The 72089-nt window shown below is 46.0% G+C and overlaps 1 protein-coding gene across 4 annotated transcripts; it reads right to left on the reverse strand.

Annotated features, from left to right (window-relative positions):
• Positions 1-4868: 4868 nt before the first annotated feature.
• POMGNT2 (protein O-linked mannose N-acetylglucosaminyltransferase 2 (beta 1,4-)) lies at positions 4869-37941 on the reverse strand. 4 transcript variants are annotated; one of them, XM_076331104.1, is made up of 3 exons: positions 37871-37941; positions 35391-35521; positions 4869-7180 (listed from the first exon to the last, which is right to left on the reverse strand). In XM_076331104.1, the coding sequence occupies exon 3, from the start codon at positions 7086-7088 to the stop codon at positions 5352-5354; it is 1737 nt and encodes a 578-aa protein (XP_076187219.1). In that variant the 5' UTR covers positions 7089-7180; positions 35391-35521; positions 37871-37941; the 3' UTR covers positions 4869-5351. The 4 variants fall into 4 exon arrangements, with proteins under 4 accessions (XP_076187219.1, XP_076187220.1, XP_076187222.1 ...); XM_076331105.1 differs by lacking the exon at positions 35391-35521; XM_076331107.1 differs by lacking the exons at positions 35391-35521; positions 37871-37941 and adding an exon at positions 15425-15600.
• Positions 37942-72089: the final 34148 nt, after the last annotated feature.

The raw sequence follows: 72089 nt of genomic DNA on the forward strand, positions 1-72089 counted from the left end.
AACCTCCTAAGAAATGGTCTGGTTTCTCCTGCAAACATATTTCCTAAGCTATCTTTTAAAGGGTTTGTTTTTCCTTTTTATTTTCCTTCTCTCCATAGTAGCTCTTGAAAGTCCCAAGTTATTGCTCTTAAGAACTGTTATTTCCTTAAGATAAAGATCTGTCCAAAAGAATCAGGGGAGGGGAGAGGAAGGAGACAGAAAAATCTCAATTTGAACTCTGCAAAACCAAATATTTTGATTAAATATCTCCAGCCACTTTCTGGAGGTGTAAAACCCGCACCGGGTGACCAGTCTGGATTGCAGGTAGCACATCACTGCCTGCCCCTACCACCCACAGGCAGCCTGTGAGAAAAAAGAAGCCACAAGCTGGAGAAATCCATAGGGCCAGTAAAAACAGTGCAAAAATTTTGCTAAGCAAAAGCTAGCTAGTAATAATTTATGGTAGGCATGGGTTTTTCTGGATGAGGTTTAAAAAGTTTAAAAGGTTTAAAAAACCCCCACACCTCTAGATGAGGTTTAAAAGTCACACAGAGGATGCTGATAGTTGCTTGGCAGGACACAGGCTATCTCAAAAGGACTATTAAAATATACATATAAAACAAGAGAAAAAATAGGATTTCATTATTATTTCCCAGTGTGTTAGATTCCTGAGAAGCTGGCGCACAAATGCTCTAGAAATTTTCTGACATGAGCTCCCGCAGGCGATCATGCCAAATGCCACCCGCCAGGCTGGTTGGAACAAGTCCCTCCCACCACTCCATAGTCCTGGAGAGGGTCTGACTCAGTGGCTTTTCAGCCTTCAATTTGCGCTACTCTAACCTGCTCCTCAGGCAATACCTCCAGGGCAACTGGTCTTCCACTGTGTTGAGCAAGGGGTGGTCCGTTTAAGACAAGCACCATCGGTAAGTGTTGTGGTTTAACCTCAGCCGGCAACTAAGCACCAGACAGCCGCTCGCTCACTCCCCCCTGGTGGGATAGGGGAGAGAACGGGAAGGGTAAAAGTGAGAAAACTCATGGGTTGAGATAAAGACAGTTTAATAGGTAAAGCAAAAGCCGCACACGCAAGCAAAGCAAAACAAGGAATTCATTCACTACTTCCCATGGGCAGGCAGGTGTTCAGCCATCTCCAGGAAAGCAGGCCTCCATCACGCGTAACGGTTACTTGGGAAGACAAACGCCATCACTCCGAACATCCCCCCCTTCCTCCTTCTTCCCCCAGTTTATATACTGAGCATGACATCACATGGTATGGAATATCCCTTTGGCCAGTTTGGGTCAGCTGTCCTGGCTGTGCCCCCTCCCGGCTTCTTATGCACCTGCAGCCTTCTCAGTCGGTAGAGCATGGGAAACTAGAGTCCTTGGCTAGTGTAAGCATTACCTAGCAACAACTAAAACATTGGTGTGTTATCAACATTGTTCTCACCCTAAATCCAAAACACAGCACTGTACCAGCTACTAGGAAGGAAATTAACTCCGTCCCTGCCGAAACCAGGACAGTAAGTCTCAACTCTCCACAGCCCCGGTGGCAGCATGTCCTTCGAGAAACACACCCAAGCCAGAGTGGAGTTGAGCCTCTTCAGAAATGTTTCTAGTCTTGGATATGGTTCTTGAGGGCGAGTTTGGGCTATAAGCAACGGAAAATAACAGTAGTGTGAATTGCTCTGGCTCTATTAAAGTCACTATCACACTTGAAAAGTCCCGTCCCGTAGGGAACTGCGTTACCATACAACCTGCAGCTCCTGCTCCAACCCCTCATGCGTGCAAGCTGGTAAATGCTCCATTTGGTCCTTCTTCGTCCTCGTACGTGTCGGTAAGGAGCCCTCCCGCAGCAGCTGGGTGCACCTTGCACTTTGGCTAATTAAAAGGAGATGTGAAACTGCAGCCAGAGGAAATCCTCCTAGATGATCCACCTCCATAAGCATGGCCAAGCCCGGCAGCAGCGAGTTGGAGACCAGCTTGCTATTTGTATCCTGCGCTGCCCCCAGAGGGCTTTGGATTTAATCCCAGCTATTCCTCTTCTTCCAGGACAACGGGGCCAGGCAGCACCACAGAGCTTAATGTATTTGCTCTGGGAGCAAAAACAAATTATGCAATAGTGGAAGGTGCGAGTCTCTTGCACAACACAACTTGTCAAAAGGAGCCCCATAAGCTTGCCTGAGGAACAAGCTGTTTTGGAAATACAGCAACCCAGCTCCAGCCCCACCTTGCTGCACGTGTTAGAGATGCAGCCCCAGCCCCTGTGCATGGAGAGCCTGCATTCGTTACAGGATTAAACTTTAAGCAATGCCAGGCAAGCATTCCTTCTGATCAATTAAGAAGTGGCATTGACATAAAAAAGTCTTGACACGTGAAGGCTGGAGGCTGTGCGAGAGGATATTCGTGTGAAGCATGGGAAACAAGCAGCCCGTGGGACAGGGGAGGACGGGGGGAGAAAAATGGAACGGGCCTGCAGACCACTGACGGCAAAGTTATTAAAAGGAAAGAAAATTCACTACGGGAAGATGCTAGCACTCCAGAGCAGTTCTTGAGGTAGTATAAGTCAGCATAATATTACTGTGCCTGACTTATGACAGCTACAGGCTGGGCCATGTACTCTCAGTGCTGCGTGCTCTGGCAGGGGAGGAATTCAGGTATAGCACTGAAGCTCCGGTATAGACATTCTTACACTGGGCATGTGTTGGAGGCAAATGGCAACATCACCGTCACAACTTCAGTGTTCAGGTATCTCAGAATTTGAAAAGAAAAAAATCCCTTAATTTTGTTTCCACCTCGTAAAGCACTCACAGCGCTGACGAGGAAGACAGAACCTGAATGCACATTTTTGGAAAGCACATTTGATTATCTTCTGGAAAAAGCGAGTCTCTGAATGCAAGAGACCGCTTCACGCTAGAGTTAAGAGCATGGAAACCCACATATATGATACTTCATTGCTCTGTAGCCAATTTTGTTGATTAGAATCATTAGGATATGAGAAGAAAATAGTTAATGTGCTGTAACCAATCTGCAAATGTTAGAAAATCTGCAATCATATAAACCCAATTTTAAGTGAAATGGGACGGTCTACAAATTATGGGCAAAGGATTGCTACCAAAGGCACTGAGAAAGGCAGGAAAGCAACACACAGGACAAAAGGTGGTTAGGGGAACACAGGCAGCTCACACACCCAAAGAAAATTACTTCTGAAAACTGATGCAAACGAACGCTGACCGAACGTCATCCTTCTGAAGGCTCATTTAATACCGACTTCGTAGAGTGCCAACATTACACCACCCTTGCAACAGCCAGCAGGACGGCCAGTGGCCACAGGGCTACCTGCAACTTGAACGGATGTGGGGATGCGAGGTTGCTGCAAAACCCTGCCGTGAGTGGGAGCTAATCAGCCAGTGAGGTCCTGGGGAGCTACAGGTCCCCGTGGCTTCCCTAAACAGCCTGCTCTCACATCTGTTACCTGTTTATGAAAGTTTTTCTCACCTCTGACATATACGTGACATGTGATGTGCGGCCACGTGGAGACTTTGGGGCATGGCTCAGACACTTACTTCACTTCAGCAAGAAGCCCATTTTGTCCTAAGAAAACAACAGCAGGAGTATTCACATGCCCCTTTAAAATATCAAGGCAAAAATTATTAGTTGTCAAGGCTACAATGGCAAAGCAAACACAAACTTTGGGATTGTTGTTCTGGTTTTTTTTCCCCCCCTTTAAATCACAAACATGTTCGAAAACAAAGCGAGACATAATAAAAATGAATATACAGAAGTAGCAGTAGCCTGAAGGTCCAATGTTGTACTGCAGTGTCTCGCTCATTTTTCAACCCTCCTGCTTCTTGTCTGATTTGTACAGCAATGTTTTTCTCCCCCTCTCTCTAAAACTCGTATTATAATCCTGCCTTGAGATGCTCGTCTATCAGCCCGTCACTCAGAAAGCAAGCCATTTATCCTACTGTTCAAACATCCATCCAGACTTCGGGAGGACAGTGGGGACTAGGGAGGGAGCGGAGAAGAAAGCACTTTTCCTGTTGCTTTAACATTGGTTATAAACTATGGAGGATGCTGACTTCTATCAGTGAAACATCTCACGCTCCTGCCCCTTTTTTCTTCTTCCCCAAGGGCCTGTACTTTTGACACAGAGCTGTTTTTCAAAGACAGCATCATTTAGGATCTCTACCTAAAGGAGAACTGTGCAGGATCAGGTCTTAAGTAGGTAGTGTGTTACCCCAGCAATGAAGCCAGATTCTGATCTTGGGGAAAACGAGTGTAAGTCTAGAATAAGCTACTCCCCTGACCAGAGCAACAGAGGTGTGAGTGTCATCAGCCCAGCCCCTGCCACGCGCTCTGTCCAGCCCAATGCGACGGCACCCAGGTACTTGCCCCCTGCCTGACTCTGCTTCCTCCCACCAACATCCAGGAAAACCTGTGCCCAGAAAGCTTCCTTTTGAGACCACCTGCCTATTACTTCGCAAAGCACGTACCTGTTAGCAGTTATTATCAACATATTATTCTGATCAAACACCAAAAAAATTATTTTCCTGAGCGGACTGCTGTAAGTGCAATCTCTTCCCTGTCACCGCTTCCAAGCCATCCCCTTCCTTTCCCACAGACCTGTACATAACTCACAAAATGAAAACAGATCTTAAACCACAGTAAATTATTTTATCCACCCCATCTCTTCTATCTCCCATCTGCTACTCTAGCCTTTTGCTATTGGCGTGCAGTAAAATCTGATTTTAAACATGAAGCTGATACTGTAGTCTCATTCTCTTCAGCCAAAATATGAAAAATAAAAAGCTACCCATATACACATTTTATCACAGCAATAGATAAATCTATCACAATAACCATTTTGACAGATAATAAAAAGCAAAAAAATATTGAGGAGGTTTACAGCAGTTTAATGAAGGCTCTCGTACCAAATCTTGAACGCAGAGTTACAGTCAGAGTTATTGAAAAAAGTAACTTACAATGAAAAAGCTGATGAGAATTGCCCACCTAGCCATGGAATTAACTGCGGTTTAATGCTGTGCTTAAATACTCACCACACAAGAGAAACGAATTTAAATCACGACCAAGGTACACACAATTCACTTCCATTCTGTTTCAATTACATGTATTCAGCATGTAATTTAACCTCTGGAAGTTACTCTGAAGAACACAGAGGTGGCTGTTTTGGTTTTTTTTAAACACTCACTGGAAATAAATACCATTTAAAGAACACACATGGAGTGCAATAAAATGGACACTTAGGCACTGGTACAGTCTAGTCCTCTTCAGCCCTCTACAAACTACAAGACACAAAGTTTTAAACCACAAATGGAGTGGAGAGCAGGGCAGAGCTGTACAGGCAGCGCAACAGGTTATGTACTACACAAGAGCACATCTGCAAAAGGTCCCAGGAGATTTTTGTTGAAGATGCAGCGTATCCACACCAGGTATATTGTGAACGGCTTAATGTTTTCTGAGAAGGTGTGATTCTGATGGGACAATATATAAGGCATGTAAGTGTTTTCCCCTTGCTCTTGTATCCATACTTCATATTTCACCTCTCTGACCTTGAGATACTTCAGGTTCCAGGGGATCTGCCAGGACACGGCAAGTTTAGCTTCGCTCGTGCCCTGGACAGACGCTTGACACTTGGCATCCCTCACTTTGCCAGGGTAGAGGCTACCAGACCACTTCTGTTTCTTGGGTCCAGGCTTAGACTTCACAATCTGCCTGATGACATGGATGAGAGAAGGGATGTTCACCTTTGTGTCCTGGTAGGCACGGAACAGCCACTCGGGGTTGCGGCAGCAGAGGTGCCGCGGCACCTCTGTGCTCTTAATGATGCGCTCTTGCTCAGCTTTGTCCAGATGAGCAATCCCGCCCTGATCCCAAGGTCTGTCCGGGTAGGTAACGGTGTCTTCCCTGTCGGTGTTTTGCCAGGCAATGTACTGCAGGTCCATGCCAGGAAGGGTTGCCAGGGTTTTGTAAGGGGTATAGTGTTCAGGGTTGATAGCATAAGGAAAGAGCTCCACCACCGTGGCACCTCTTGGCAGGAAGAGAGACATGACTAATTGGGCCCCATGCATGCTGACCAGCATGGACGCATTGCTGATCAACCGGACGATGTCAGAAAATGAATGCTCCTCCAGAGAGACGGTAATGGTTTTCATCTGAAACTCCTGAGCAAGAGCCAGGATTAGTTCTGCCTCATTTAGTATAAGTCTGTTGATTGTTCGACTGAACACTACGATGTACTCCTCACTGGAGCTTTCCTCCAAGCTGATGTTCAGCTTCTGCATCATGAATTTGGTGAACTGCCTGATCTCATTACCGGAAACCAAGATGTTAGCCTTCGGCCCTTGTGGCTGGACAAATCCATACTGGTACCAGGTGGTGATTTTGGACAGTCCCACATACGATTTGGTAAAGCAGAGGAGCCTGCCCAGGGTTTTAAGCTGCTCCCTGAGGAGCGGCTGCTTGTTACTCAGTAACTTGTAGAGGTCAAAGTGAACACCTTCACTCCACCCTTCCATGAAGAAAAGCCGTGCCTCCAGATCTAAATCAGAGAACTGCTGCATGGTGTAATAAATGGGGAGGAGGTCGTCATGAAAGACGTGCATCAGGTTGTCTGGGTTGAACCTGTTAGCGATCAGTGCCACATCAGGCACAAAGACCGGCTTTGGCATAAATTTTAGCGCAGCAGCTGGCAGCTCCACAAAGTTGAAGTACTGGGTGTTGTGATCTTCCACCGAGGAGAGGTCAAGCAGAGCCGGCTGGAACCTCCGGGAGCCCAGGTTAGGTAGCATGACCGAGGAGTTGCTGTGAAAGTAGACAAACTCCTCAGCCTCGGTCGAGTAGCAGAGGGACTCAAAGCGGCAGATGCGATCGGTGTGCATCCTGCCGGTGCACACCATCCTGGTACCGTCCTCCACCAGTGCCTGGAGAGCTGCATGGTAGTCAATCTGAACCTGAGAGAGTTCCTGAGACTGACGCGTGAGGACCAACTCCTCTTCGACCATGAAGACATGCTCTCGCAGTTTGATGTACTTCCACAGCACAGCAGTGAGGACAGACACAAGCAGGGCATTAAACACAGCTGCTATGTTCATTCTGTAGTTAGATCCTAGCAAGATGACAGGTGGGGAATGCAATGGAGAGGGAACACATCGTTAACACTCCTTGACATGGTGAGGGCAAAGACCTGTGGAAAATAAAACAAGAAAGGAACCATTTAAACATCAGGTTTACAGCTCCACCACAAATCATATTTTATGGGCCACCCAAGAGAGTTTAGGCTTTTTTCAGCATTTTTTCCCCCTTCCAGGGAATGAGGGAAAAGAAGAAAAGAGCGCCAAAGCACGACCCAAAACTGTAAAAAAAAAAAAAAAGGGGCAAACAGAACTGGGAGCTGTTCTACAGGAAGGCTTCCTCTCTCATTTTCATTTCCACCCTTTTGGAGAAGAAAAAGTAAGAGAGTTTGAGGATGAGCTCTATGAAGCTTTGTCAGAAAAAATGGTATGTTCCCCGGGACTTTGGCTCACTCTGCTTTTTGCAGACCAGTCCAACAGCGAGAGAAAAGACAGTGCTACAATCACTGAGCCACTCGCACAGGGCTTGGGAGGCCTAGCTCCTTCTCTTGATCTGCCATAGGCCTTTTGCATGTCTGCAAGTACCCAACTCTGCCTCTCGCCTTTACTGTGCAGATAATAATAGTACAAGTATTGCCAAGTATAGATTTTGCTACACTCCATTCCAATATGAAATGTGACCCAGTGAACATAACATTCTATTTAATTTTATTGGGGGGGTGGGGGCAGGACTTGCAGGTCTACAGGCTGCCTTGTGTCCCAAGTCACTCAGTCATTTCTTTGGCTGCAATCTGGGACCAAAGGCTAGGAGCTGCCATCATCTTCCAAAAGAAACACGGGCATGGGAGAGAAAAGAGCTCCGCTTTTGTTGCAGCAATCAAACCTTCATTTAGTGAGAGTCTGACTTGTACCAGCAGAACCAAGCCTTATACAAATGGGAAGGTAATACATTTGAAGTGTTTCTAGTGTTGGTGTTTCCCCATTCCAACCTGAGAACCTCTTCTGTGCTGCTCCAAGGCCTCCCTGTTTCTTTTTCTGTTATGGGAGAGATCCTGCTGCTGTTTTCCTTCTATGTAGAAACACTACTGGCTTATATCAGAGTATTGATTACATTTTCAACTGTGAACTTCAGTTGAGATATTGATTCACCTACAGTATTTACAGGCTCCAATTTTCATTATGCATCAAGGTTCACTGCTAGTCAGGCTGTAAATAATTGCAGCCATGACTCCTGGGGAATATAGGAAGGGAAATTTCTGATTGGTATATACCTGATTAGACTGTTTCTAACTCCAGTTTTTAAAGGTAGCAATTTAAACTCCCTTTGATGCAAGTTTGGAGGGAGGGGAAAAAAAAGCAATGTCTCAAGCACATGCTCTGACATCCCAAGCAATAGTCCCTTAGCGTTTTAACCCAGAGATGCTTGTTTTTATATGCCAGAGTAGAGGAAGACAGCAAGGCATATTTAGGACCAATGCGAACACCTTCTCTACTGTCAAGGGAGTTCTGAAAAAAGATATTGCAGCCTAAGAGCTTGATCCTGCAGTCTGGTTCATGCAGCTTGGAACTGACTGGAGAATCATTAATGGAATTCAGTGAAGTTAGAAGGGATCCCTACAGCCTGTGAGATCCCAACAGTCTGCAGGATCCCTGTCTTAGGAAGAACTGAAGGTACGTGGGAGACTGAATAATGCCAAAGAAACGAGTGCTAGCCGTAAGCCACACAGATTCAAGAGGTGGTCTCTGGGGATCTGAGCAACAAATTCATTTCAATTTCAGAGCAGCTCTAGCTACTCAAATGAAACAGAAATGAAGTCCACCTCCTTTGGCAAGTGGTCTGAAAAACTGCCTCATTTAGCAACTCCCTAAAAGCGAGCAGCAAATTAAAAAGGTGTTGTTTTGATTTCAAACATGGAAAAGAAAATGGGAAGGGACCCAGAGTGGTCATCTAATTACCAGGGCAGGATCAGCTCTCCCTAAACCACTCCCAAAAGATGCTTATCTACCTCATTCTTAATACTCATTCATCTCTTCAGCCACTCTCTAGCAATAAAGGCATGAAGGACTGTGATAAACTCTTTCCTAACACTCAGCCTTTGTTTCCACCACAGCAATTTAAGCCTGGTCTTGTCCCAGGTGCCACAGATATCCTGCACAGACGAATGACAGCTGTCCCATCACCTCTCAATCTTTCCTTCTCTATAACAGGGGATGACTGCTGCTCCTGATGGCTTTACAACTCTCAACCATGGCTGTTCCATGGACAGCCTTGAATGGAAACCTACTGGGGACAGCAGTACATCACTTGGTTAGGCTCTGCTAATTCCTGAAAACTGGTTTGATTGCAAATAAATTTTTGATGGGGACAGATCTTAAGTTATTTTGTTGGTACCAGACTACCAAAGCTTCATTTTACTTCTTCACTATCTTTGAAAGACATCTAATGATATGATCCAACTCTCCACATAGCCTCTCCACTACAGACCTCTCATCTTGTGAGCACAGCTTTAAATGACTCCAGCAGCATCACCAAGGAAAGGACTGAGCCCAAGCAGCCACATGCAAAGCCTGCTAGTCAGTACGTGAAGGAGACCTTTAACAATCAAGTCCTCTGCCACAAGCACACATTTCAAATGAAGGCCAGTCTGCGGGCATTGTGAAAGCTAATTACTGCAGGTCAGAAGAACAAAGTACCTACAAGTTCAACGGAGTCAACGCAAGTTGCAAGAACTTGTCAGAGGGGGAAAACCACATGGCCTCTATTATTCCAGTATGGCAGGGAGAGTGTGTATGTGTGGGTGTTTCAAAGGCATCAGAAGCCAGCAGTCCATAAAAACACCACCGATACCACCTGCATTTCACAGGCATCTCAGTGATGGACAGCTCCGTTGACCATTACAAACCCCTTGAGCCAAACAGGCCTCCTTGGAAACAGCCTGTTCTAATGTTTCACCCCAACTGATTTGTTCTCTCTCCTCCAGTCGCAAGGGAAGGGCATAAGAGGCACTTCAGAGATACAGCCTGATGGATGTGGCCAATGTTTGGAGGTTAGCAATTTTCATTTCAGACTCTGCTACAGCAATACCCACTAAATGGCTACAAATGAACAACTCAGCTTTTTAATAAAAATCACCTGCAAGGCCCTCCTCCATCTCTTCCCTCACTGCAGCTCTTTCACTTCCCTGCACTTAGCTGAAGTGAGTGTATGTGCTTTAGCCAACCAGGTGTCAGGAATGAATGTTAAAAGCTAGCAATGCTGAAGGAATCCATCTTCATTCCCGTTCCTCATTGCCAGTTCGTAAATTCTGGTTCATGCTGCTTGGCTGAAAGCTGCTTTTGATGGAAGTGAACAAGGGGATATCGACAGGAAGGGGTGTCACAGGCAGAACTGAAAGGAGAATTTCACAGGTACTCAGGGAACAGTCTTGATTCTTTGCCTGTTTCCCCACATTTCATCATCCACCTTTTGCTTTCGGTGAACACAGACCTTAGAGAACTAAAATCTTTGGTTCTTCAGGGAGTGACAGAACATAAATAGTAACAAACCATCCCACTATTTGCTTTTACATACCCAGGAGAGGCTGCACCAAGGGGGTAAAGGCAAGCAATCACTCTCTATGTACCCTGGCTCCTCAGTCCCCCAAGCTGAGATCAGTCATTAAGTGTTGTCAGCAGCAGTAGTCCTGGGATGGGAAACTTTCCCAGGAGGCAGCAGGTAACTCTGAAATAGGTGAAAGCATTTAATCTTCCACCTGAAGAGAGCTACTTCACAATAAAAGAAACTTTCATCACTAAATCTCCCTCACAAAATGGGTCTAGAGCTGCCATTCCCCTCCCACGGTGTCATCGGAGAACATCTTAAGAACTGAAAAGCACTTGCAGAAGTGGCAGGCCAGACACACTGCTACTTTCCTTAAAAGCAGAGTCCTCTGTGCTGTTTCTTTCCGCATATAGGTTAGCATCTAGGCCATTCACACCCCCAGTTGCCCACAGACTCTCTCCTTCCCATCCCTACCACACTCATCCACCCTCTCACTTCCCAGTCACACTGGGATAACCACAGCTTTGCTCCACGTGAGCAATGTGTCCCAGTTACCAAGGAAATCGCATGGACTGACATTTTTTTACTCTCTGCTTTGAAATGCTAAAGCACCATCCTTCAGCAACAGAAGACACGACAGCTGATAGACTAGAGCCTAGCCAGAAGGGACATGCACGTAAAAGCAGCACAGAGCTTCTCGCTGGCAGAGAGCAAAGATGCCCCATGGGAGGGGACGGGACATGCCCTTGAGGACTCCTGACAGGAGCGGGCTGCAGGGGAGGAGTGGGATTGAGAGAGGGAGACATAAGGGGCAGATCTCCCTGGCAGCAATGCTGACAGGGAAGCAGGGCAGCTGACTTGCAGCACCCCACGGTCAAAGATGCGGAGCTCAACAAACACACCGGCACAGGGGCAGCTCAAGACTTTGCAAGGGAAATAAGAGCGTTTCCTGAGGTTTGCAGCTTGGCCACAATGGATGCCACTCCAGAGGCTAAGACCCTGTGGGAGGCACTCTATTTTTGGTCAGCTTATCTTTTCTCTTTTTCCAAAAAGAGATCAAGGCATGAAGAGCCTACCCCATTCTCTTCCTCAATTCTCACTAACTTAGCAAAAGGGTCACAGCTTCATCCCCTCAGCCCAGCTACTGCTGCTCTAACTAGCACTGATTACTGGTAAGCAGGTAAAGACTTCAGGAGCACGCGCCTGGTGTGTTCAGCAAGCACCTCTGGCAGAGACCTCGAGCATCTTGCAGGCCCATAATACTCTATTGGAAGTTTGGACACAGTAACACCTTCTGCCTGTTAGCTGCTGGTCATCTGATGTTATAAACATCCTTAGGAAGTGGGAAAGCAACAGGAAGCATAGATGGGGAAGCTGTTCTTCATCTCTTGTTAACATGCAGAAGAGATCAGAGTGGGTGGGATGGGAGAGATAAATTTCTACTAATAGGCAGTTGGCATAAAGGAGTGTTTTGATTCATTTAAGAAATGAGTTCTGTTGTTCTTTTTTTAATTATGAAGCTAGGGTAGGATGAATCACTACTTTAAAGCTATTAATATGATGGACACTTTTAAATCTCTTCTCCATTTTAAAAATCATAATCTAGGTAACAAATTGGGAGAAAAGCTACAAAGTCCGCACAACGAAAAAAAAACCACAAACATGCACTACTAAGAACTCCAGAGGAACAAACCAAGAGCTTGATTAGGGAGAACAAGGGTCACCGGGGTGAACAGCACATCTAAAGGGGGACCACCTAGTCCTGCAGGTATTAACAAAATGAGAAGTGCTGTTTTTTGTCTACTAAGGCCTTGCCAAGCTTTTGTTACCAACTGCCCAAGCGCTTTCCAAGCCAATGCTCAGTTTTCCAGAACTACAGCAGGCCAGAAAAAAAGGTCACAAAATGGAAAAAAGCATGAAGGACACATGTTTCCAGAAAGCATCACTACTCTGTGCACAGAGAGAATTGCTTCTACATGGAGGTCAACTTGGGTTTAGCCCAGCTGACCAGCTCCCCACAGAGCCCGCCAGTCATGGCAGTGGTGTCCAGGCAGAACCGTCTCCGCAGTTCCCAGAAATGCAGCACAACTGGAACTGGACTGGGGCTGCTTCTGCCACAGGACAGGGAAGGAGTCAGGGCAGAGCCGCTTGGGTGGGAAGTGGGCAGGGGACCCTGAGCCGCCTTCTTGTTATGGCAACGCAGTGGCAGGGGTGGGAGCAGATATTCCCTCCTCGAGGACATTTTCCCCATTAGCGCTCCTTACCCCCGGATCTGTCTCTTGCTAGGCTGGCTTTCCAGGACCAGCACAGGCAAAGTAAAGCATGCAAACATGGCATTTCACACTCCCCCTGCAAAATGTCTTCTGTTCTTTCTCCCATCCCTGATGCAAGAGGCTTAGCTAAGGATACAGTATATGTAATACATGCAGTTTTAAATACCTACTTCATTCACGCTCAAAGCAGAAGTTGCTAGAAGGCAACTTTCCTGATTGGAAGGAGGGGGAGTTAGGATTCGGCAGCCAAGAACTGGCTTTTATTCTCATCTCTGTCACAGATTCCCACAGAACTACAAGCAAGTCAATCCCCACAGCCCAAAAGGCTGTTATCATCTTATTCACTATATTTGTTTAATGAGATACATATATCTTTCACAGCACATATCACATTAAAGAAAGGATTGTACACTGAATGATTGCTATACTGGAATATTTTCTTTGTAAAAAGCAGCCAAGTGTAGAAGTGCTGACTTTTTAAACAGGAAAAGAGCAGATTCTCGAAGGGAGCAAACCCAGTAGTTAAAGCTACAAATATCATTAACGAAGCCTGATACAAAAAGGGGATATGAAAAATAAGAATACCTTAACTCTGCAGCTTCAAGTGGAATTTTAAATATAGAACTTTATTCAGAAAAAATAAAATAAAAATGTAACAATATTTTTTCAAAAAAACAACTGTCTCACAAAACCTTTAGGTATCTATAGACAGTTGTAATCAAAATTAGGTTTATCTTCAGTTTTTTATGGTTTAGCATAAGTCAAGAATAGAAAGCAAAACTGTAAATCTTTCCATACAAGACTGCAACCAAGCAGACTGAGGCTCTGTGCAACAGTCCCTACTGCAAACATACCTTCAATATGAACAGGAGAATATTGGTGGCTACTGGACACCTTCCAGTTGTGCTTATGGATAGAAAAATCTAAGTTTTCTTCCATTTAATTTCAGAGTCTGTGAGAGCTGGGACAGGAAGAGATCCAGCCTGACTTTCATGTTGACTAGCAGCCATTGATTTAATATTTGTTGATACTGCTGTCTTGATCTACAAAAGAACAGGTAAAAAAAAAAAATTCCAACACTAAGCAGTCAATGCGTATAAGCAAACCACAAAACTGAGCTAAAAGTATGAAACTAAAAAGAATACTTCTTGGGCTTTTAAGGTCCACATTTCCAAGATCTCTTCTCCATCCAGAATGACATGGAGTATGAAATCCTTTCCCCAAACAAAAACTAACCCTGATCTCCAGAAAATTCTCCTAAATAACATGCATTTCTGATAAATATAAACAAGCTTGAGGTGGGAGATGCAAGAAAAATGAGCTGAAAAAGAAAAAAAAAGTATTTCCCTCAGCCCTCAAATCTTCACCTTCTGACAGTCCCAAGCCTAAAGATGAAAACTCAAGGTACTCAAAATAACCATGGCTAGACAGTGGGGGAAGCTTAACAGAGTTCATTCCAGCCAATCTTTGTTCACCCGAGTATCCCATTGAAACCTATCAGGTTATATTGGCATTAACAGCACTGTCATATGAGTAAAAAACCTCTCCTTTTGCCTGGTCTCTTGCTGTTAGTCAGTAAGCACGATACCTTTGTCAGAAACAAAAACATGTCAGAGAGCAGCAGGTTTATTTTATTTCAGTGGTCTACCTAAAGCAAAGATGGAGTGCGGGTGGCTGAACAGAAAACTTACTAATGCTGCAAAAGTGAATTTAAAAGAATATGATGCGAAATCCTAAAGTACTGAACAAGATGAGCTTCAGCCACTCCAACTATGCCTTTGGGCTTTAGCTGCCATTTGTTATTCTCTGTATTTTATCTATTCTTTCTTTCTTTCTTCTCCAATGGGAAGAGTACCTGTGTTATTTGGACACTGGGACTGGTGCTTAGCACCATTTACAGCCTGAGCTCTCCCCACTTCCCATCAGCACGGTGCCTGAGACGGCTCCCGTGTGCTGCAAATTCTAAGCAGAAGCCGAAATTGTTTGGAGCACAGCGCAGCCAATAAGAACAGTGAAAATCCCTCCTTGGTTACCACAAGCTCTACATTAGCATGTTTTTAGGGGAGGGTAAAAAAAAAAGTAATCCCAAAGCAGCACCTGTCCAGTAAGAAACACATTTCTGAAAAACTACAGAATTTAGTCCAGATCAAAGATGTTTTCCCCACAAGACTTCTGTTTAAAAATGATAAAGGAAACCACCGGTCAAACAAAGAGGGACTACAAAGACCTGGGATTACAAATGAACTACTGACCTCCTTCCCACACATGCACATGTAGAGGAGAGATTCAGTGTGAAGTTGCAGGGGGGAGCAAGGAGACAGCATCAAAAAACATGCTACACCTTCCCCCCCCCCCCCGAAGTACACTGCAGACAGGAGCGCCAACAAAACTGAATTCAGAGCCATATGTGATCAGCACAGCAAACAGAGCACAGTTACAATTACACCCAGCAAAGAAACACAGTAATTCAGAGCATCTGCAACCTTTTTAATCTTGGAAGTACTATCACTGATAGATTAGTGTTTCAGGACATGCACGCATACCTGGTGTTGCTAAATAAAAGGAAATGCTATCCAGTGCCTCTCTTTCACAGGAGAAAGAAAAAAGAAGACACCTTAAAGCTACACTTCGCAGAGGAACGAACACTCTCCAGTCCTCTTCTTTCCCCACCACCATAAAGAAAAAGAAAAAATCGTATCTAACAGCTCTAAGCACAGTAACCCGTGCACCATCTGCAGACTGAACTACCGTTCTCCCCCAGGTCTGAGCATGCTCTGTCTGTCAGCAGTGTCCTACTGCTCCAGCTGCCTCACCTCAATTTGCTAGCCTCCCAGAGGTCAGCCTTGCATGCAGGATGATTTGCTGCAGTATTCCTGCAAATCCCCAAAGGGCGGCCACACCGAAAAAAACACCAACGTGCTGTTTCACAAAGCTGAGCATGTCTTGGGAGACAGACTGCAAACTGGTTTGGGGGGGATGCATTTTAGAAATCCTGCTTTTAGATATTATTAATGCCACTACTATTCCAAACACTTCACGCAAAAGGACAAAACAATAGGAGAGAAAGGAAAAAAATGCCCCTTGCTAGAGGATGTGAAAGCCATTCGGCGTACTTTCTAGCAATTCCCTCAGCGTCAGGGAAGCGATTTCCCAGCTGTGATGGTCAGCAAATGGCTTAGTATTGAACAAGGCTGTGAGTGCCCTCCTTCAGAGATCCAGGGAACCGTATTTTCGAAATGAAGTTATCTTTTATGGTGGAAACAGTAATTCTTAAATACAAAGGCATAAAAACGAGCCAGGGCTTATAAGAGAGTATCTTACTGTGTGCAAGCTGAAGGTCATGAAGGTGAAAGCAGCTTACACCAATCTTCTCAGCAGAGCTTGAACCTGTGGGAACTGAGCAGTTTCTTGAAAATGGCAAACTAGGCAGTACTGACTGGGAACATTTCAAGTCCTAACCCAGCAACTGGATCTACATGTGGGATCAGAAGAGCAGGCCGGTTCTGGCCACAGCACTCACCAAAAGGCTCATGGCAGGAAGTCACACCACCGAACACAGTTATTAGGAGTGAGATCCCAGCCCTGTAGGGACATACTTGCAGATAGATCACAAGGAAACATATGAGGCTTGCTGCAAATGTCTTGCCCATGTATTTGCAGGATCCATCTTGTTGATTATCTGGGAGGCTTTTTCCCTTTAAGTGAGACCTAACAGGTAAACTAAGAATGATGAAAAAGAGGAAAAGTTCTTTAACACCCACGTGTACACACATGTCTATACATATACTCTCAGATGAAGAGCAACCATTTTACATAAGGAAAGAGAGAAAAGCATCCCTAGGTTTTTGCTCATGACAGGAATGATCTTCACTGCCAAAATGAAGAAGCTCAAATGGCTCTGCATTAAAAATGCAATTAAGTAAAATATGGGGTATTCAAAACTCTCAACTAGGACAGTCAGGCAGCTACAAGGGGTTAGCATGTTACCTAAACTCTCACTCTAAATATGCCTCACAGACAAGATGGCATCTCCAGCTTCTTACCCTCCCCAAAACATGCTAGAAGTGATCTGAGGGAGGGGATAAATGGATTTACAGCATCTGTGGTGGTTCACTGCACTATGGAGTCACACTGCCTGGACTGGTTACTGTTGACCAAGTCTGCAATCACTCTGTCCACGAACACCCCCTGCTTACTCTGGAACCCCAGCCCCGAGAAACCTTCTGTTTCCATTCAAGAAGGCAAAGCAGACCTGCCAAATTAATCTGCGGTAGGTGACAGGCTGAAGCATTTGCAGGGCAGTGAGGGGCGACACACTTTGAATCACAGTAGCAATAGCGCACAATATTAAGTACTGAAATATCCTGCAACTTTTGGGGTGGGGATCCACCAGCGTTTCAAGTTATTACAGGTGATGGGTCTCTCATTCACCATCAAGTACCTGACCTTACTGAAGCCAGGACTCTCCCCTGCGGAAGGCCACTGCATGGAGACAACCTGCAATCTAGGATGGCACTTGGGTATCTCCTCCTCCCTCCCAGGACACTGATCCACTCCCTCAAAACAAGCATGTCCCTCATTCAGCTTCTCCTGCCTGCTGTGGCAGGGGCAGTGTTTTCTCCAATATAAGATGAAAACAGGGCAGTCCTGAGGCGAGAGATCTGGCAGATCTTGGAGGCACAAAGCAGCCCCAGGAAGATGACGACTTGTCCTGGGCAGGACTCAAGACCACTAGTAGCCTGAATACAGCCACCATCAGAGCTTAGAAATGTGGGCGTCATTCAGCATCACACGTGCTTGGAAACACAGTAATACCATGGAATTTATAATCTTGCGTTTCTGACTGCCAGTTAAAAACATAATACAGAAGAAAAATAAGCTGAAAGAAACAAAGAATAAACCCCAATAACATTGTGCAAAATTGACCAAAGATTCTTGACAAAGCTAGACCTTCAAAAATGAGCCTGCCAACATGATGAATAAACACAACTATTGCATCTACTGAACTAGGGCATCACAGAAGTAAAACAGACATTTTCTCATCTCCTGCTCTGGAGTGCCGCTTTTACACCTCTGCCTTCTTGGTACAGAACAAGCAAAATGGTTCTGGCCCACCTGGAAACATTAAAAACCACTAGGATTGACAGGACAAGGTGCCATCTACTTCAATACCCTCCTTTCCAGGCCTGTGCCACCTCTTCCCACCAACTCAAGGTGGACTTTGAGCCTATGGACAGCATGAGCCTATGCCTGTCCTGAGAGGATCCCAAAGGGACACTGGTCGGTCACAGCAGCTTGGGGACAAAGAAAAAAAAAAGAGAGAAAAAAAGAGAGAGAAGAGAGAGAGGGGGGAGAGGAGAGAAAAAAGAAAAAAGAGAAAAAAGGAAAGGGGGAAAAAAGGAAAAAAAAGAAAAAAAATAGCAAATAGAAGCAATCCCCTCTTTGGCAGGCCCACCCAGTATCCCCAGCCTGTCCTGTCGGGACTAAGGATATCCAGAGTCACCCTTCACTTTTTAACTCATCTCATTGCCCTCTGACCCCTGTGAATGCAAAGGTGCTGTCTTGAACAAGCCAGATGTTTTTCCTCTGACTTTTGAAAGTTGAGGAGTGGAGTTAGATTTGCAGCTGACTTCACCTGAGAAAACACATCTTGACTTTGTGTTTTCCACACTTCGGAAAGCTCCACTGCATGACCTAGCTTCCACTGATGCTAACAGGAGCCTTTCCACTGACTCCACAGACCTTCACCTCCGGTTAGGGACTTTATCAGTGGGACCCCAATAACCGAGAGATACCATGCTGGGCTCCTTATCTTAGTCAAGTTTTGATTTTAATGGAGGAGAAAGTACAACATTTACAGACTGGGCTTCTATTTATGAATAAGCTTCTCCTCTACCCCTGGAATGAGGTATATGCATAGATTTCACGGGTACCATTTATCACATCACATGGAGATGGATAGTTTAATCCCAGTCCTGAAGAGGGTCCTATTGTCAGTCTGCCACACCACAAAGTAACTGAACAAAACTACATCATTAAAGGGGAGAAAAAAACATAATCAAATAAACCCAAAAACTCTGAAATAACAACTATTACTACTGCACCATAAGGCACTAAGTATGGCAGCCCCAAGCTCTTCTCAAATAGTTGGCACCACCAGCCTACTGCAAGTTGGTGAGGTTTGAATAGGTTGTCTTGGCTCAGAACTAAGAGTTTGATAAATATTTAATACCCCTCATAAAGTTGCAGCCTCCAAAAACAGCGCCACAAAAGAAAAACAGTTAACATTTTTGGAACTCCTAAAAAGCAGTACAGCACAAACAATACTCACCAAGCTAGCAAAGAAGTCTGAATAGACCCCTCTTGGTTTAGGACTGACAAAAAGCAGGTAAATCATTATTTACTGAATCTTTGCCTTGCACGTATAAGTTGCAGGGGTGCCTGTGTCACTCCGAGTTACAGCATTTATTATTTATAGTCCTAGAAGTACGCTCTATAAGAAATTGTTCTTCCTGCAGCGCTTTTCAACCAAAAGTGCACCTCAGTTTGAGACCACAAAAAAATTTCATGCCTGAACTGACAAAAAAAAAGTCCTTGTATTGATAAATACACAAGGAGACAAAGGAAGCATTGGGTTTCTGGACACCAAGATTGGGAGTTGACACAGAGAGGATGGCATTTTGATTCTGCAGAAGCTAACATTAAAACTGATGTCAAAAGGACCAGGATTTCAGCCAAATATTGAAAATTGCTAAGCAAGAATATACTTTGACAGAGAAAAAGGTATTTTTTGAAGAGTATCTCAATGGCCAAACCCCACCTTTGCTCAACTGCTTCAAGCATGATATACTCCCAGGCTTAAGAGACGTAAGATGCAAGTTTTACATAAATACTAGGTTTACAAAGGTGTAAATATGATCCAACACATTTCACACACACACTTAGGTTACATGTCTCTACATCAACCTGACAAATTCACAAATATTTATTCTCCTCCACAGATATATGCATATTTTATACATATAAAACATATACTTGTATGGAAAAAGCACACTAGCTATCTGAACTTGTCATATGCTAAACTATTCAGTCTAACAATCCCTCCATCCCCATTAGGAACCACCCTATCAGCATTGCAGGAACATACTGGCCTGCTCCTGCAGCTATATGCAATGTGTGTTCAGATGAATGGCATGGGAGAGTCACCTGCTAGTTTCCAGGGCAGGAGATGGCTTCGGTAGCTGTTCTCACCCAAGCTAGGTGTCACTTATGCTCTTTCAGGTTCCCATTTTGTCATCAGTAATGACTGGTCAGCAAGGTGACACAGATAAACCAATTCCCTCTCCTACAGCTATGCCAACTGCGTACCTGCAAATGTAATTAGTGCCAATGTGTCTGTAAAGGAAGCAGAAATAATTCATGCTCATAAGAGCAGCTTGGTAAGTAAGTGATGTTCACCTAGACTGACATGAGAAACCAAGGGTAAAACATCACCTGCGAGACCCCTGGGTATTGCTCATGGCCTCACCATGGTGCTTCCCACAGCCCCGCTACTTGTTAACTATTTTTGCCTAGGCGGCAGAAAAATCATCTGCCCTCTCTCGACAACACTTTAATACTAGGTCTTCATCACCACAACATCACCTGAAGAAACACATCTCCCATTTTACAGATGAAAAGACTGAAACTGTCAAAGTGATCTGGGTAGGGGACACCACACCAGCAGCCACAAATATGGTAGCAGCTTCCTGTGAAAAACCCATCAACAATCAAACCCTCTAGTGTACCCCAAGGCTGCATTCCTCTCCACAGGCTCCAGGGCTGAAGACAGGAGCCAGGGCCTCCAAGACCACAGATGACAGTTTAAACATAATAAAGGACAGGAAGGATTAAGTTAGCAGCTCTGTCACTGTTGCTCTGAAAGAGCTTGCTGGCGGGGCAGCAGAGCCTGACATGCTCTGCTCTCAGCACACCTTCCTCCCATCTTCTATCCCCATCCACACTTGCCATGCTGAGGGCCATGGGGCCTCCTGCGTGCCTGGGAGACCCCCCGGCAGCCACAACTTAGCCTGTCAGCACGGACTTGTCCTGAGAAGGGTGGAGGAAAAGGAAGAAAGTCCCTTTTTCCTGTCTGTTGAGACAAACAGGGTAGTCATAACCAGCAAGTCTCATAGACATCTTAGGAAATTAAGATGCTAATACCACAGCAAAATACAGTTGTTGAAAGGAAAAACATCCTTGAATGTGAACCATAGGGGCACCAAGGTATGTAAAAGAAGAGAAATAACAGAAATACAAAACTTGCATTTTAGGCTAAACAACAGAACTGTCAGGCACTTTGACAGATCTGTAGGGGTGAACAGCTAAAAAAGTGTGTGGAAGTATCCGAAGCACAGGGCTTAAGATGTCCAAGCATTTCACTGCCTTCACTGGATTATGCACCCATTTGCAAGTGGGCTGCAGTTGTTCCAGAACTGATGAGAACATCTCAGTTCACAAGCAGGATTACAGCAGGACTGTCCCCCGCAGCTGTCTTTGCCCTAAGCTTCCACTTTCTGGTATGTTCAAGGACTCTCTGCTTTCCTAAAAACCCTGGAGAACCAAAACCTACAAACCAAAGTCCTAGTACTTCATGGAAAGAACTGCACAAGGAGGCAGCAGCAGCATCTACAATCTTGATCAAAACAGCAGTTTCGATCCAAGCCAGAGCATGTGCTTCAATTAGCCAATCTCTGACAAATGCCCAGAGGTGCCTAGCACAGCAGCATGACAGGAACGTAGTTCAGAGCCAAGGTAAAGGAGAGGCTAAATCAAATCAGGAGAAATAAAAAGGTTTACTGCCATTTTGAGTTCCAAAATTGCAAATAGATTGTTTTACCTCCAACACCCCCTTCAGCCACACCTGTACACCATAGCCTCGCATCTTAAAGGGATGCAGCCAGGATATAACCCAACCCTATTCATATGATAGTAGTGTAGTATTAACAACTGATAGGAGCACAGTATTACTGGATACGCCCCCCGCCCCCCCCAGCTAGTGTAAGCACTTAGATTGATGCTAAGGGAGCACAAAACATCCATGTTCTGGGTTGGCAGCATATCCCAATATTATGGGATACTGGGATTAGCACCCAGGGGTGCCAATATTCATGTGAAAATTCAGAACAGAGTGTAAGGTCTCACACTGGAGCAGAAAAAAGGGTGTTTCCTGACAGCATAGGCCATAGGACTGAAAAACATCTGCTGGCCAATTTAAACACTTCCTTAAAATTGTTTTTCGATTAGTACTTAAATACCCTAGTCTGATTTTCCCTGTGGAAAAGAACAATTCTTACCTCATCTCTCATCTGATTACAGTATCATCAGAGGGCCCAGCAGAGCAGTAGTAACACATGGCTGTGGGCCAGGCATTTACTCTTTCAAATGTTGCTCTGAGGGCTACCGCTGCTACTGACAGGGGGAAGAGAAGAAAGCAATATGAATCATCTTTCTCGGCTTCCATGTGAACCACTGCACGCAATAGGGGAAGTGTGATGAATACACTGAGTTACTTGTACAAAACCATTCCAACTCCTCCAGGTGTCATACGCATCAATTTACAGTTCAATAGCTACGAAGAACTTCTTCATGCCCTTGGCAGCCTGAAAATTCATGGAAGGACTATTGAATCTAGGCATATTTATCAAGGGCACAGCAGCAAGAGGAAGAGGTTCGAGCCTGATTTGAGTTTTTTTTATAAGACTTACTGTTCTATTTATTTGAATAGTAATTTAAAATAAGGTAGTTAATTTTTGCCCCATAAATCCCACCAATAAATCAATGCATCATTTACCTACAGCCCTCCTTCTCACCCCACCTCTGTGGAGGTTACAACACCCCCATAGATAGCTGATATGACATTTAATACACATAAGGGGGTGACAGTTTCAGAGGAAAAGCAGAAAGTATCTGTTGGTAGGGGAACATCTGCAAACCTACTGACATAGTTGCTATTCACTGGTGGCCCTTTGACGGTGGGAGATTCCTTACCCAACCCTGCCGCAGCAGCTCATTTCTGATCCCTTCCTTCCCACTGGAAAGATCTGCTGCCTCTGTTGAGCCAATTGCCAAGTCAAGTATTTGGCAATGAGAATCTCTTCAAATAACTGAAGTGTAACTTGACTGTCACCGAGAGAAGAGCAACATCAGCCCGACAAACCAACTACTGTTTAAAACAGCTGCACTTAAAAGCATCTGTCCCTGTTCATTATGTACAGCTCTGGATCCATGTGCAGATATTTGCAAAGCCAGGAAGAGAGTGGTCTTTCAGCTATTTTACACAGTATTCCAAGACATCAAGGGCATTGCAGGCAGCACCCTACACCAAGATGTGCTTCGCTGCCTCTAGACTTCTGCTAGTATTGCTGCTGATGCAGCCATTCCCCACAGAAGCCATCTAGCTGTTATGAAAGCCCTGCAGCATTACCCAAGCACAGGGAGGGCTGGAGCAGGTCTGAACCCTCTCACTTGCAAAGAATTCCCAAGATGAGCCATAGTAAAAACATATGTACTGTCACACCGATCATCCTCAAAGAGGATGGTTCTTGTGACCCTGGAGAAAAGACAAGACTAAAATATACATATATATGAGCCATAGGCAGTAAGACCCATCCTGAGTCTGGAGGGGTCTGAGATGGAGGACATACATCATCCAAGGCAGAACCTTCCTGCCTTGGCTCATCCAACTCCACCCTCTCCATGGCAGAATGATGTGCTTATAGTCTGTCCTGGAGGTTGACAGGAACAGACTGCTGAGGTAGCCAACCCTTCTTCCCAGGCAAAGGGATTAAAGCTACAGCCACAAAAAAGCTCCTGCAACTATGAAGACTCAAATCTGCACCTGTATTAATGCAGCAAGTATCTGAAAGGAGAAAGCACCTGAGTCAGAGGCTGAGGACTGACAAAAAAACAGCCATCTTGCCAAGTGACTTAAGGTTACACAAAATAACCACCATTTCTTTACCATCAAGGTGATGAAATATACTAAAATAAAAACTAAAATATACTAAAATAAAAACCCTTTTCTCTAATTTGCTTGAATATATTCAACGCTTAAAGACAAGCATGTACCTAAGAGCCCTGTGTTCCAATGGGACAAAGACATGCACATAAATTAAGCAAGGACTAGAGAACTTTTTGAATAATAACTTGACTTTGTGACCTCTGTGCTAAATATAGGAATATAATATGTATGTATGACTACTACAAAATTCATATAAAATATTACAAATAATGTTTAGACTACATATTGCTCTTAAGTTTCTATCTGCATTAAAAGATGATTAATCAGTGGCTTTATAAATTTAAATAAATTCATTTCAATAAGCTGCTAGCTTCTTTAGTTTTATACCTTTAACACAAATTGTAACAGTCAGAAGCCAAGAAGCTGCAAAGCCATATATAAATGTGTGTGAAGCTGTCCCAGATAACCTTACAGGAGAACGGAAGGGGAGAGCAACTCCAATCTTCATTTTCTATTAACTCTCAGGTCTCTGCATGAAAATGAGTAATAACCTAAGTAGTAAAGAACAAACAGCCAGAAGCAAGGAGCAGGGGTAAGAACAAATCATTAAAAAGTGATAAGCACCAAGGGCCCTAACTTAGCTAAAGGCAGTAAAAATACAAGCACACAGGAAACCACCTCATGTCTCCTCAAAATGAATCTGGTCATATAGTTTTAGTGCTGAGTAAGTGACTGCCTCAGCGCGACACCAGCGTCTGTTAGAAAGGAGAGTATTTCATCTATGTGCTTAGAGGTCTGAATAACCTATTTTCCTAGGTGTGTCTCTCCCTCCTTCTAGAAGAGGGAATTACACAGCAAATTAATCTTTGTGCACCTTTTATTTTCCACCCCTCCTCTTCCCTCCCTCCACTCCTCCCATCCATTGTGAAAGATAAGAGGGAAAATATGGATGATTCACAACAAAACTGAAGTAAATTTGCAGCAGGAACAGCCTGAGTCTGGTTTGGCCCACACAAGTGAGCTTATGATATGGTGAGTCAGTGCAAAAAAAGAGGTCATGAAACTGGTGTCACACACCTTTCTGGGGAGGGCTTTTTGCCCACACAGGTATGGGTGAAAGGGTCATCTGCCCAGGGAGCAAACGCTAGAAATTAATCTTGCCAGTGCAAAGGGATTTCAATTCGCAAACCATCAACACCCCACTCAATTTACATTACAGGTGGCCAGCTGGGAGAGGGGAAACCAACAGCAAACTAAGACACAAAGCAATTCATGGCTAACTCATTTCCAGTGCATCAAAGGCCCATCAGTGGCTGCCCCATGCAATAGACTGCGGTCATCCTGTAACTACCTTTGACTGTGTGCTTGCCAGAAGTAAATGCAAAACCCCATCGCATCCAGCAAGTCACTGACGATACAAAGCATTCCTCTTCAGAAGAGGGAGCGCAGCCCCTACATCCAAACTAAGGAGGGCTTTTTCTGGGACAAAAGAAGGGACAGAGCCAGACGGTTTCAAATTCCTTCAAGGTATTTGCAATCACTAAGGTATTTTACACAGACTGTGCTTAGATGTTTCATCGGTCACCAGTAGTCCAAAATTCACATACAGCTTAAAACTAAACATGGGTTTCTGAGCTTGAAGAAATCAGGATCTAAACTCTCAGTTGGGTACCACTCTCAGAACAAAACACATTCACACTAGTACACCACTGAAGAGAACCGAACTGTCAAGAGTAAGTGTTATTCAGAGAACAGTGTGGAAAAGTGGGCCCTAAAACATAATGGGTGAAATTTTAGCTCCAAAAGCAATGAAAAACTCACAGCATCGCTTTAAGAAGAATGTAGCAGAAACACCCCGAACAGTTTGGTTTGGAAGACGGAAAGCTCTGAGAAGGGAGAGCAAAGCTTATTTTTCAGTGCTAGCCACAAGACTTCATAAAGGAATCTTTTTAAAACTATATGGTCTACTGATTACTGTATCAGAGAGCATAACTAGATGAGTAAGAAAGATCTGTGTGCAAGCCCACTTCATACAAGAGGTACATAGAGCACGACTAGGAAACTCATTATACTTCCTTGGCTTCACGCAAGCATGGTCCTAGCACCTACACAGCTCTAAGCTGAAGAAAGAGATGGTTCTCTGAAACAGAAGCAGCCTATGCCAAATTTACACAACAAGGACTTCCAATCAAGGACCCAAATCCCAGAATTCAGCTCCTCTTTGCTCCTTCAGCAACAAAGCAGCAGGCAGATCAGACTTTAGAGACCTCTTTCCCTGCTAATTACATTATAACAGTTTGAAACAGAGATTGTATCACACCCACTGTCTCTCGAGCAAAAATACATATATAATCAAATTGTTAAGGTAAACCAGTAAAAAGATGAAAAGGAAATTAACACCATATGCAAAGAAATCTTTGCAACCAAAAAATGAAGCCATTTTTGTTGAGAATTACATTTTCTCCGTTGAACTTTAGCAAGAAAAAGCTGGATGGTACAAAAACCACTTTTTCACAAATACAAAAAACCCCTTCTGTTATCAAACAAGCTCTTATTCCTCTCATCTTTAATCCCAATCTCCATATATGCCATCTCCACACAAGAACCAAGCAATCCTTGTTTAACATCAAAATGCCCCTTGGCCCCTTTTTACACACATGTGGTCTTCAGAACATCTAGCAGCTGAAGGAGTTCCTGGATCCAACTGTGCAGAGGAGCCCAGCTGTCAATAGTTATCTACATCTCTGTTACAGTTTTATAAGGCAGAGTCAAAGGCCAGGAGAGAGGAGGACACTTGCATGTGTGTTTTGAAAGGAAAAGGCAAATATTTTACAATGGAAAAGGGAAACATCTGTTGGTTCAGATGTAAGAATTGTGCAGCACAGCCTCTCGTAGGTATGACAAAGCAAGCTGTGGTGCGTGAGACAGACAAATGGCAATGAAAGCTGCAGGCGGGATGGGAAAAGTTAGTGAAACTTTCCAGCTGTTGGTGGAAAAAGCTTTAAGAGCTGAAGGGGCAAATGACTGAGCCCTTCGCTTACAAAGCACTTCTTAAGAAAACTTCCAAGTTAAGTCCAAATAGCCAACTATACTTAAACTTAGGTGTGTCTCTTCTCAAACATAAACAAAGCAAACCAAAAGAATATAGAAGACATAGGACTGAAATAAAGGGAAGGAAGAAAAGAAACAAGTAGGAAGGGAATAGAGAACAAAAAGAAGACACACTTGGACAAAGGATGTACAGCAGAAGAACGTGCAATCTTCAAAGACTGCTCCAGAGAAAAAAAGACCAGACTGGGAGATTATCTTTTTGATCTGTGTTTATTAGTAAAGCACCAAGGAATTTCCAATCATGAGCCTGAAACCTCATTGCACTGTATGAAGTAAACAAAATCACTTAAAACACAGGAGATGGATGTAAGAACTGCAGTGCCAGCTGCAATGCTGTGGGACCAGTTGGAGATAAATCACTGAAAACGAGTGGTGCTATAAAATCGGTGCATCAGGAAAACTCAGCTCCCATCTCTCTTTTAGAGTCTCAACGATGCAAGAGGGATGACATCTAATTCAGCACCAGAAAACCCAATGAAAACATTTCCATCTGTACACACAAATGATGTCTCCCCTCCCAGTCTGAATGCAAGCTCAAATCCAGCAGGAAGGGGATGGACAGCTTCATATGACCAGGAGCATGCAGACAGCACCCAGAGCAGAGAATACACTGCTTCCTCAGAAAGCACATATGCCATCGAATTCAAAGGAGCAAGAAACATGGCATGAAAATGAACTAAAGTGGAGGAAAGAAAACAGAGCCAAAAAGAGTGCTTCTGCTAAAGGACAACCAGAATAAGAACCAGATGAAGAAAAGATCCAGACCCACTCTGTCCACTGCACACTGCCATCAGCAGTCAGGAAAAAAAAAAAAAAAATCCGCTTTTGGAAATCTTCTGGAAAAGTGGATTTCTCAGGCTGGCGAAGAGCAAGCCAATATACGGAGCTTTGGTCTAAAGGCAGGAGGGAAAGGGGCTGAACTGTAAATTACTGAAAAATTTCTACATATTTCCCTGTTTGCAAGGGAGGGAAAGTTATGCAGTCCCTTTTAATATGCGCAGCCTCTTCTAATGCTTCAGCCCTTCCAGACAGAGGCACCACACTACTGTACCACCTGCTACAGACAAGGTGGTATTCTGCTCATGGTTAGCAGACGTGGGCAGAGTGTGAAAAGTGAGGAGGGGAAGTGGATAGATGCACTGCAAGGCAGCAAACACCAGACCATTAGGGTCTCCATCTACATCAGTTGATACTGTGGAGAGTAAACGCAAGAGCAACACCTGCACTACTCATAGACCACTCCTCCAGGTGACCGGAAAAGGCTCGTTTCCTTTTCCGACTTCAAGCCACTAAACCAAATCAGTCCTCCTTTCATAGCAAAAGCTTTGCTTACCCCACACAGCATGGTGCTAGGTAGATACACCCAATGGAAGCAACGCTTGTCCTTAGATTTAAGCACGTGCTTAACTCCTGGCTGGATCAGCACTTTCAACCACACATCCTTGTGGGCCATGGATTTGCATTCGTACACATCTTTAAACTTTCCAGGACATGTAATTTATCATTCTGCCTGTGATAAAGGATGACAACACCCTGCTCATTCTTGCTCTCATTACACTGCAGAAAACAAAAATATAGATTTCTCAAGAGCAAGGTGGAAGGCACCGATATCCCTTTTCCCCCTCTGATAATTTAGCTATAGCATATCATTACCAGGCTTGAATCAGAAAAAGGGAAAAAGACTCAAAGGGAGAAGGAAAAAAAAAGTTGAGGAAAAGGATACTTACTGCAGAGACAAACAAACAAAAAAATCCATTTGCAGATCACATATGAAAAGGACATCTATATTAAATATGATCTCAGAAGAACTGACTAGGATAAATCCATGTCTCATTCTAGGTATTTCAGCCTAAATAAGGAAAATACACATTATTCTGAGTTTATGAAGGGCTTAGTTTTATCAGTGCTATTTATACACGCTTTCTTGGTTCATTTTAGACATATCGCTTATACTGTGCACACACTATAAATACGAAATGCATAGCAGCACATTTATGTGTCACAGAAACAAGATTTTAAACCAACAGACTTGAGTGCTCACTGATTTTAAAAGACAACAGCTCCCTATTTTTTAACACATTTCTAAATTATATATGGGCTGTGTATCCCTCCAGACAAATGAACACTGATAAATTACGTTCTGCCTCTAGCCAGGCACTTCAAGTAATCTCCACCCTCCCACCTCCTCAGCATATAAAATAAAGATGAAGCACCACATGTCAGTCACATTGCAGATCCATTCAGCAGCTGCCTCTACCTGAAACAACAGAATAGATGGTGGGTCAAGATCTTCATCAGTCTCCACTATCAGAAGCTGAAATTTTTGCTGCAACGGACTCAGGTTACCCCTGAGAGGGTGCTGGCTAGTACACACCCTACACTGCCAGCATTACGCTAGACTGTGTCCAGCTCCTCTCACGAGTTTCTCCCGATGGGATTGCTCTCCTTCCTAACTGACTTTATCTTTTATCTTTTATGACAAGTGATTTCGGCTACATCTTTGGACTGTGATACGTTTAATGAACAGCACAGTGTGCTCTGTGACCTGGCTGCTCCCCAGCCACGTGCCTGTGGGAATGCTGCCTGGAGTATTAAGCCCACTGCATGTGCTTGAGCACACACATCCCATTTCTGACCCGCTTCATTACCCTTTTCCCAGCAAGCTCGCCCAGAGTTAATTTAATGCGTTTAAGGACTGAAGACTAGCCTTGCCTCCCTGCAGTGCTATCAAACATGTTACAGGCAGAGAATTTGGCCATATTCCATCTATGGGGTTTCCTCCAAAGTCCACTTCTGACAATAACTGAGCTGATGCCTGATCAGTATGAGAACAGTGCTCCATCCAACACAACCCACCACCACCATGGAGAGCTGCTGTACCCTCACACTGACCCTTGCATACCCCAGTCCCCCCCCTACAACAGCACAGGAGGTGCATCATTGGAAATCCAAGTCTCCTTATCTGATACACACAAAGTATGGAACTGAAGAAGATCAGAGCACGAAATCACAGTTACTTTCTCCTATATTCAGGCTCTATTGGCCTGGTCAGCTTAACATGACGTCTTTCTACAGCTACAGAAGGGCACTTGCAGTCCCCGAGCCAGGAAGTGGCACCGAGAAGACACAGGAATAAGCAGAGGCAAGTAAATGCTTTCCAGCTTCTTCCTTAGCAGACTGCAACAAGAGTCCCCTGAGCTTGGGGACTGTCATCTTCAGCTTCAAACCCCCATGGAAGAAAGTTTTTTCCTTTCCAAGGGCGACTTCCAACTTCATCAACATTTAGGCAGGATCTAATGAGCAGGAGGCTCAGTATAACCTTTCAGAGGGAGAGGGGGAAGAGAGTCTGCGTTCAGAACCACACCTGGACGTGCCTTTGCAGTGCAATCCCATCTCTGTTTACAAACAGGCTTCCTTCCAACCCATCCATAAGTACCTGTGCTATGCTTTCTACCAGTACTATATAAACTAAGAACCTTTAAAGCTCAAACACAAATCACTTCTTTACTGACCTGGCCAATTAAAAAAATGAAGAACGATAACAAGTTGTGAAATTTATCTTGTCATCAGCCTAATTGCTACTCAGGGCTTCAAATTATGGCAGAAAAAATGAGGAACAAAACTGAACAGTTTATAGCTTGTTTGGATTCTGGTTTACAAAGTACAACATTATCTTTGTCAATGTGTGAGGAAATGCAATTGCACTGTGGACCTCTACATCAAAAAAACCTGCTTTCATTAATTGAACATTAAACCAGCAGGAAAAGAATTACTGTAGTTATTTCAGAGTTGCTTATTGCTTTCACACACGTAATCTGCCTGCAAAGGTTAATACTAATTTGCCAAAAATCTTAGTTCATTTTACTACACAATTATTAGGGTATTAGGATTTAGGATTAGGACACTGGGATACTACAATTATTAGGATACCTGGTGGTATCCTAATAAAAACAGAAATGTTTTGAGATCTCCTTTCTAAGGAGGGACTGGGGAAGGATTGAGGAGTAAAGGAGGAAGGAAAGGCTGCAATTTAAATAAGTGTGAGAGTGTCTACAGATGGAGAGTTAAAGACAGAGAAAGATTAAGTGAGGAACCCAGTGACAAAGAGGAAAAAAAAAATCACAACAAAACTAGGAGTGGACTACAAACCTTCCAAGTTTAATTACAGTACCTTAGGTGCACTTGGTTTAAAGTTCACTTATTCGCCTTTCTTTACTAAAAAGTCAACCATAGGTACCAGAAATGAAATCCCACAAATCAAGAGCAGTCAAGGTTATATTTTTAAAGCTAACTCTGCCCCTCTCTTCTTTCCCCAAGCTTCCAACTTCCCATCTCAGGGCTGTCAGTAGTTGTCAGCACATCATATGAGAAACTCATCTGAACATACAATATAACTTGACAGGCAATACATCAGAAAACCTAGATGTGACAACGGCAAATTCCACCAGATGGTCCTGGATCATATCCATCCATTAAAAAAAAAAAAAATTGAAAGGAAAAAAAAAAAAAACACAGAAAAGCAGAACTCCTGAAGAAGAAACAAAAAAAATCTGGTATATGCACTGTTTCACCCTTTGTCCTATCCATGCTGCAGAAAAGAAGATGCACAATAGCTCCACCTCTTGTCCTCACCAGCTTGTCCCGTCATTAGTATCAATATGTGTATTTCATCCTCCTACCTTAAGAAAAGGCTTCTAAATAAAGATGCCACTCCATTAAAAGGCAGTATGTACTGGTAATAGTGGTGCTTTCCAATTGAGAAAACTCTCTCAATGACTCTGGAGCCTGGTCCTGCTCCAGCATCAACGCGGTCTCCAGGTATGCCAAACCCAGGCAGTTAGACCTAGGAGTAGCTGCGAACTTGAAGCACTTTCAAGACCCCCTGTTTGCCACCCTTCCCATCTCCCCATTGCTCCTGTAGGCAGCACAGATTCTGTTTGGGTTCAGGCTGCCTACAAACCTCATCAGCGTTTGCAATGGCCCTTTTGGGAGAGACCTTGGATTGCCTCGTCCACTGTCAGCCACACAATCCTCTGAAGGCAGCTGAGACCTGCAGGTCAAACACTGACTGTCCAGGCCTAACCTTAATGCAGGTGAAACTGCCTTTGATACACGTGAAGCTCAAACCACCTTCCAGCAGGTAGAGAGCACAACCTGCTCCTGATTCTGGCCTCAAGCCCACACAGAACAGCGCTGAGGCAGGCACAGGGTCAGGACGCTGTGCCACCCTCTGGGAGGTCAGCGCAGTCCCATGGCACAAAGCACCAGATTGAGAGACAGCTCTGGGGTTAATTCACTGCCAGGAAAACACTGAAGCTGTCAACGTTCTTCAGGTGAGCATCACAAGCCTGGCCACAGCAGCAGCTCAGCTGGGACAAAAGTGACAGGCCTGTGAAACATAAATCAAACCTGCGCAGGCTGTCACTTCTCAAGCGAATCCTTCAGGGACACCATTCCTTGCTCCTTTTCTGCCCCTACCTTCAATATCCGTGTGCAGATGTACATGTTTTGCTCTGTGAAAAGTAATTGTGTGTAACTGGAAAAAATACCATGTATCCTTGTCCTCCCAACTACACATGCTCTGAAGTAAAAGGTATTTAGGCAAATATATTTTAAATTGGTAAAGCAAGTAGATATGAATCTGAATACACAGAGGGAACGAAGACAGTGAATAATGTGGTGTTATTTTACCAAACATTTAACAGGACAGCACTTCAAAATTCTTTGGAAATCTGAGAGCTTCTTTGAATACAACGCTGTGTATTCAAGCTTCTGTGGTAGAAAGCAGATCTACTCCCTGCCTGTGCACAAGCTGCACTCCACAGCTTAGGACTGAAGAAATCTCTCTTCAGGCCACTGTGGCAAAATCAGTTTCCACCAAGAAACTAGACTGAACCTCTAACAAAGGAGTATTTCTGTATATTACCAATACCTATTCTCCGTCCCCTAAGGAAAGTTCCTTCTGTTATAAACTCTCCTTTGCTGTTAAACAAAGTGCACCCATTTCCTGGGTGAGAAAGACCTGGGAAGGGGAATACTCCAGTGCACTGGTGGGGAACTGGGCTGCAGTCGTGCTTCAGAAACTGCAAGTGAGTGGACTGGGCTCCAGAGATTACTAATGAAAAGGGCTTTTTTAGCAATGGCTGATGGCTACTCGCTGAATTCTGAAGAAGCAGTTTATCGTCTCCATCCAATCCATTTTACAATTATCACCTTCAGCACAGAGAGGAAGCTACTTTTACATCATGGACCTGAGAACAAAAGGCTTACAAAAAAGTCAATTCTCCCCTCCTCCTCAAACATCAACAAGGAATATCCGATTTTTTACTCTGCCTTTGTCATTTTAACATAAAAGTCAGTGACATTTTCAAGTTTTGTTGTTGTGCACCAGTGGGGTTTCAAATACTGCAGAGGAACATAATTACATTTACAGACACTTTTGACTGGAACTTAAATGTTGTGACAGCACATAATAGTCTCTTAGACATCAGAAAAATAGGCATTTAGCTCAAAATGTGTGTTCTGATTAAACTAATTTTCTGATTAAAATGGACACCACCTTTTTAGCGGCGTGCCTTTTGGCATCTAAAAGTTTTTCTATAAATACTAGACTGATTTTTCAAAACATCAACTTTCTACAGAAAGAAAAATAAACAATTTTAATTGTTCTCAGCAGAAATGCTGTAAAACAGAAGGCATAAGAATGATATGTATTTAATAAAATTGGTAAAATGTCACCTCCCATTTTGATATTTAATTATATCTCATTAGAAAAGCAAAACTACTGCAAATCAAAGTCCAAGAATCAGCTGTTTATTTATAGGCATTTATATAGCACTCATCACCATAGCAACCAAGAACCTTTTTTTCTTCTTGTTCAAAGGAAAAGTTGTAATTTTGAAACGTGATCCTTTGATGTTACAGTGCAAATAGGTACTTACCTGCAAACACTTAGGCAGGTGCTTAAAGTACATGAATAGACCTAAGTCAAATGCATGGTGAAAGAGACAGAAACAGAGAAAGGAAAAAGGAAAGGAAAGGAACCGAGAAGCAAGTGAGAATGAGGGAAAAACGGCTTTCCTGTGAAAATTCACAGTGCACTGGGTCCTACAATAAGCCACGATCTCCCCCCTGCTTTTTTTCTGTAGCAGTAAGTGACTGGTTCATGGAGCACAGTTCAATTAACCAAGAACAATCAACAAGTTCCCGATTTATGCTGAGGACACCGGTGAATATTCTTGAGCAAGGATTTCTAAGAGGATAGTAGCTTACAAATGAGGCTGCAGAGGGCTGCCTCTCTTTTGAGAGCAGAGAAGTCAGAAGCCTCGCTTTGACTGCTACTCTCTTCTGATCCCCCAGCAATTAGCCATTAGCAAATTCCCACAGAATTAACAGACCTTTTTAAAAATGCCATCTGCTCACAAAACATCAAAGAAATGAGTAAATTCGAACATTGCTCCTGCATACACCATTATAGAATGAGTTACTAGGTATGTCATGCAACTGCAGTTTCCCCACGATACTCCTGCTGCGCACAAGCACACAACTGCTTTTCAGACCCTCAAAAGAGATTGAAATTGGTTTTATACTATTTCATCTGGTTGCTTCCCACCACCATATAGATTATACACATACACGCACAATGTAGTACTTCAGATCCTTTTAAAAGCTAATGAACTTCTAATTGGGACTGAAAGAAAAAAAGAAGAGATCTTTGGCCTGTTGTCACTTTGTTATATAAGAGATCTTATCATCAAGATTTCCTCAAGACAGGGGTATATGAAGTTATTATCTTCAACTTTGCATTTAGTTTGATCCGATCTTCTTCATAAACCAATACTGTCCAAAGCAGTTAAATAAGGAGTGTTCAGTTGTTCCTAAACCAAACACATAAATCTTTACACAGGACTGCTGGTTATTTTGTAGTCTTTTTTTAAGCTGTATTCTAAATAGGGCAGAAGCTCCATGTATGACAGCAGGAAAAGTGACAAGTTCCTTATCTGGAAAAGCACCAGCAGGCACTGTTATCATAGACCAGCTCTTTTAAAGTGGACTGATGAAGCTATTTTTAAAAAGACCTAATAACATCACAGAGGAGAATCTGATCTCTGCAAAGGTGAGCCGTGCAGCTCGATACTCCTGGGAGGCAGTTAATGACACTGAAGCTTGTCAGACACAGACTGTGTCCAGTAATTGGCTTTGAAAACTCGCAGTTTAAATTCCACCATGCTAAGTTCAATGCCCTGCTCACAGCTTGCTCCAAACGCAGGCAGAGCCCAGGGCTGTCTAGCATGACCAAAGGTGAGCGGCCACCTTTCCACTGCCTGTGCTGCCAGGCCCAGTCTGCATACTTGGAGGGCAAAGAAACCTACTTTCTTCCAGCACCTCACACCTACCAGTTCACTTCCAGGACAGGGAGAGACAGTTGCAGGGGGAAGAAGGCAGAACAGTGTCGGAGCAGGCGGCGTGCTGATGGAGGAGGAGGGAACACGTCCTACTACAGAAGGTGAAGGAAGGGGGTGAAGACCTAAAAGGAGAAGGAAGAGGGTCCCATGTCATGCATTCATCCAGCACAGCAGAACCGCCGACCAATGCTAACCCTCAGTCAGCGCTCTGTGCCAACTGTGCGAAGTCCCTTAGGAACAGCCACTGGCTTCCCGAGGAAGGTGGCCAGCAAAACAGGGGAAGCATCACGTATTTTCCCTGAAACTCCACTTACCCTTATGGACCCATAGACCCATTCTACCCCTTGCTCCGAACCACAAAACTGAATTCTGTGACCATCCTGGATAACAATTGAAGAAATTATTGTTCCACAGTGTGAGAAGGCAAAATTTGGTCTGCACAGCTGAGAACCTTTGATCCGTATCCACTGGGGCCAAACTGATAAGCTTTGAACCAGATCAAAGCTCTGTGGTTTAACACTGTCCTTTGCACCACCTTCTTTTTTGTGATTCTTACTACTTCCCACTACTTCCTAGAAAAATCCGCTCCTTCACAGTCTAGATATGCTCCAGTTGGAAAAGCTATTTTAAATAGAAAGCAGGTCTTCTGCTGAGAGAAGTCATCTATGGATCTATGGCTGTGTTTATTTGAATAAAATGATAGTTTTACTAGTGGAGGATCTTTAAGCCTCTATGTTTTAAAACACCTCCTAAAGATCTTGCTGTGTTAGAGCACAGGCCAGATATAAATCTGTTAAAAACTCTGGGGAACAGTAACTAAATGTGGGCTGCTGTCATAGGGAACTGTTTAAACCAACAGCACTTACTGAAGACTTAAAAGCAGCAATTTTTAAGAGAAGGGTGTGAGAATAAGGGGAATGAGAATACCCAATCTTCAGATGATGGAAGCAAACCTCAGAAAGTTAACAGTGAGATGCGACTCAGGAGATTGGAAATTCAACTGGAAAAAGATTTCCATATAGACAATCCATTTTGTACATTGCTTCATAGAGAATGGGCTCTAGGTAATTAGTCCCAAAACATTAACCAGGTACCTAGAATGCATGTTCGTGGCACACTCACAAATGTTGGAGGCTGAACTCCAGCTCTGATGACAGCTAATTAAAACACAAAAGTGAGACTCCAAGTAAAACTGCCACCTTGCAATCATAAACCATTCAAAATGCGCCCTTGCAGAAAAGCAGACTGCAAAGCAGGTTTCCTGTATCTAGTTCACGCATTTGGTATCTATTTGGTTTTTGAAAATGACATTGCAAAATAAACATACTTACAGTTGATGTGTTTAGCATGCATCAGATTTGTTTGGGGGAGAAGGTCGTCCCAGAGAATAAGAGCTCTTCTGGTTCTCAGCTAAGTCAAGGCTTGAGCTAACAAGCCAATCTATCAGTTCAAGTGTTTTGAGATGGCTATTAAAAGGAGCCATTACTGTTTTATTACCAAAGTCAACAGAGTCTCCTGAATCAGCAGTCACCGTTTAAAAGTCAGCATTTGTCAATAGTTATCCAACTATGGTACTGGTGTGAAAACACCAATATGTTCCCTTGCCTTTACCAGTTGTTCAGATACAATCATTATTCTCATCACCAGAGAAGAGTGTGCCTCTTCACTTTTTTTTTTTCCCAAAGCAGCAGCCATTATATCAATAACCCATTTAAACACCGCATTAATTGAGAGGGGCTGGAAGGAAGCAAGGGGACACAAGCAGACTTGTAAGCCTGACCTCAGAACATGCATGTGCAATGCACTCAGAGCTGACATAGGCAAGAGAAACTTTTCCACCATGCTTAGTCAGCACAGAATAATTAAAAGGGGAAAGATGCGATAAATTCAGCATCCGTATCCACTGGGGCCAAATTCATAAGGACTGGTAAGCTTTCAGAGCTGAAGACAGGTGTCTAGGGGGGTTCCCAAGGTACTCAGACATCAAGGAAAATTGTCAGGAGAACATAATTACATCTTTACTTGCCCTGGTAGGCTTTACACCTGCAGCGTCTTTGACCTCTAGGGAGGTTATTAGAGTTTTAATTGAACCGCGTTTCTGTGGTGCAGGCAGCTGCCTCCAAGAGCTAACCCTCACAGCGTCGCCTGCCCCCGGTACCGGGCCGGACCGCTTTCGCTCCCCGGCTTTGGGGAAGAAAGGTTTCCACGTCCGAGGTGTCAGCTCCGCTCTGCGCAACCCTGGGCGGGGGGGGGGGGGGGTCCGTGGGTTATTTCCACACACACCCCCGCCACGCCCCTCCCCACTGTAGAGCCGCCGCCGACCACAAGAGACATCGCCCCGGTCCCCCCGCCTCCCCTGCACCCACTTTACCGTTAGAAAAGAGGCGGCAGCCGCCGGCCCCCGCGAACCACCCCTTGCGGGTGCCCGGCCCGGGCCGCCCCCGCCCCACGGCCGCCCCGCGCCGCCTCACCTGCCGCCCGCGGCGCCAACGGCAGCAACCGCGCCTTCGGCCCGGCCCCGCCGCCCCTACCGCCTCCTCACGGCCTCCCCGCCCGCGGCGGGCGGCGCCGCCACCTCCTCGCAGGCGGGCGCTGTCTGCCGAGGGGCCGCGGCGGGGCGGGGCAGCACCGCCTCCCCCGCGCTCCCGGCGGCGGCGGGGGGGGGGGGTGATGGGGAGGGGGGCGGGCGGCCCCTCGCCCGCCGTGCTCAGGAGCGCGGCGGCCCCTGCGCATGCTCAGTGCCGGCCGCCGCGAAAGGCTTTCTGGGGGGTGTAGTTTGCGGGTGCCTGGGTGCAAGGTCTCCTCAGGGTGGGCTTCCTGCCGGGGTGTTTAGTACAGACCCTCTAGCCGCTCCCAAGTCACCCCTGCTCCCACCTCACCCCTGCTCCCACCTCAGTCCGGTGGTTTCCCCTCACAGCTTTCCCCCCAGGCTGCCCGGTCCTTGCCCCCCCCATCCAGTCAATTTCCTTAACCCCTCTGCCTCTCCCAGTCGTCTGCATTCCTTACCCCCACTCCACATCTCTTCCCCAAATCTCCTTCAGCCTCCACTTCATTCTTCTGCTGTCCTCCCACTGCCTTCCCGCCCTGACCTTCCCCTGTCCCTCAGGGTCCCTCCCTGACCCTCAGCTTTCCTCTGCCCGAGAGAGCCTCCTTGCTTGCTGCCCACACTCCCTGGCCTCTTGATTTCTTCCACTCAGAATATACAAGCTAAAGTGGAGGGCAACCATCCTTATTATGAGTACATGGCTTCAAATCCACTAGGAAAACCTGGCAGATAGCAGGCACCTGCATCCCCCCCACCAGGGAAAGTGCGACAGCAGCGGCAGGTCACGTTCACGTAGTGAGGTTTGGTAAGGTCAGACTTCACCAGAGCAATCCCGAGATTACTACAGCTTGAATAAACCACCGAGGACATCCTGAGTCCGATACAAGAGGCCGAATCAGCTGAGCAGGTGGACGCATGTGCATGTGGCACCTCTGCTTGACCCAGCCTCTCCCAAAGTCAACGGGGCTTTTGTCATTCACTTCACTGAGGCTTTTGATTTCTCATGGGAGCTTTCCATTTCCACACCCATGCAGTGCTCTTAATCAATGAGAAGGACAATTAATGGCTTGGTAGCATCCTTCACATTAGCTGGTGTTTGTATGCATAACTAAATGCTCCCAGAGTGACAGAATTGCTAAACATGCGTGCAGGAAATTAATGTAAAACTTTAACCGTTGAAATGTTTGCCCCTGAAAAGCTGATAGTCATTTGGGGGAAATCAAATTTAATAGCTGAGTACTCCTTCCTCCAGCCTCTTTTTCTGTCTTGCAGATTTTGTAGCTAATGGTCCGAAGAACTATCTTGTGTTATAAGAGATACACACGAGAACTGAGGGTTTTCAGAAATGTTCATTGCTATTCTAAATTTAATTTCATTACGGTCTCTATGAATTTTAGTGTTTAGCTCTCATGGACTGATAAGGCAAATGTCAGGCTTCTGAGATTCGTTTTCCAGAGTTTGTTCAAGAACTATTACACTAATGAAATTCATTGCAAGAGATCCCATCTACTCCATTTCTCATTAAGTTTGTGAGTTATACTGCAGTCTTACAGAGACTTCAGAATGCTGGATCTGCATCCTTATAGTTACAGCAACGGTGCAAAATCATCATCATCATCATTTTCATTTTCATTAACATTTGTTGGAATAAAAAGCCACTATTTATTTCAACAATATTTAGAGTTCTCTATTAATTTCTCCAAAGCATTTGTGAGAAGAAATCTTGCCTGGAAACTAAGATTTCACAAATACCTGTTTGCATATTCACATAAATGTCATCTGCAGTGCTACTTTTCCTCCTTGTTATGAAATATTTAATGAACCAGTCAAAAAGCCAGACATTACAGTAATTTGAAGTAAGTGGCCAGTCACGTATCACAGACGATGAATGGCCAAAGACACAGACATAACCGTTCAAGAAAAAAAAGAACACCCGTAAGCTGAAATGTGTTTCTATGAAATATTCATAGGATTGCCACGATTTATTATCATGTCTGCTTCAGAATAACCTGCAATGGGAAAAAAGCATGATCTGATAAACTTTTCTTGCAAAATAGTTCATTCGTTATTCCTGGAGTATCAAGTTTGTAGACCCACATCTGTTTAAGTCTACTACCTGTAAGGGGTAGGAAGTGTTTTCCTTAATACGAGGTTTTACAGGGGATACCTAGTGAAAGCAGTGTGAATATGCTAATGGCGGAGACGGTCACTTCAGGTGCCAGACATAGGTGCCTAGTGTCATTTGAGACAGTTTAGGTTGCTCAAGACGTCTGCACAAGGCTGGTAGATACGGCATGGGACCTTTAAGACACTCTCAACCGGTGTAATGGCAGCTAGGGGCCTGGCCCAAACTTGAGTTTCAACATGGTACCACACACTTACATTGCCTGAATCACTTCCGATGTGACTGTTCAGGGAATAAATCAGCTTTTAGAGACACGGGCAGAGGATGGGCTCACAATTAGGAGCTAGAACAGTTGAGCCACCTTTTACAGTCCAATAGACAGAGCTGTATCTCCAACCTCGAGCAAACATTGAAATGTTTCCACCTCATCCATCCTCACCCCACCTTCTGCACTTGGGTTATAGCTCCCTTTGTATGCGCAACCTCTTTGAATGAGAAAATATCAGAGGGCTCGACCCTGGAAGCTGCCCCCATCCAGCAGAGCCGCTGATGTGCCCGCTCATGAACATCAACACCCTGGACTGCAGCACTCCAAGCCTTGCTCAGCTGAAGTCAACTAGATCCACCAGCTTCTTTGTTGTGTGTTTCTGTGCGGCGTTGCCACAGCTCTTTTGGCTGTTTACCTAATGCCTCTGCTCTCCCTCAGTTTTCGCTACGTCTGTGTGTGCTGCACAAGTGAATATTTGTGGGCACTGGTGCTGTTAACCTTTCTACACCAGGACAGACAGAAGCACCTATACAAGTTGTTGGCAGGATCTTGCTGGGATTGAGCCACCCAGATTTTTTTAAATGTCAGCTTTGTAAATTTTATGAGGTGGGGATAGGGGGACACACAAGCCCAAGGGATGTGTCAGTGTGCCTGTGGTGTAGTCCCAGCTCAGCAGAGCTTGTGGGCCGACCAGCCAGCATGTAAAACTGGATAAGCACCAGTGATTTAAGTCTTGTGAAAGGTAATAAGCAACATCCATGGAGTGTGCTGCCGTCTGATGGTCCTGCCAAAGAGCACCGTTTCAGCCAAAAATGTCAGTGAAGCCATCTGGGACTAAAGGCAGTATGTAACTCTCTGCACATCGTCTCGGCATATTCTAAATGTGGGCAGCAGAGAGAGCTGAACGAGGGATTTTGAAAGTACTACATGCATCAAACCTCTCTTACAAATTCATGTAATTCCCTAAAGAAATGGTACATATTCATATCATTCTACCTCAGGTGTATGAATTTGTTTGGAGGAGATAGACACTTTGTTGCCTCCGAAGAGCAAGATTTCATTAGACTGTCTCTCATTTGGAAAATGCAAGCAGTGACCCCACTCTCTGGAGTACCTGACAGCCAGTAATAGCTGTATCATGATCAGTACCTGCCCCCTGGTATCAATTTTTCACATGCTGTTGTCAAACACATGCGAGAGTAAAAAAAGAAATAAAAAAAATCTGCTGCTGAGCAATGCTGCCACTGAAGTGACTCGCGTCTACGAGGCGGTGAGGGCACTGGGTGTTCTGAAAGTACAGCTCTGATCCCAGTGTTTCGCTCCTCGAGCCCAAGGGCTGGGTAATTGCTGGTGTTGCCAAGGAAGGTTAAGGCTTTGTTTCTCTTGTTGCAGGTAAAACGGGGTGAAATGAGCACATGCGCTGTTAAAGAGGTAAGCAAACATGACTATTCTATAGAAAGAGATATTGAAAAACCTTTTAAGAATGTCAATTAAAGCTATCCAGTAGTTTCGTGGTGATATTAAGAGAATAAAAAGAGTTACCAGTCCCACAACCAGGGCACCGACCCCTGCTTTCTGCCGCTAGCAATCGGATCCCACTGACCGCAGAAGTGAGCAGCGTGTGGTAATCTGTGCTAGCACAACAGCAAAGCAACAGAGAGGGTAGCTCTTTTCTAGCTCCTCGTGGAGCGGCAACAACTTCTGCTTGGTTTTGGAGTGGTCTGCTTAGTTTGGAATGCAGGACAGTTAGATAAGCAAACACCTTATTTATTTAACCATTCATTTATTTAACAACATGGTACAGGCAAGCTATTGAGCGACTTGAGAAATAAGGAATTTTCCCTTGTAACAGGACTGTAAAGAGATTCATATATGGACTTTAAGTAGATGTTCCCCTTAAATACAGGAAAAGACTTGCACTAATCTAATACCGTGAGTAAATACAAACCTCCACAATACAAAGAAGGAATAGGTAGTTACTAGTGACAATGAATAAAAAAGACAGGAAAATGGAGAAATTCAGTGACAGTCGGCATCAATACATGTGCCAAAAGCTCGTGAAAGCTCCCTTGTATGATAAAGTGACTGTCTCATGAAATATTAGCAACTATCCAGAACCGGGAAAGTGTGAAAACCCTGTTGCTGTATAAATTATCTGAGACACTCCTGCCAATTACAGACTTGCTGTGAGGAAGAGAGACATTGGTAATCATGACAGCGACTGTGTTTGAGTGTCATGTGAATATTCTCGGGCAATTATTCAAATCAATCATTTCTTGTCCGGGTAAGAAAGATTCATCACTCTTAGTACCTCGTGTCATTCAGCGACTGAATTGATGATACTCTGCTATTTCTGGTGTTCGGTAATCTGCCCATTTAAGATGACAAAGCCGTCACGCATTTAACTGCTGAGGTGGAGAGCTGTCCGGCAGAAAATGGGAGAACATGGGCCCAGATCCCGTGAGAAGCATTACACAGGTCCTAAGAGACCAGTTCCCTTCTGCACTGAGCAACGTCCAACCCAGAGGTGGTTTTGGAAGTAGCAGGAGCGATGGTGGCCATTGCCACTGGCACGGTGTGAGAGGGAGGGTCACTTGAATGCAGGGGGAATGCAATGCATTTAATCACTCTTCTTCTATATGGGATGGATATGAGACCTGCCAACCACGTCTTGTCATTACAAGCCCTCCAACTTCAGTGCCTGGTGTCCCTGTCATTATGAATGACCCCCATATTTGACGGCTGACTCAGTTTCCCCAGCCCTGTGTGCCTTGACCTACCCTCTCACATCTGCTGCTCTCCATAAAGAGGGGCTCCTATCACCACGACTTCTTTCATCCTCCCATCCTTGCTGGCAGGAATTCCTCTAACATGGGACTGTGTCCTGCTTCCATGAGAATTACTGTTGGTAAGAGACATTGCTAAAAATGTGCAACGTATCTGTGTATTCACCAGACTGTTGCAACCTGAACTGTGACTACATAAATTTGGACCTTTGATTTGGCCTGATACAGCTGGTCTTACCTTCTTATTTATATATCATGAAGTATAATTTATCAATTCACTTTTTTTTTTTTTAAATAACATGCCCCATCTATTCCTTCTGCCTCTTCCTGTAAACTATGCATGTGGAAAGGCTGATTCCAGCCTGTAGTCACAAGGGGATGGATTGAGGCTGCAGATCTGCCTTCGCCAAACCTTAAGCACCTGATTTTGTAAACCAGATAAAATACCACTTACATGTTACTGCTAAAAGTACCAGGGTGATATATCAGCTGGATTTCAGTACCACAGGGCTTCCTGCTACTGTTCGAGAAACAAAACTAACATCAGCAAGTGGTAACTTGAAATGGCATTTGTTCTTTAATAAAATAACAAAACAAAGTCTTCACAGAGAATTAGTTTCCTTTTTTCTACACGTAACTGTTTGTAACAAAACAAAAGAGCGGTTAACTCTTCAGGCTGGTGATAACAAATAAAGATGTGGTTCACCTCTGCTTTCACACGCTCCAGCTCTCTTTCCAAAGAGCTTCTTTCCTTTATGAGCTCTTTGGGGACAGGATTTTTAACAGTCCTTTCTGCCAACTTGTGGTTAGCAGAATATTTGCTTTCCATGTTTTTTTTTAAGCCTGTGTTGTGGCTCCCAAGTATCCATCTGTACCTCTCAGGAAAATATCTGGTAGCTTGCAGCTGGAATGCATTTTAGGATGCCTAATTTGAGCAGGTGACCATGTCACTAGTTAGCTCAGATGCTGAAGTTTAACCTGCTGACATCTGAAATTCACTGAGATGAGCAGTCCTTTGGAGAGTCTCTCGTCAGCCATCTCTTCAAGGTCACCTGTCTGAAATCCTGAGTGATTATTGACATTGGTACTGAGCCATCACACAGGAGAGAATTTTGACTTTTAAGAGTATTTATCCTGCAGATCATCCTTATTCTCTGAATCCCTTCTGCATCTCTAATGAGCTATGATGCCCTTCATTCATGTATGGTTTTGGGGGTGCATATCCTATTTTTAGGAAGTCATTTTAAAGGTAAGGCAAACAGTTTTATGTCTTACACCTCCATAGCAAAGGTATGAGGTCTGGACATAGAAGATAACCATTCCTGTTTCACTTGATGGTTGAGCTGTGACAGCAGTCCAGCCTGTTGCTCTTTGTCCCTGCTTTTCATATGATGTGAGCTTTGTCCCAGTGTAGCAGAGCCTAACTTTTGTCACCTTTGTTTAATGACACATGGTTATGAAAGTGAGGAGGCATTATACTCCCTTCCAAGACTGCAGCTTTCCAGTGGCTGCAGCTGAGAGCTGTGTCCATCCTGAAAAACAATAGGAAACATCAAACCTAATGCTAAGAAATCCTTGCTTTTCACCCCAGTCTTCCTTCTGACAGTTTACTTTCATTTTCGGCAATTTGTTAGTTCTTCTCATGCAAGCATAAACATTGTGGTTCCCAAAACTGAGCGGGGGCGAGTTACGGTCCATTCCTCTGCTCAGTGATCCCTGCTGCCCGCCTGCTGGAGAAGTGCTGGTAGACCCACCCTTCTCCCACCACTCCTCCAGGAGGTCTCACCCGTAGGGGAGGCTGGACTGGTTGGCTCCAGCGTGAAAGGGTTCAGATCTTTCTTCTCAGGTACCCAAAGTGACCATGAAGCAAATGGTCTCTTTGCCTCCTCTTCTGAGGGCCGGACCGTGACTGAGAAGGGAAACCTGCTGTCCTGCTTTTCTAGGTGATCCTGATGCAGGCCAGCTGGAAGGCAAGCATGCCCACTGCCAATCCTTGCGTAGAGTTGCTTTCCAGTGGGAACATTTGGTCCCTGTCAACTTGCACACAACTTAATAGAACCGTGCCCTCCTCGGTAGCAGCCCTAGGTACTGCAGAAGTTCAACAGAACAGTGAATTGGGAGGGCTATGGCCAACTAATGCCCGTTTTGTTATTAAAGCTGTCTCCCTTTGTTGGCTTCTGCCTGCCCCAGGAAGTATGTTCCTAGGAGCTCAATTTTTAACTTACAGAGCAAAATAAATGAAAACAAGACAAAGAATAAGGCTCCGCTCCACTGGGAACACACGACCTCAAGGTTGTAACACGAATTCAGCACCTGTCTGTTTACCGGAGAATTTATACACAGGATGGATGGGGAGTCTCCGGGGCAACAGCAACCTGGGCACTCTTTTTTTTTCTTTTTTCTTTTTTTTTCTTTTTTTCTTTAATTTTCTTTTTTCTTTTCTTTTTTTTTCTTGTAGCCAAAAACATATAACATTTGTCCATGTACTTTGGGCAGGGAATTTGGCTCCTTGCATTCACCTCATAGAAAGGCAGACCGTCTCTCAGACAGCATCATTTCCCTCCTCTCTCAAAGCACCGCTGTCTGTGAGCGTGCTCCGGCTCTCCCTCCTGCGCTTTGTGCAGACAGAAAAATCATCTCCGGCTGAAGCGGCTCTATCTCCGCACAGCTACACCCCCCTGTGAACCGCAGCTGCCTCCCCCCTGCTCCCCTACTTACAGATGACACATCCCATCTCATTTAAATTATTAAAATGATTTCCATGGGGTCACCTTCTGCTTCACGCCTGAAATGATATAGAAAATTAAGCTTTTCCTTTTGTGCCATTTGGATTTAAATTGTAGATTTGAAACCTGTCCTCTCTCCTCAATCCTTTTATTTTCCACAGACAGCACCGCTGCAGTGGCAACTCCTAGTGACTGCATTAGATGTTCAAAAAAAAGAAATCACAGGCACATCGACTCATATGATGGTATGATGAGTGAGGTGGATAATAACACACAGTACTTCAGGCACCTACTGGGTCTCTTTCCATTTTCTTCAAAGAAAACCTAAACAGCCCACTGTGTGGAGTATAAAAAAAGGTCGAATCAAAAGAACGTCTGCACATTAGCATAGTGATTAGCTTATAGAGTAGCACCCAGAGGTGAAAGAGTTTTAATCTTCTCTTCCACACGCAAAAATGATGCATCATGTGAAGGTATGCTTACACTGAAGTCAGACCTGACAGCTGTTGTCACTTCTCAAACATTTCATCAAAAATAGTTCCTTGCAGGTGAGTTTGGCAAAAGGCATTTGGATTGTTTAAGGTAAAGTGCTGGACTTCCTTAAGAAGTATAATTGCAATTACTGTGCTTCACAGGCAAGAATCCTGCCAGGAATGACTAATTCTTGGTATGGGATACATACAGTACAGTAAATATGCAAACCAATACTTTGGATATTGTTTCTTTCACTTGAGCTTGATTTAAATGTGTGAATTGTTTGCAGCTTTCTGCTGCAAAGAGACTTTGTTCCCCAGTCTTTACCATTGGCTTTCTTTATTATCGGTCTGAAAGAAGATGCTGCCCTATGGAGAGCTGAAACAGCCAAGAGTTACGTTCACCAGCAACGTACCATTCAAAGCGTTTAGAAGCTGCTAGTCCTCGTGGTCCCAGACCAAAGCTAACCTTTGTAGCAGCACTGTGAGGTTTTCTTGCTTCTTTTTCCAAGTCAGATGGTGTTGGTCTCTCTCTTGGGAAGAGCACCAGATGAGATGGCCTGAGGAGTTACTCCTGATGGCAATTCCTGTGCTGCCCTAGATGGGGCTGGTGTCCCCAACTAAGTTCCAGTTTAAGGACAGAATAATCCTCTGCACTTCTTCACTGTGCGTGGTGCAGATCTGACGGGTCTCACCTGAGTACTGGAGCAGGGATGGAGGAGTCTTTGCTCCTTTTTGGAGCAAATGACTGAGTTATTCCATGGAGAAGGCTATGCAATAAAAATAATGCCAACTCTGTCATAGTGGCTAGTGGTTGAATACACAACTGTTAAAGAAACACGGGGCCATCTGTTCAGCCTTCCTTGCAGCATATCCTTCTACCCAGAGCAGACCCCAGAATATGGCTGGGGAATGAGATGGGACACAGACTCTAGAAAGACTAAAGCTGTTGGATTAGCATTTTTGTCCCCGGGCTGCAATAGAAATCTTTAGTAAGTAAAGCCCAGGAATGAAAATCACATTTTAGCTTGAAGATGAAGTCCGATTTTGAGTTGAAATTCACCCCCCCTTAGTGGTCTCAAGGCCAAAGTATGCAAAGAGACTTCGTAAGTCCTATTTTCAGGGTGTTAGTGGCACATAGATCCCTCTGCTAGTTCCTCTGTACATGAATGAATTGGACCCAAGGCAGAAGCACAAGCTCATGTCAGAGCATTGCTGTAGGTCATGTTTGAAGATGACTTTACTAGTTCCAAAGTCAAAGATTAGCAAAAGAATATCTGACCAGAGGAGAGACACTGAGTGCTGACACATTGTGAAAATTTGCAGGTGAATGGGATCTGGGCTCTTTTAAAAGTCTAAGTGTTATAAAAGTAAAATTGCAAAATACCACTCTTCTACGTGGAAACGTCGAGACATGTTCCCATCTTTGAATCTTAACTTGCAGTAGACTATATTCCTCTTCTGTTCCTTCTTATGAGACATAGTGATATTTAACATAGCAAAGAAGGTGCCCACAAAACTCATCTGAGCTATAAACATCTGATTCTACTGATGGGAGTATTATAGACAAATTTATGCTACAGATCATTTCTTCAAATAGGTAGTGAGTATGATAGCTATGGTCCCAGCCCCTCAGCTATGGCTTTGGTACTAGGATCATTAACTCCTGGTAGGATTACCCACCAAAGTGAGCTTAGTTCTCTAGTCGCCACACAATCTGTTCATGGACACCGTCTTCATAAGAATAAAATAAGGAATCACAGGCAGCGCTCCGAGACTAGGCAGCCACAGACAATAATGCCCCCTACTGATATTTGAACAATTCAAGGGGAAAGTGATGTCTCAAATAGCCGGCAAAGGCAAAGGCAACGAGGCCGATACAAGCAGCAAGAACCTGTGTGAGGAGCACAGACAGGCAGCTTGATGCTCCAGACAGTTAAATGACTGGGTAGCACAGAGGAAAGTAACTGCTCATAAAAATTCAGATTTTGAGTTTTTTAGGGTGAAGAAGCCCCAGCAGCTGAAAGTTAAACTTTTGGCACACGTTTCAGCTGCCACAGAAGCCCATGGATTTTCCCATCCAGGCCAAGGGAATTGTGTGCACGGGCTGCGTGGGAGCTGCAGGGGCACCAAGCAGCACAGCTCGCACCAAAATGCTCGCAGACGCACGTCACGGTAGATATTACAGTCACCTTACTTACAGGGAGATTGAGCTGAGATGGCAGTGTGACATGACTAAGGTGTAATCATGTATGGGTAGGCAAATGACTCCCTTTCTAATCAGGGTTTATGTAATGCCTGAGTCCTATTACCAGCCCAGCAGTTACAATCCTTTACAGCCAAATGCTGCCAGTAAATTAATTGCCTACAAACTACTACTTGTAACAGGTTTACCGAAATTCGGTGTCTCAAATTCGGGTTGCTTTGTGTCATGATGCATTATTATCTATAGAGCAGGTGTTTCCAGTGCTTCCAAGGAAAACCATTTTACCTTTTATACTGCGTATCCGTGGCTTGGGAATTATAAACCTGTATTCTGAAGATGAAAAGAAAGCTTAGATTTAGTTGTTCAGATTTTGCTGTTTAGTTTCCTCCTCTTCCCAGAAACAAGGCCAGCTATCCTGTTGCATCTGCTGAGAGCCAGCCTCATCTCAGAAGAGCACTCCTGTAAACTGCTGGTGAGAAGCAATCGATCCTGTGGCTCAGTGGAAGCTGCTGTACCTCCATCCACACACCTTCAGCAAGCCTTAAATTGTAGCTAGGAGCCACATCTGTGCAAGAAGTATGAGTATGAATATGTAATTCGCTTGTCCCATGTGTATCCATGCTTGAGGAGGGAGGAATGGCCTCCTCACTGCCACAGAAAATCTGCTTGCTCTCTGGTGACTGGGACAAGGAAGGTGGGTCAATGCAGTCCTGCTGACTGGGAGCCTCAGGGCAAGAGATAGGACCTGGCTGTGGTCTGACCCCTAGGTGAGTTATTTCCTACTGTAGACACAGCTTGTGTTTCCAGATAGCTTCTTCCTGCCTATAGACTTGCTTATAGAGTCAAGATACTGCCTGCTAAGTTTGCTGTGGCAGCCCTTCAGCATCAGATTAAGATAGCGTTTGGAAAAATAGCAAACCACCTTAAGAAATCTGAAAAGTGAGGTTGGATTTTACTACCACTATCCTAAAACCATGTCTGTGTATCAGTGTGCCCTTGGGAATGCATTCAGCCAGTGAAACCCAGTTTCCTTATCACATGCAGTAAACACGGTGATGTTAAAACCCTCTATGGTTTCTCATGCTTTTATCACTAGGATTTATGTCAGCAAAATAGCATGGAAAATGTATTCAAGTGGTTATTATGCACCCATCATTTCCACTCTGATCCGGCCACGTGGGTTTGTATCTGGCACCTTGTATGCAAAGGAAATCTGCTTTTTATGGAAACTAATGTATGGTTAATTTGCTACATTAGCATGTGATAATTAGTACGTAGGGTTTATGATGTATTACAACTACATCTTAGTATACATGCACACAAATACATAATACATCAGTGTGTTAAATGCAGGCATCTCTAGGACAGAAGGTGATATAAACAAATCTAAGCAGAAGTTTTGGACGTGGAATGAGGACTGCATAATGAGTGCTTCAATTTACAGTCCAATAACATAATATATATTCCTCCCCACACCCTATATAGTGTGCATGTATTAAAAATCTCTCCTCTAATCTGTCTAAATCTATATCCCTGAATATATTAGGACTTTCTGGGGTTCTTTCTTTTTAAATTGCATAATCCAGGGTCAATTAAATACTTGCAGCTTGAAGATGCACGCTGTGGTCGTGGCAGAGCAGGACATCTCATTGCTCTCAGTTTTGTGCATCTGTAACCATGGCAACTTTGTGGCTGCAGCTTCCCCTAGACTTCGTGTAACCTGGGGTGGGTAAAGGCATGCTTCTCTGTCTGGTGTGGATGTCACGTACAGGATCTCTTAGGATACATTTTTAATTACTATGTTCTCTTAATTACTCCTTTTGATTTCCCCGGTGAATTGCCTTTCTCGAGTTTCAGTGACTCATTGTGAAACCGAGTGATATCTGCAGCGTCTTCAGTCAGTGTTCAGGAAAATTCATCCCAGACCTCTGCGCCTTCTCAAGGGCAACACCCGCCTGAAAAGTGACGCATCCCGGAGCTTTGTGCTTGTGGCTCCAGACCAGATGTGGTGTTTTACAAGCGCAGATTTCCTTCCCTTGGCTGCTGGCCTTGCCAGCCTGCGCTGGAGAGCGTGGCCGTGCTGTCTGAAGTGGCCTCCGAGGCAGACCTGCTTTGGCTGCAGGCAGGGTGCCTGCAAGGTGGGCTCCCCCATAGCATCTCATCATAGGGAGGTGAAAGGACTGTTACATGTTGGTGACCTGAGCAGGAGTGCAAAGGTGACTTGTGTTGGGGTGCAAGGAGAAAGGAGGCTCTCATCGCCCTCTTGGCCATTTGATCCCCTCCACGGCTGTCACGCACTTGCAGAGATAGACTTACGTGGCTGTGGGACATGGTGCTGGAGAAAAGGTGTCTTAGATGTGCTCCGGGGGTAGCTGTGGGGTGCCCAGCGCATGCATCCTGCTCGCTGGGGTTTGCAGGCAGCAATCTGTAAGTCTGCAGTGTGTAAATGTCGCCAGCCCCCACTGAGAGGTGACTTAGCCAGGCAGCGTACCCTGTAATGGCGCTCTTCTTTTGATTGCTCTTAAGAGACTACGGCACAGCATGCTGGGATCAAACAGCTCTGGATTTACCCATTTATTTGATAGATATGTTGCTAAGAGCTGTATTTTATCCCTTTAAAGGCAATCGCTTCTCCTGGTGTGCTAAACCCACCCCTGGGCAGAGGTCCAGACAGCACAAGCCCCGCGCCCCAGGCAGACGGGATGGACGCCACCACAATACAGATGTTTTACAGCCACACTGCACGGGACTGAGCCACACCAGTTGGGGGGGCCGTGCCAGACTTGGGGGGTTGTCTTTCTCCCAGTATACCTGGGGGACTTGCCCTCAACTTGGCCTTCATGACATGGGGAATTATCCTGCATGCTAGGTTAATCAGCATTTAAAAGTGAGCCCATGTATTCTTCCGCTTAAACTGCACTAAACACAAGCAGTAACAGTACTATTTCTTTTTCTTACCTGGGCAGTAATATGCCTTCTTTTTATTAAGTCATCCTTAGGTTAGCCGTCACCGTAAATAGCTGAGCAGTTGAGGTGTGTTATTAATCACCGTCAGATGTTTAGCACATGAAATAGTGCAGCAGAAAGCAATTGGATCGCCTCCTCGCCTTTATGAGCGGGCTCAGATGCGATGAGGGGGGATTTATGGTGAAAAGCAGCCCCACGGAAAGAACCCATCGTACTTGTTAAGGACAAGCAATGTAAGACCAGTACTGCTGCATTTCTGACAGAGGGCAGCATTGAGTTTTTTATCATACAAAAAAAAAAAAATATGCTTAGCTCTCTGGTGATTACGCAGTTCAGAAAGAAGATGAAGGGAAAATGGTTTTCGGTCATGACAGAAGCAACAATTACATTGCTGTTTGCTACTAGTGATGCTCAAAGCATTCTAGGCGTAGACGACCCTGAAGCGGGGCTGCCACCGTAGTCAGAGAAGGGGAAGTATTTACATACAAAGCACGAGTCAACCGACATCGCTTAGTTGCAAAAAACGTGCTTTCTGCAAAAACTTGGCAACCTCTTGCTGTTTGACTCTCAGCCTTGCAGAGTTAACATGAGGATGGGTTTGCAAGAGAGCGAGCATCTCCTGCCTGCACTTGTGCGCTCCCCCAGCCTGCTGACGTGCTCCTGCAGCCTCCTCCGCCTCTGCCTGGAGCCACAAGAATAAGCCACATTTACGCTCGCAGCCGGCCTCGCACTTAGAGCAGATGTGGCAGCAGCAAGTGTTTGAATGAGAGAAGTGACACAACCGGCTGGCAGGAGCATCTGTGCGTGCTGCCGCCCTGGCAGAGCCTCCTCCGTCCTTCCCCGGGCTCCCTTGCTGGTCCTCCCTCCCCCAGCAGCTCTTTTATCGCTCTTTTAACAGCATCCCGACCCCTTGCACCAGCAGCTGGCAAGCTTTTCTGCCACGCTTCATGGCTCCTAATATTTTTCCCAGCCTGGGCAGCTGCCCAGCCCTCCCTCCCCACCACATCCTCAAACCCTACATGCATATGGTACCCGTGTCTCCGCCCGCTGCATACACAGCGTTGCCAGAATGGGATGCGCTGTACCACCGCTTCTGTCCCTTCTGTCCCACGGTGGTTTTCAGAAGGCGGTTGTGCAGACCTTTGGGCTGATGAGCCCTTGCAGAGCCCTCCTGGAAGCTACCCTGCCACTGTGCCTGGTGAGGGGACAGCAGCTTGCGAAGAACCGAAACCAGAGGCCAATTCTGTTTATGCCGGCTGAACATGAGCCGGCAGTGTGCCCAGGCAGCCAAGAAGGCCAATGGCATCCTGGCCTGTATCAGAAATAGTGTGGCCAGCAGGAGTAGGGAAGTGATCGTGCCCCTGTACTCGGCACTGGTGAGGCCACACCTGAAATACTGTGTTCAGTTTTGGGCCCCTCACTACAAGAAGGACGTTGAGGTGCTGGAGCGTGTCCAGAGAAGGGCAGCAAAGCTGGTGAAGGGTCTAGAGCACAACTCTGATGAGGAGCGGCTGAGGGAACTGGGGTTGTTTAGCCTGGAGAAAAGGAGGCTCAGGGGAGACCTTATCGCTCTCTACAACCACTGAAAGGAGGTTGTAGCGAGGTGGGTGTCGGTCTCTTCTCCCAAGTAACTAGCGATAGGACAAGAGGAAATGGCCTCAAGTTGCGGCAGGGGAGGTTTAGATTGGATGTAAGGAAAAATTTCTTTACTGAAAGAGTGGTTAAACATTGGAACAGGCTGCCCAGGGAAGTGGTGGAGTCCCCATCCCTGGAGGTATTTAAAAGACAAGTAGATGAGGCACTTGGGGACATGGTTTAGTGGGCATGGTGGTGTTGGGTCGACGGTTGGACTCGATGATCTTAGAGGTCTTTTCCAACCTCAATGATTCTATGATTCTATGATTCTATGATTCTATGCTTCCCTGTCAGAAAGGCCTGTTTTCACCATCAGAAATTTCCATGGGAATTTTTTTTTTCCATTGCAAGAAATGCTCTCAATGCTCACAAAATGTTTACTTTGCTGCGAGCCGTTTCTTTGCAGTGAAAAGCCTAGCATGCACATTGTTCAAAAACTGTGTTATCAACTAGCTTTTAACTAAAATTTCCTTTTAAAGCTGGCTACTTTTTGTGAATATTTTGGCAGGGGGAAGGCAGGGTTGGATTTCTTTGCTCACAGCTTCATGGAAAATGCTGCTTTCTGGTCTGCCCTTTGCCAGGGCCGTGCCACTCCTCCTTCACCGAGGCCATGAAAGCCTCCGGACCTGGGTACTACCTGGGCAGCCTTGTAAGGAAAACGTGTCCTGTAACTCCCAGCTCTTGTTCCCCTGTTTTGGGGGACTACGGAAAGGAGGGGGGCCAGGGGGGAACAGAGAAAGAATCTGGGGAGCCACCAGCTCCTGCTGTGGACACCGCTCTCGTGCCCCAGCTTTCAGCTTGAGTCCCCATCTCACTAAAACACTCAGTTCCCTCCTGGTTTTTAATAAAACTGGAGAGTTGCGAGGGCATCCCTGCGGCTGCAGAGGAGGGGACGCTGCCGAAAAGCACCCTGGGCAAACGGCTGGGCTCAGACGGAGGGCAAGCAGAAAGTTTTGGAGGGAGGGTGCAGCTGGCGCAGTATCTATGATGGGATTGACACTGTCTCTCCTTCTCTGTCTCTGTCCTCCGTTAGAAACACATCTTTCTCTCTTTTCCCTGCCAGCAAGGAATCAATTCCTTTAATACCCGAGTAATGCATTTTATAATTAGAAACAGTCCTTGATTTGGGAGTTCACAGCAAAGCCTGGGTCTGACTTTCTAGCGTTCCCAGCCTGTTGCAGCCCTCTGTTTGTAACAGAGAGGAGGCAATCACTATATAAAATCGCTAAAAGAGCGTGCGCACCATGAACTTGAACGGACATTTAGAAACATGCCCACATAGGAATATTTTTCAGTAAATGTGGATGTTTTCCAAAAATGGGGTATGCGTGTGTGTGCATATGTGTGTGTGTTGTCTGCTGCGTGTGCCACCTCCCTGTAGGCATTTTCATTATAACTTTGGGAAAGAACTGCTGCGTATTCCATCTTTGCCCTATCTCATTGATATTCATTCATTCTCTAGTGGGCTTAATGCTGCTGTCTGCACAAGGAAAAAATTAAAATAACAAGACAAGGAAATAATAGAAGGAGGAGGTGATTCTTTTTAAACTTTTCTTGGGAGTGAAGACGAGGATTCATTTGTCCTGAGCCTTTGTTCAGGGAGCCCTCGGCACAGCAGTCGTCGGAGCAGGTAGCAGGAATGAGGTAGCTGGCTGGAAATATTCATATACCTTGAAATACATCTATAAATCATGTCACTACTTTTCTCTGCAGGGGCTGAAAAGGAGGAGGAAAGAGGGATCAGAACAGCAAACAGATCAAACAAGCAACCTTCAGAGGAGGCATCAGCCCCACACTGATCTTTGGCACGATGTGAGCATCTTTGAGGGTCCCTGTAGGTACTTTTATTTGTCTAAATTAGGGCTGACTGTACCCAAATATTTATGTGCCTCTTGAGTGGCTTTAAAAATGTTTAAAGGCCTTTGCTCGTGCAGAGTAAAAGTTTTCAAAGGAGCACAAGTCCTGTTGACTTGCAAGAGGATATGAGCACCTATGTCACCCGGCTGCTTTTGGAAATGCTCCCCGCAGCACAGCCAAGGCAGGCTGATGGATATTGTCCAGCTGTCCCGGCAGGCAGATGTTGTGCAACCCCTCCAGGGCAAAGGCTATTTGGACAATGAAAGGGAAATGAGGATATTCCTGCCTCATCCAGCCTTAGGAAGGATGCAAGCGTCTGTACAGCTTTACCTGGACGTCGAATTGGACCTGGTCAGGCCAGGGTCTGTGGAGGGAACTTCAGCTGAGCTGTCAGGTCTCGTATGCTGAGGGTGTGGGTCCTGGGGCCACTCGTCGCTCCTCTGCTGTAGGCTGGGTCCAGGCAGCGGGATTGCTCCCCTGTCCTGGTACCCCTCGTGCCACGCAGCCGGATGGCCTGACATGGGCACTGCCAACTGTCTGTGGCACTGGTGGCCGGCCACCATGGGGGGAGAGGTTGCCGTGCCCTCTTTCTGACTCCTTGCACCCATCGACTCCCTTCCCTCCCCTGCACGTTGCCAGTTACTGCCTTTCTGCTGTAATTTCTGCCAGACCCCACTCCACGTCTGGTTACCCCTCATGGCCCAAGGTGTGTCACTGGGCTGCCATTGCTGTCCCTTTGATCACTGCCCACCCCAAAGGGACCTTGAGCAATTGCGTGCTCGGAGCAACGTAACATTTTGGCTGTAGCTGTCAATAGTTTGCCTACTTTGTAAGGGATCTTTGGCTGGGTGAAATCCTTGCAGCTCCACTGCTTTCACCTCTGGACCGCAGTATTTCTACAGAGAGGTGCATGACAGGTTTTATGGGTCTGGAGATGGGCTTTTAACTGCTCTGCTTCATTTGTGCCTTCACCTCCCCTGCCTGCCCCTCTATAAATGCCTATCTGGCCCATGGAGTCAAAGGCGGTTGAAGATAATGTTAGCCACATCATCTTCTTACACGCCTTAACTACTCGAGGTCAATAAGTCAGCTAGGCTTTGGTTCACTTAGGACAGCTTAAATTTGAACATGCTCACATTTGCCCCCAGAAGGGGAGCAGATAGGCCACTTTTATACTTTGGGCACCATGCAGGAATGGAGAGATCAAAGTCACCAGTAGCTCAACCAAGCATAAAACTATGTCAATGGCACTACCATGCTGCTGTCTATCAGGTTCATGAGGACTGAGCTTTGCTGAGACCAAAGGCAGAAACTCTGTTTATCTATCTATCTTCTGTGCAAATTCAGAATACTACAGTATCATAAATCTTAAGCTTTGAATGGAAAAAGTCCTTTTAAAGGTGGCAAATGTTTGCAGTTTGGTTGCCAACATCCTTTAGTGACCTGTAGCATTCCAGTAGTCATTTTTACTATGTCAAATGCTAGCAAACAGCAACAATCCCATTTCACAGGGTAAAACACAAACTTTAAACAGCAGCAAACATGCCGCCTTTTGAGATGCCGTGATAGATTAAGCACCTTGCAAGCCCCAAACCAAAAAATGAGTTATGCATTCATATTTCATATCTTTTATCTCACCTCGAGATGGCTGTGGCATTTATTGAGTGCTGATAACATACTGTGTGGTTGTAGTAGCAAGCAAAGCAAACTGGGCCACAGAAGAGCTATAATGTCAGAGGAAAGCAAAACAGCACCATCGAGCAGATGATTCCTCACCTGGAAGAGCGACCTTCAAAATTCACACTTGGAGAATGCAGAGGCTGAGCATGGCCCAGACCGGTGTCAGGGCTAAGGGCGATATACAAACCTTTAGCAGACAACGAATCATGGTTTTGTGTACGAGCTACCTCCACGCCGAGGTGGGAAAAGCTTTGAAGGTTCCTCCCCCGGCCAGCCTGGGCACGTGGCTGTGTGTTTCATCCTGCCTGGCATTCAAGTGACGGGCGCCAGCAGGAAAATGGATAAGCCACTTGCTGAGAACATGCTGCTGCTTCGCCCTCCGGCTAATGACAGCAATCACCTTCAGTACAGTAAACCCAGCTTTGCTTCTGCAGATATATCCCTCGTGCTCCGGGGTGCGGGACCGCACCGGGCTTTGCCTCTGAGACCTGCTGGAACAGGCATGCCAGCATAGCTGGGAGATACTCAGACACAGTATGGCTTAAGGCAGTGGAAACGATGGGAAATACGAAGGAAAAAGCTTCCAAGGGGAAACATCTGTTCTCTTTACCATTAGCTACAAGTGGTACCTTTTTAATTATTGAGATGCTGAAGCTGGCAGAGGTTGCAGAGTGGATTGACTTGGTAATTATTTAGAAGAGTCCCAATTGCTGGCGAGGATTCCCATGTAGTCATTTTCTGACTGGATAGAGGGAGAAATAAACTCTTCACTTATTTATTATTATTACGGCCTGTCAATTACGAAGATTTATTCATTCCTGCTGAGCTACCTCGAGACTCGGCTTTATCACTTCACTACTGCTGCCACGACACTATTATATATGTGAAAATGTGAAGGTAAGGCATACTTTTTGAAGCCATACACAATTCATCTTCCTGAGTTTTGACAGCTCCCCCCATGTACAAGGTAATACCATCTAACAAGCCGACCACGGCATTACAAGGTGCTTTTCTCAGGCTTGATTCAGCACAGCATCTTAGCGCACACACCATAACATCTTTAAGCAAGTTGAAAGTGCAATGAGACCTAGCCTTAGTGTTTTCCACAGCTTTATAGACTGCTGCATTAAACAGTCTTGTCCATCAGGCTCACGTGCTACTGAGCACATATTTAAGCCCATTGAAATTGGGATTTCAGTGGGTGTAAATTCCCCGTCTTGCTGAGTCAGGCCCTGAATTTGAGGTGGGTCCGCCAAGATCTTTAGGAAATGTAGGGATGCTGGTGTCCTGCTGTTCAGTGTAGCTCATTTAAGCCTGTGCATGGGTGCAGTAGAGGCTTAGCGCATAGCTATTGTTTTCTGGTCCAAGAGGAAGTGGCTTATGACGTTGTTTTCCTCAGGATTTGTGGCTATTCCAGAGGGAGGCTCTGGTATCTGTTGTTGGCAGAAATCAAATTTCCTCCTCTTCTTTCTTCTCCTTTCTTCTCCTTTCTTCTTTTTCTTCTTTTGCATTCATTCCGTTCCATTCCGGTCCGTTCCATTCCATTCTTAGTATATCTCAAATGCCTTATATTTAATTTTTAGATTAATGAGACTCTTATTAAAAGGATCACAGTGCCACTCTATTGCCTGCTTGTGTAGTTGCACTCTTAGCAATGTCCGAGCATCTTACAAACACCAATGAGCAGGTCACCACTGTGTAAAGCACTATCTCCGTTTTATACATAGGCTTTGAAAAATCAAAGAAAATGTTGTGACAGAGTGTTTGATTCCTCCCTCTAGTGTTTCACAACAGTTTCTTATACCCACTCCATATAAATATATTAGTTACAGATATAGAATATACATATATGACTAAGCTCTGATTACGCATTATATTTCCACATGACTTTTTGCATTCCTTGGACTTTGCAAGGTGCAACACGCAGCAACTCACTGTCAGTGAGGGGGGCACGCATATAGCCCAGACAGAGCCCAGGGCCTCAGCGGGGGCCGCCACAGGTGCACAGGCGGAGGGATGCAGCCCGCTCCAAGTGCCGTCCGACCCCTCCTCAGCCACTGCTTGACTGTATAGGGAACATATGGGAAAGCAGGCATTCCTGGCCCAGCAAAACTGCCTGTTTTGATTCCCGGTGATGCATTGAAGTTCAGCCTTGGCTGAGAGTCTTACTAATTTTTAGAAAAGAGCAGCAGCCTCCTTTGGCTGTGCCTCGGGAAAACCTTCCCTATCTCTTCATTCCCAGCTCCCCATCTGCCCCGCACAGCTGCCCCCCATGCCTGTTACTCCACTTGCACCGCACCCCAGGGTGTGTGCTCTCCAGATGGTAGAGGACTCCAAAATTTGCTGTCACATGCTTTATTTCAGGACCCATCTGAAAGATGGGGCAGTTGAAGCCCCGCTGCCTTGTACGCTATAGCCAGAATACAAAGGGTGCCACCAGCGAGCCCCAAATGAGCAGGACCCCCCCACCGCGCCGAATCAGGGGTCAAGTTCCTGGGCAGGGGCCTTGCCATAAAAATGCTCTTCACAGCCTCATCCCGAGCAACTGCAACTATTTGGGGCCATCTGCGGATTTGCCACCTCACTGCTCACCTCTTTTTCCAGATCATTAAGGCATGCATTAAACACCACCGGCCTTCTTAACAAATTTGCGAATCACTCCTACAGCTATCCTGACGAAAATGATCCCAGCTCCTTATTTTCTGCCTCCACCTCTGTTTCGCCATGCTTTCCCTCATGTGACAGGGCAATTTCCCAGCCATGATTATGCAAGGTGTGTTAGTAATCAGGATCCCTCACGTCCTTTGCAGAATCAGGGCTTGAATTTCTTTGGGGAGGAGCAGGTGCTGTTGCTGTGCATGCTGGCTTCCCGGCCATGCTGCAAGGTTGCTCTCTTTGCTGAGCGTGTCAAGGTCATGCCATGCAACTCTTCCAGAGGCATGGGAGAGGCATCCGAGGAAGTTTTCCCATTGTTGCTGGTCTGCTTTGCGGCTTTTTGCAGGAAGCTGTGCTGCACCTGCAACCTGGGATAGGCAGAACCTGGAAAGAAAAGATATAAACAGCAAAACTAGAGCCACCGCCACACCGGGCAGTTAGTTTTATTTATACAAACATCCCTCCCCCACTGTAGTTTTTGCTTTCCTGGCGCATATTAATTTTTCTTCCTCCACTCTTCTTCTCAGTACATTGTGGGGCCATGAGTTTCACGTCCGCTGCCTTTTGCTTTGGTGGGCCATCAGCCCTGCCGGGTCAAATGTCCTCGTGCTGGGGCAGGCTGCTCGCTGGGTCGGCACAAGTGCGACGGCCTCATGCAGCAGCCGCGGGTCTGCTGTGCGATAGCCGAGGCAGACGTGCAATGGCGGGTCTGCACTACGCACCCCGGGTTTCCCCCACCACCGCCACCACTCTTGGGGGGCCCGTCCTGAGCTCGCTATGAGGGACTGGTAGCTTATTAAACTGCTCGCCATGCTATGCAGCCGCACACCTGCAGCCTTCCCGCTCGGCAAGGCCATCACTGCCATGCTGGTTTTGTCTGGCACCTCGAGCCATTCCTCCTACCTGACGGTGGGGGAGAGCCTGTTGCGAAACTTCCCCTCATGCAAAACCACGCCTTCTGAAAATGCACTGTGGGATACAGCCCTGAGGAAGCAGAAGAGCCCAAAGCCAGACTCAGATTATGGCTTTCCTTTCCACCAGCTCTTTCAAAGAAAGGGACACAACCCCAGTCAGACGGTTTGTACTTTAACACACAGGACGAATGGTGCCTGCATCCTCCGCCACCTTTCCCGGTTGCCGGCATGGAGGCCTGGCAGCTCCACAGCCAGCTGGGGCATCGCTTCATCCCAGATCTCAGCCGTGTGCCCGGAGATGGGCAAAGCACAATCCCTCCTCCCAGCATCCAGCCGCCCTGGGGAGCCACCGTTAGGGGGGCCAGGAGGCAAAAAAGCCATCACCAGCTGTGGGAGCTGCCTCCCAGGGCGGTGGGGAGTGCAGAGCCCTGGCTGTAGGTCTTTGCTGGAGGGGGGAATATTTGCAGCCCCGGGGTGTCAGGGTTCAGAGGACTGTCCAGCCCAGCTGGGCTGTATTGTTTTTGGATGCACCGAATGGAAAATATTAGCCCGTAGACAAAACAGACGCTGTGAGGAGAAGCGTGGGGCGGCGTGCCTGGTGCAGGAGCTGGGACTGAAGCAGCACGCTCCCCACGGGGCTGAGCTATGCCAGCTATGGGCTGCCGGGGAGCCGTGCCGGCACCGTCCTCACCCGGCCTGCACTGGGAATAGCTTTTACTGCTGCGAGTTCACCTGGGCACGCTTCATGGAAAAGTTTAAAGGTGACAAGTCCTCCTCGCCTTCCTACTGCCTGCCCTGGAGGTCAGGGAATGGCTCGGTGTGCGGCTGCCTGCCCCTTCAGAGATAACCAGGACGCAGCCAGCAATCGGCCTCCTGCTCTAAAAACGGCTATATTTTATAACAAATATTCTGCTTGTTGTTGGCAGGTAGTAACCGCAAAGCAGAAGGCGTAACGCGCAAACAGGACAGGGCTTATCTCCCCGTGTGATAAATATAGAGCTGGAACCTGCACCACACCTGAGGTGACAACCTAGTGCAGCCCCGCAGAAACACACGGGGAAAAATCATGACTACGGGCACGCACCTTGGGTCAATTTTCCATAGTGCTTTTTGTCCCCTGCTTAAACCCAAAACTTGTTAATTCAGAGCCTCCGCTTCTCCATGCCATCTGCTTGCGAGCCGGCGTCGCTGACAGTACCTGGAGTCAGCTCTCCTGCCACCTGCTCCCGCTGGGTTTTCCTCCCCTGGCAATGCGATAACCTTCAGTTTGCAGCCTGCTCAAATGTGATTCATTATTAATTGGCTGTAAAAGCAGGGCCACCACAACGGACTTTTGGAGCTCCTCCCTCCTGCCTGTCTCCTTGCATGCCCCGGGTCAGCTGAGCGGGACGGGCAAAGCACGACTCCGAGCTCAGCCAAGGAGGCGTGCAAAAGAGGGCCATGCTGCACGGCATCCCGCAGCTCCTGTCTCCGATGTCCTCTGCGGATCCCCATCCAGATGCCAAAACTGATGGAGGGTCCTTGGGAGGAGGTATCGCTTTAGGGACAGCTTTGTTTCCAACTTGCAGGGCGGCACAGCCTCCCCTATGCCCTGGTTTTACCAAGCCAGGCTCCGTCCTGCTCTCTGCAAAGCCTGGTGCTCTCCCACTTGCTGACCCATCCATATTCAGGCCAGAAGAGACCATCACCATAATCTGGTTTTATCCCCTTGAACTCAGCTGTAAAGCTTCACCCAGCGATTCCTGCGCTGAGCTCATGAGCCCTGCCAGAGGTAGCACCTGGCTTGTCAGAGGTCCAGCCCCGATTCAAAGACTTTGAACATTTTTTACAAAGTCTTTGGAATGTCTTCAAAAGGCTGTAAATAAACACCGTGAGACGTGCAGATGAGAAACACGGCTTTCTGTCCCCCCACCCTCACATGGGGCATGGCCGTGGCACTGCAACCATCACTCTCAGCTGCTGCGCAGGCTGCATCCATATGGCCCCGGCGGATACACACCAGCCCCCGTGACAGACACCACACCTTCCAGCACAGCGTTAGCATGGAGCGTAAAGAAAACAAATCAGCAAAAAGCCCCAGAAGATCAGATCAGGATGTTTCCATCCTGGTCCTTTCGGGGATGGGGGAAAGCAGCAGTTCACCATCCCAAAGCACAACCCAGCTGGCTTGGCTGCCACGCAGGTACCTGTGGTACAGTGCTCCAGGGCATCATCCCCATTCCCTCTCCAAACCCCGGGGCCAGCAGTGGTCCTGTGCCCTGTCCCCGCGATGCAGGGTGTCTGCACGGCCAGCACCCCTGCTGCTGGTGCCACTGCCCTGCTGGGGGACCAGGGGCTAGGGGAAACCCTCCCCAGCTCTCCGGGAAGGGCTAGCTGTCCAAAGCAAACCTAAAACCCCAGCTTTCCAGCTGGCCTCCTGTTTGTAGCCCTAGAGAGAGCTTTTGGGTACAAAAAAACAATCCCAAATGCCTAAAAATAACCCTGAACTTCTTCAGCAAGGCAGTTGCATCTTGAGGTATGCAGAATATTATCAAACACAGAGGCCTCCTGCTAAAGCTGGGGAGGGGATGAAAGCCCCCTAACTCCTTTTCTCTGTCCTGACCTGAGCTGCCCTTCAGACCTGGGATGTGTTTTTATCCGAGCATGTTTCAGGATGCAATGTTGTTTCCAGGGCTGAGGCCGTGGGGTCATGCTTCATGAGCTGCTTGGCCAGGACAAGGACGCGCAGCTGCCATTACGCCTTCTGCTCCTCCTGCGTCAGAGAGCCCTGCTTTGTTTCTCTTCCCAAGACCAGTCAGGGACGTTTAAACAAGCAACGGACATTTTATTTTATTGAAATAATGAAAAAAAATTTTAAAAAGACCCTTTTGTTTTATAAACCTGAAGTTTTTGGCTTCGTCTCTCTGACAGCGTCCCTTCAGCACAAAGCAAACCTAGAAGAAACATAACAATGAGATATATTAGCAGCTCAAAAATTCCGCTCAATTTAATGCTATGTGTTATTGCAGGTCTGAAATGTTATTTCTGTTGGATATACAAAACCTTGCTCTTTTAACAGATTTATTCCTTCACTCCTCTCGCACTTCTCTCCAACGGCAGGTCTTTGTGCTTCGTCTCCAGAGTCCAGGGCTCAGTCGTCTCACCAGGGCCGATGTTTCCCAGCTCTGCTCGCGATGCTCTAAGCCCTGGGCGCACCCAATGTTTCTGCCAGTCACCCACTGCTGCTCCAGCCCTGGCGCAAACACCGGTTTCAGGAACAGAAACCTGCTTGCCTGGGCTGGAGCAAGATTTTTCTTTAGAAAAAGCTGACCTAAACTGGGGGAAAGAACAACCACCCCTTCTTTTATGCTAGTAACTTTAAAAAACATTAAAATAGAAGGCTTTCAGGGCAGAAAAATTCCCAGCATCAGGCTACTGATGTCACGGAAGATGGTTTCGTTATGAGCAAGGGCTGTCAGGAAACAGATACTCCTTTTAATGACTAGTCCGGTCACTGTCTTGAAACAATTCAGCCTCCACATTCAGAGTTTCTTGGATTATTATAAAGTCTCCAGTGGGGTTGCTGTCTGCGGAGAGCTGAGGATACCTGACTGTACACCCTGTGTAAATATACACGCTCACACTCGTGGCAACGACTATCTTTATGGCCACAAAGTCCCATGAAAGCAGATGGTACTGTAGTAAAACTACAATAATCAGAGTGATTGACATACACAGGCAACTCCAGCTCTCATTAAGAATAAATGAAGTAAAGAGACTCAAGATGCAAGCGGCTCTCCAGCTCTGGCTCCAGGCACTCCCAGCGTTGTTGATGCCTGCGCCTGGGATGCTGCTGCAGCCCCGGGTAATGATGGAGCCTGGGAACCCCAGATTTGCATTTATATATCAAGTTTGAGCCAGAGTGTGCGCCCAGGGCTTCAGTTTGAGCCCACCTCCAACAGAAACCGAAGGAAAAAATGCTTTTCGTAGATTTTAAGATTTTAAAGTTGAAGCTGAGACCTGGTGGTAAGTGATGCAGATGATCCTCCCTTGAAAGCTGGAGCCCAGCAGCTCCCAGCGTGCCCCAAGCACGGCTGCCTTGCCAGCAGCCCCCAAGCCTCCCGTGTGCTCGATGAAGTTGGTAAGGACAAATCTGGCGCCTTTCACCTGCCCTTTGGCCATGGCCTCTGGGCAGGAGAATGGCGCAATTACCCAGTGCAGGCAGGCCAGCATTCCCAGCCCCCTCCCACGGGAGGTCCCAAGGGGTCTGAGTCCAGGACATGCGTGACAGCGGGGATGGTGTGACCACATACGGGTACGCCCCAGCCCACCTCCCCTGCCACTCCTTGCGTGGGTCGCCTTGGCGAGGCTGCCCAGGCTTTCTGCCCACCACCTCGTCTCCCTCTCCCAAAGCAAGCGGCGCTCCCTTGGGTCTCCTCTGCCTGCTGGGAGTGCACCCGGCCCCTCCACCAACTCCCGCTGCCCCCGGCTCTGCCAGCCCGGACACAAAGCCAACAGCCAGAGGAGGCAGCCGAGCCCTGGGCAAGGGCTATGCCATGCAGCACCTTTACCTTTCCAGTGTAATTTTGAAACGATGGCCTCAGCCAGCCCTTGGCCAGGCACAGCTGCTGTACCTGGAAAGATAAAGGGTAAAGTCCAGAGAATCACTTGTCCGCCTCTGCTCTCCAGGGCTCTGCAAGGGCTTGCCAAGGCAGCGTGCCTCTCCTCGTGACCCCTCACTTGTCCTGAGGGACTCGCTTTGTGAGAAAGAGGGGGAGGAAGGAGGAAAATACAAGATGCAGCACAATTAAAGCCACCGGGAACCTGATGAGCCAGCCAGCCCCTGGCTGGCCTGCAAGCATCCTTGGGGACCTCCCCGGGGGCAGCCCCCATGGGCTCTTGCAGAGAAGACTCCAGGGATCCTCTTCCCAGACAGCACAGCCTGCGTTCCCTTTCCTCTTATACACTTTAGTTTTTAGGAGTTTCACCTGTGTGGTTTAGTTTTTGTTCGCAACTTGTTCCCGTACGGTTTAATTTACACCTCTAAAATTAAAACCAGCTTCCTCGCTGTTAGTAGGCCAGGTCTGAGCACCAAGCTATGAAGTTTTCTGTTTTTCTGTCCCTGTGAGTGTAGTCAAGCTCAGGGCTCCTTGTAGCCTTGGTGTTTCTCAGCCCAGAGCTACAGGAATGGGGAGCTGCAGCAATGCCAGAAAGTTTTCATGAAACTTTTTTTTTTTAAGTGTCATCAAGCTGCACAATGAAATGGCATCAAAAGACGCCAGATGAGACACTCTGAAATTCATATTTAATTTGTTTTTTTAAAAACCGCCATTAATCATTGCTGCTCATGATATTTACAAGGAGCAAAATATTCCATTGCAAAACCGAGGCCGCCTTATTCCTGAAGTGGGAATAAAAAAGGGCCAGAGCCAGTTAGGAGCCCTCTGACAAATGAGTGCAACGTATTCTAGAGTATCTTGCAATCTGCAAAGCAGCCCGTTCATTAGCATGCAATTACTCAGTGCAGCCTTCATGTGCGGCAGGGACATACACTCAGGCCTCCCCGAAGCGTGGGACTCATGTAGCTCAGGGGGGAACTTCCCCGCTCAGCCGATGGGCTGAGTGCGCCGGGTCCCTTCAGCTCCTGCCCTTGCAATGTCTAATTCCACCAGGCAAAGCTGGCCGAGGTGATTCACTCGGGAGGAATGTCAAAACAGCGCAGCAGGCTGCAAGAACAGAAAACAGCCGTCCTGGGCAGCCAGCCCCTCCCCAGCCTCTACCCAGCGGCCTGAGCAGATGTCTAGGGAGGGCTTAAGGAAAGCGCAGGCATGCAATGAGTCTGCCCAAGGCAATCCCACCCAGTGGCTCAGGGACTCCACTAGCTTGAGGTGACATCCGTGTGTTTAGCAGCCCTTGAAGGATTTTGCTTTCTTGAATTTGTCTAGCTGCTTTCTGACCCCTTACAAAGCTCCTGGCACCCACACCATCTTGTGCCAACAATCTCAAAGGGCAACTAAGTGCTGAAATACCTTTTTTCCCCTGCTTCTTTTAAACCTGCTGCCTAATAAATTTACATTATGACTTTAAGTCTGGCGAGAAGGAATTGAAGTTCCTTCCCGTTTCCCTTTCTCTCACAGACCTCTCACATACTCACCCCTGCTCTGCAGCCATCTCTCTTCCAGGCCGATACATCCCAGCCTATCCAGCCCATCCTCTCGCAGAAGCCGTTCCCTACCTTTGCCTGCCTTTTTTTGCCCAGCCGTGCAGCGCTAGCCATGTTGATCTACCTGAGGCACCTCACAGTGAGGCAATAGAGATACAGGTAGAAAGAGCCACATCAGTGCGATGCTCTGTCTGAGGTAATCACGCCGTGCACAGCGTTGCCCTGTACACGGAAAGCCTCACTGTTTTCCTTTTGCTGCATGCTCAGCCATGGGGATGATGCTGCTGGATGTGCCCGTGGGTACACTGACAGCTCCAGGCTATCCGGGTCTAGCTCCTGGCATGACCAAACAACCACAGTGCAAGCGCAGCAGGGATGCAGCTGAGCATCACTTGGCACATCTTGGAAAACAGCACAGGTGAAGAAGGAACAGCATGACTACCTCAATTTCTCAGCCCGTGCCCAAGGGCACCCAGAAGGCAAACACAGAGCTCATACGTGAGGAAGGCTCAGGAGCAACCACAAAGGAAATCTCTTACTTCGCATCCTGGGCAAAGGATGCTTCTCCCCGGGAGATAAAACAGGCTGGAGGGGGGCAGGTGCAGCTCTTCCCTCTCATGAGGAGCAGAGGGAGCACTCCCCTGCTAGACACACACCTCCCCTCTTGCCCTGCTGTTCCTGAGCTATCAGCGTATTTCAATTTACTTTAATTACTGCCTTTACCTCCTGCCTTTGAGAAGCTGCCCCACCCCCCACAGCTTGAGTGAGGAATGATATTTTACCATCATTAAACCAGGCAGTCTGGCAATATCCCATATGTTTTCATATCTGCCTGGCTTTAAATGGGGACTAGCTGTGAAGTACGTTGAGGACCAACCCCATACACAATCTATCCCATACTCCTCTGTGTCTGCCAATGTTGGGGACCAACCTTGATCAATTTTCTCTGCTGCACATTGTGTTCCAGTCCCGACCACATCCCGCCTCTCGCTATTTCATGCCCTTTCTGGCTGTTCATTTGATGGGGAGCTGAACAAAACCAGTACAAAAGGAGGCTACGGCAAAACTTGCGCTGACATTTGCTGGCATTGTCCTTATTTTCTGGTAAGTCGAATGTGGAATGTGTCTGAGATTTATCAGAGAAAAAATGTCACCTCCTACCCCTTCCTCCTGATAGATATATAAAAAAAAAAAGCAGTGCCCTGTATTCTTCCACCACAGACACGCACAGCCACCTAAACGCTTAAGCACAGATGCACAGTGTAATCCCAAGGAGGAGATTATGGTATCTTCAGGAGCTCCTTCCTCCCGCTGGATTACTTTTAAAGGATGCAATGTGCTTCTCATCTTTGCAGCCTCACACCTGATGTTCTGGGAATTGCCTAGCCATGATGTCTGTACCACTGCGGACCTTTACATCCCCACAGTCCCTCACGTGAAAGCGATAAGAGTGAAGGGCTGCATGTTCCCCCCGTCCTTGGTCAATCCTGCCTCCTGGTGCCCTCCTGTGATGAAAAATATCACATCAGCGACTCCTTCTCGGATGGAAAAATCTGACCTGAACACTGGTCCCTGTTTCTCTTTTATATGTCTTCTCCCCTTTCCAGCTCAATTTGTGTCCCGTTGTATGATACTTTGGGGGAAAAGCCTATTGACATGAACGGTGTGAACCATAGCCGCGGTTTCTGTGATTGCAGATGCGTGGATGTACAGGTGTATTTTGTGTGTGCATGCGTGCTTTCGTGTGTAAGTATGCGTATATGCAAACATGTGAGTTGATCAAAGTATTGCACCTGTATATTTATCATTTATTATAATGCATGGCATTTAAAAAGATAGCATGGTAGATGTAATATGTAATGCAAATGTCATGCAAATAATTTACTTAGCGTCACAGCAAGAGTAATGGAAGACAAGGAATCTGACTCTCAGCAAATCCGGTGGGTTTACATTTTACATTACGTACTCACTCCATTTGCTGGGGATGTCACCAGGAAAATAGCTGTCAGTAATACTTTGTGTGGTAGCAGATGCAACATGCAGAACTGCGAGCAGGCTGATGCAGTACCTTTTATTATCCAGATTAAGGATGGCAGGCAATTTATTTGCTAAAGGCCAGCAGCAAATAATCTTTTCCCTGTGAAATGAATTTAGGCAGCTTGAGGTGGGGCCAGAAAGCAATTAAGTATATTATTAAAGCAGGGCAGGAGATTGTAATCATACATATGTATATTATGTACATACATATATAGGAAGGCAAATACGTCTGCAGCCACCTTTGGAACCAATATTCAGGTTTGAAATGCAATAAGGCTGGAAATTAAATGCTTATCTTCCTTTGTTAACATGTAATCTTTGCCTTTAATCATCTGCATTAATTATTCCATCGCACTGAGTTTTTACATTTCTGAAAAGCAGAAAAGTTAATTTTGTTGTGATTCGTGGCTTTTCAGACTTACCTGGGGCTGAGCACAGCAGGGATGAAGGCAGGCTGGCTATAGACTGCCTCCCTCTCCTTGCAGGCACCCTGCTAACAGGCTCCTCGCCTCCCGCTCCGGGCTGAGCACTCCTGCCCGCCGGGGCGGTGAGATTCCCGCAGCATCTGGCGATAGTGGGATACTCCACGCTGGATGTTGTCGTCAAGGAGACGAAGTATCTAGACTATCATCAGGCCAAACGAAAATACGATAGACATTCAACGAAATACATGCAGCTTTTAAGAAAAAATCATCAGAAATCTTCCGTAGTACACAGAGGGGTTTTTTGCCTCCCCTACTGAGAGGTCTGGTTTATACAGTAAGAACAGAAAACAGTAGGTTTTGCATTTGGCTGTAGCAGAGATGCAGATTGAGACATGCTACCTCCATACAAAATGTTAATAAATACATGACGGGAGAATATTTTCCTCTGTCATAAGAACAGCCACAAAAAAGCCTGATTAAGTACTCTCCATTCACGGTATCTGATTACAAAAGGTAATCCCTGCTCACACTGAGGACGTAGCAGTCGTAGGCACAAACCACCAGCTGAGCAAAAGGTCATCAGGACTTAGGGACAGGGGTACCACACCTGGCCCAGGGATGCTCCTCAAATGTCTTCCAGCTCCCCCTTACCCACCCCGCCAGCCCCCTGGTCACCTCCCCACTTCCACGGAGGCAGCATGAGCTATGGCAACAAAAATTTTTACCCTTTGGCTAAGGAGGGTAAAACAGGGATTCCTAAGACTTTTTTTTTCCTTGTGGAATAGCTGATATCCAAACACAGACGTTGCTCTGCTGAGATCTCTTCACCGCTCCGAGACGTCAGCACCTCTGCTGAGCCCATATTGCTGCTGCCATCGTAGGCAACGCAGGGGGCTGAGCCCCGACTGCCAGACTTAAATGTATAAACTGCTACAGCTAGAATTAAACAGTTGATTTCTTTCTTCTGGGGCTGTAAAAAAAAGGGGTATAAACTGAGGTCAACTCAGGAAAAAGGAGTCACCCTCTTTCCCCCCTTCCCCTTTGGACAGAAAGACTGACGTTTCCCCAGTTGTTATGAACACCAAGCGCGCAGGCTCGTCTCCTTTCCTGCTCATCATTAATCCCCTCGAAAAGACCCTTCTCTTTCCTCTGAGCGCCAGGCAGGCGGGCAGACCTGCCACGGGATGCCAGCGCTGCACAGCTCTATCAGCACACACAGCAGGTCTGTCTTCTCTTTCGGTGGGACTTACTGCAGCCAGACCGGGAAAAGAGCTAGCAGGCCCCATGTAAGGTTCACACGGCGTCAGACTTGGGTAGGCAATGACTTGGGAAGCATCGTTGTGTATCTTCTCCTCACTCATCCAACGCATAGCTGATCAAAAATGTTCTGACCAAACATTTTCCTTTTAGAGATTGCCTTTTTATACAAATTAAAATGCCCTGTGTACTGATTTTGATAAAATTACAATTTTCTTTGCTTAAGCCAAGTGTTCCGACCTTATTAAAACATCACAGATCCGTTGTTTTATTGAAAACCTTTCAATTAAACCAAAATACACTTGTAAAGTGAATTTTAATTCCAGGGGATACTTCAAAATTTGTCGTTTACTTTTGGATTAGGAGTGGAATAAAACAAGGAAGCTACAAGAATGGAAATTATCCAGGTAATTTCTGTATAAGCTGACACGACTCTCACATTAACTGCTTCAGGGCTCTATTGCAGGACAGGGTTAAGATTCAAATTAATAAAGTGGGATACGGTACAGGCCAAATAATGCAACAGCTGGCACAGTGCTCTAAGAGCTAAAGGAGGTCACTAAAAATGATGCCGGTTCACACTGGTTTATATAAAATGCACTTTCTCAAACTAACCAGATGCCTTTGATGAGATGATAAATTTTGCTGAAAGAGATAAAAAGCCTTGGACTTGGTACTGCGTGACATTGGCTTAGAAACTAGAATGGCATGAAATCAATTATTAAGTCAATATTAAATTAAATTAAGCAACTACAAGCTGCTTAATGTCTACATCTTAAAATAAATTGTGAATAGGAATCATCTTCTCTTGTGTGCATTGCATGCGGGCCACTTCAGGGATCATTTATTTTGTCTCCATTACAGCTAATGTTTTTCATAACTTCTTAGAAGAAAACGTAGTATCACCGCTGATAATGCTTGTGGGTGACACAGATGCTGGGGGATACACCGGTAACAAAGAAAGGATATCAGAGATCAGCATCACCTGGTGACCTGCACCTGAGCAAAAAATACTCAGTTTAGCACAGCCAAGCACAAACCCGTACATCTGAGGACCAGAAGATGTTGACAAGGCAGGCGACCTATGCCCGCATCTGGCCTGTGAGGTTAACTAGTCCGGTAAGAGTCTTATTTGCAATTTAATACCCTAGAAGATCCTGGCAGAGCCCCACAGGCATTTGCATCGGCCAGCCTGGACCTGCTCGACACTCGGATGCCTCCCGAGTTCTTCCTCCTCCTGTTTGTTGACCTGCCTGTTGCTCTATTAAAGGCTCCTCGTAGTTGCGGAGCTCTCTTTAACCCTGGTTTCGAGGCACTGCACACCCTACAGAGTTAGGACTGCAGTCATCTTCCACCTCGACACGTGGCCTCCCAGCAGGCTTCCTGCACTCAGACTGCCCCTCGGGGACAAGGGACATCGGTGCTCGCCTGGCTCGTCCCTGGGAGCCAAGGGCAGAGTCCTGCTGTCTTTGGGCTGCTGCTGATTCGGGATCTCTAGGGGACTTGCTTTCAGACACAAAATATCCTTCCTTTAAATGTTACAAATAAATCTTTGGCTTAATAGCCTTATATTTGTGTGCCATCCTTTATGTCCTCTCAGGATGTTATATGCCACATAAAATGTGAGAGGTCATTAAAGTTGAAGTGAGAAAGTAATTAGCCCATATTTACACTGAGGGATGCAAATAAAATATGTTACTCAAATATCAGGCATCCCTTTTTAAATATTGGCTATTATTCTAGCAAAATCCTCAGTTCTAGAGATGACAGAAGACATTTTATTTAACACAAACTCACCCAAATATTCAACTACACCCAGGTAACGTCATCACCAGGCAAGAGAAGATCACCCTAACACCATCTGCAAAGCTGAACTGAGGGCATTGCTACAGGGACTCTTCCAGCTGCTACATCTCATAAGGGGAACAAAGAGCTGCGGACCCTTCCCCATGAGCCCATCAGCTCTGGCCCCAGAGTCTACAAGGTGCTAAC

Source organism: Aptenodytes patagonicus, chromosome 2 (assembly GCF_965638725.1).
Source record: "Aptenodytes patagonicus chromosome 2, bAptPat1.pri.cur, whole genome shotgun sequence".
Classification (NCBI taxonomy): Eukaryota; Metazoa; Chordata; class Aves; order Sphenisciformes; family Spheniscidae; genus Aptenodytes; species Aptenodytes patagonicus.

Excerpts from the sequence above, each read along its gene's own strand:
- POMGNT2 (XM_076331105.1), bottom strand. The coding sequence starts at position 7,088 with ATGAACATAGCAGCTGTGTTTAATGCCCTGCTTGTGTCTGTCCTCACT.